The following is a 72,089-nucleotide window of genomic DNA, read 5'->3' as shown; positions in this document are numbered from 1 at the left end:
AGAAAGGGAGAAGGAGAAGAGTCAAAAAACATTAAGACTATGCACTTCTTAGCTATGTATGTATGTATGTATGCATGTATGTATCTATTTATTTATTTACAAATTTGTCAACTTAGCACAGCTACAGTCATCTCAGAAGAGGGAACCTCAATTAAGAAATTACATCCCCCAAGATGACCTGTAAGCAAGTCTCTATGGCAGTGATTTTGGATTGACTCTGGAGGTCGAGTTCACTATGGGCAGTGCCAACCCTAAGCAACACATCTTGTTTTATAGAAAGCAAACTGAGAAAGCTATGCAGGTGTCTAAGTTAGGAGACATGACAGAAAGCAAATTTCCTTCACCACTTCAACTTCAGTTCTGTTTGTCAGGTTCATTCCTTAAGTCCCTGCTCACATGGACCTATATAACTGACAATATGCTATGAGATGAAATGGGAACCTTTGAACACAATATATCTTGTGATCATGGGGTTTGTACAAACACAGAGAAACAAATTAGATCCAATCATTTTGCACACCCTCCTTTATAAAGTGATATTAAAGGAGAATTAAAAGGAGTTCCTAATAGAATAAATAAGCACCTTAACTCATATGTGTAATTCCAAAACTTTGCAGGGGTTTATTTTACTATCATGAGTAATGAGTTCAGCTCCCTCATTATTAATTAAAATTTAATTGAAGAATTTTTTATGAGATTGCACGAATGCCTTTGTTATTAATAACATAATATAAAAGAAATAGAGACTAAATTAAAAAGATGATATTTAGTCTATGTGTTCTGTGCATGTATCTCTGTTTGTGTGTGTGTGAACTTGTGTGTGTGCATGTGTGAGTTTGCATCTGTGTGTGTGTGTGTTGAATATGTCTTTATCTATCTGGGTGTAGTTCAGTGTTTGGGACAAAATCCCTTGCACAATCTAGAGCTCATTCTTTTCTTTAGCTTGGCTGATTAGTGACACTGGGATCCCCTACCCTTTCAAAACTGGTTTGCTGCTGTTTTATCCCATATGTTTTTTTTTTTTGAGGTTGTTTTTTGTTTTTTGTTTTATTGTTTCTGTTGTTCTTGATTTTGTTTTTTGTCTTGTGTTTGATTTTGTTTTTGTGGTAGTTGATACTGGGTTTCTGAACCCATTTTCTTAGCTGTGTACTCAAAAAGTCAGTTCTAAAACTCCCAGAAGAAATATCTATAAAAATGGTTTTTCTTTTGTATAATTTCTAAGTTATTTTTCCTTATATTTAATACACAGTTGCATTTCAAAGTTCATCATCTGATAAGCAATTTTTCCTTATTGTACTTGTTTAATTCCTGAATTAAAGGCTATATGTATGATTTTCAAAGTCTATAGTGGCTTAAATTATTATATTTCCAAACACTTTAGACACGGATGCCATAAAGCAGCTTATTCTGCTCACACTAAATAAATGGAAGTAAATCTCCTTGACATGTTCAAGGTAACATGCATTTCAGAGCATAACCTTATGTTTTCAGGGTGCACATAACTCTGATGTAAATTTTTTATATCTTCCTAGGCAATGACTTTTTAAAAACTTGAATGCTTAACTTCTGATTTTTTTAAAATATGCACAAACTTTTCCTGTTATATATGTCCCCCTTGCCTCTTTGTATAAATGTGCTTTTCTCATTTTTCCATTGCAAGTACAGCAGAAGCATAAATTTTGTTATATTTGCAAATCTCAAATCAGTATTAAAAATGATAAACAACCTTACTGCATTAGAAAATGGCCTTGTTGAAACCAAACAGGAACAAGAGGCAATTAAATCCTGTGTTGCTGTTGTTGTTGCTGTTTGATATAATGCTTTATTTTCCCAACTCTGTGTTTATTATGGGAAGAAAGGTAAACCAAGATCAACTAATATTAACGAAACACGTAAACAAGTATTGGAGGTAGGATGTTTAACCTACAAGAAGAAATCTGATATTGAGAAAAGGGGGATTGTTACTGTGAATGTTTGTGTATACACTGGCTTGAACCCATAGAGTGTATGTAGCACTAAGAGCTCTCCCATCTTGTCTTTATGTGACAATAAGTTCTTTTCCCTAATCTTGATTCATCCAAATGTGTATAGAAAGACTCATGCACAAATAGATGTAACGACCCATAGAAGCAATAACAAAACCTGAATATTTACATAATCATGGTGTGATGACCTGTTATAATTTATTTGACTGTCCACCACGTTCATCATTGCATATTCACAATCTGAAGAGAACAGCAGAAAGTAAAATGGTGTTGTGAAATACCATCTGCCTTCTTCTTGAACTGGGTGAATTTTAACTTATCTATTTTGAGCTTTTGGGTTAACATCTGCTTATTAGTGAGTGCATACCATGTATGTTCTGTTGTGATTAGGTTGCCTCACGCAGGATAACACTTTCCAGTTCCATCCATTTGCCTAAGAATTTCATGAATTCGTTGCTTTTAATAGCTGAGTACTCCATTGTGTATATATACCATAGTTTCTGTATCCATTCCTCTGTTGAGGGACATCTGGGTTCTTTCCATCTTCTGGCTATTATAAATAAGTCTGCTATGAACATAGTAGAGCATGTGTCTTCCTTACACGTAGGAGCATCTTCTGGGAATATGCCCAGGAGTGGTATAGCTAGGTCCGCTGGTAAGTGAGGGTGCTTCAGTTCCTCTAAGAAAGGGAATACTCACAGGAGCAATAAGGGAGACAATGTGTGTAGCAGAGACTGAAGTAAAGGCCACCCAGAGACTGCCCTACCTGGGGATTCTTTCTATAAACAGTCAACAAACCCCAACACTACTATGGATGAGAAGTGTATACCAAGGAGCATGCCATGGTTGTCTCCGGAGGAGCTCTGCCAGAGCCTTACAAATACAGAGGCAGATGCTAGCAACCAACTATTGGATTTGACATGGGGTCCCCAATGGAGGAGCTGGAGGATGGTCCAGAGGATCTGAAGAGGTTTACAGCCTCATGGGAAGAAGAATGATTTCAGCCATCCAGATGTCCCAAGACTCCCAGGGACTGAACCATCAACCAAGGGGCACACATGGTTCTGGCAAAATGTGGCAGAGGAAGGCTTTATTGGGTATCAGTGGGAGGAATGGTCCTTGGTCAGGTAAAGGCTCAACAGAGGCCTGAATAAAAGGAAACAGAGGGGTGGGGAGGACTGAGTGTGTTGAGTGGAGAAGCATATACATGGAGGCAGGAAGAAGGAGGAGGGGGAGCGGTTGGGGGTCTTAGGGAGAGGGATATTGGGAAAGGTTTTACAATTGGCAATGTAAATGAAGACTATATTCAATAAAAAAAAGAAAAATACCATCTGCCTACAGTCTACCTCATTGGAAGAGAGCCTGTGCACAGCAAGAGGTGGATGGAAGAAGGCATGTTTCAAGAGTGCAACAGAAAATCCTTGGACATCAGGTCAGTTGTGACCTGAAAATGATTGTAACAAAAGGAGAGAAAGAAATAAAGCTCATCTGTTTTGTAATAACCGTAACTTATACAAAATGTGTCAAACAACACTTCTCTCAGAAAATACATAAAAATTGTATTAAATGTAGCTTCAATGATACAATTATATATAGGAATAATTTTATAATTACAGACAATGCAAAACAATAAAGCGTTGTATATACACAGAGACAAATTTTGTTTAGAAATCAGTTTTTATAAAGTTACAGATACTGATTACATAAGTTTTTCAAAAGTTAAGTGTATTTGATGGTAACATTTGTTGTATTTTATTCCAGAGTGATAGTCAGATAGGATGGAATTTCCCAAGAGTACCAATACCAAAAGGAATATTTCATGGTTATGAAAATTACTCAATCACACCATTGTGAGAGCACTTTTTTCCTAAGGTTGGACACTTTGAAAGGTGAGACTCAAACGCAACAATCCATCTTTTTCTACAAAGTATTGATGTGAAATATGAAAAATTGTGGTTCCATATCTGAAAATAGAGAACTTTATAGGTTGATGGGTCATGCACAATGTTATCATAATTAATATATAATAAAACTGAAAACACTTCAATAAATATTCATTTTTTCTTTTATTGAAAAATATCTTTTTAATACAATGTGTTTTGATTATAATTTTCCCTCCTTCTATTCTACTCAGTTCTTTCCCAGAAAGCCAAACAACCCTATTAAAAATGGGGTACAGAGTTAAACAAAGAATTCTCACCTGAAGAATTTCGTGAAGCAGTATAGAACAAAATCAGAACAGGGAATTGGGAAGGGTTGGGTGGGAAAACAGGGGGAGGGAAGGGAACTGATGGGACTTTCGGGGAGCGGGGGTCCAGAAAAGGGGAAATCATTTGAAATGTAAATAAATATATCAATAAATTTAAAAAAATGTTATTTTATAATAGAACGGAGACTTCTGTGATATGTAAGATACACTACTCATGGTAATCTTACTTTCAACCTGAAAATATTAGCATTACCTAGGAAATATATGTATGACAATATGTGCTGTAAATATCATTAAGGGTATATCAGAAAGACCCATTATAATTCCAGATACATGCATCTCATGAACTAGAGCTCCAGATAGAATAAATTAGGTGAAATCTGGAGGGAGAACCTCTTTCTGCGTTGTGATTCTAAGTGCAGTTTGACAAGATACCTCTCCAACTGTCACTATGGCTTTTGGGCTGTGCAGAACTCTATCCTTTATTTGGACTGTGAGTCCAAATAAGTGATTTCATTTTTAAGTTGCTGTTGTCAGTCATTTTTTTTCATAGTAAAAGGACATTAAATTGCTCTACTGTAAACAGTTTTTGAAATTATTAATTATTTCTAATTCAGATAAAGAATAGAGCTTTGCAATACAGTAGTCTGCCACATATTTTAAAAACAGTTTTGACTCTTTCAATCAAATTTCAATTTATCTGGTATGTGATAAAAGTTAATGAATCTAGAAAAACATTACATATAAATGAAAATTAACAGTGTAATTTAAACCATATGTTCAGGTACTGTGCAGTTATTTGCTCTAAATTGTAACATTTCCTCCTGGAGGCTAAAAATAATTTAAAATTTTTCAGAATAGAGGGTAGTGAGAAAAAGAAACTCACAAGAAGTAGGAACGTATTAAAAGAGCAAATAGACAGGATCACTCCCCAGAACAAAATAAATTATTGAATTGGTGTATGGAGGAGACTGAGACTAGCTAATTTGACAGAAAAATTTCATAGGGATCAAAGATTATAGTTTGGAGGTTCATGATCTGTGCTGGCTTGGGAATTTTTACTGATATGGCTGTCATTGAGATACTCATACCCATTACATACAGTTTATTATATCGAAATCCATTAATGTAATCTACTATGTAAACAAACTCAAAGAAAAAAAACCACATGATCATTTCATTAGATATTGAGAAAGCATTTGAAAAAATCCAATACCCCTTCATGAAAAAAGTCTTGGAAATATCAGGAATTCAAGGCACGTATGTAAACTTGAAAAGTTTAGTAAAAGTAATATGTAGCAAACTAGTAGCCAACACCAAACTGAATGGAGAGAAACTTGAAACAATCTCACTAAAATCACTGAGTAGACAAGGCTGCCCACTCTCACCCTACCTGTTCAATATAGTACTCAAAGATCTAGCCAGAGAAATTAGAAAGCAAAAGGAAGTCAAAAGGATACAAATTGTAAAGGAGGAAGTCAAAATATCACTGTGTGCAGATGATATCATAGTACACTTAACTGACCTCAAAAATTTCCACCAGAGAACTCTTAGAGCTGATAAACAACTTCAGCAAAGTGGCTTGATATAAAATTAACTCAAACAAATCAATACCCTTCTTTTACTTATACAATAAAGAGGCTGAGATAGAAATTAGAGAAACAATACCCTTTATAATAATCACAGGTAATATTACATACCTTGGTGTGATTCTGACCAAGCAAGTGAAAGATCTGTATGACAGGAGCTTCAAGTCTCTGAAGACAGAAATCAAAGGTTTCAGAAGATTGAAAGATCACTCATACTCATGGATTGGCAGGATTAATATAGAAAAAATGGCCATCTTGCACAAAGCAATCTACAGATTTAATGTGATCCCCACCAAAATTACAACTCAATAAAGTAATAATAAAGTTAGAAAGAACATTTTCAAATTCATCTGGAATAACAAAACACACAGGATAGTGAAAAGTATTATCAACAATTAAAGAACTTCTGGATGAATCACCATGCCAGACTTCAAGCTGAATTACAGAGCAATAGTAACAAAAACTGCATGCTATTGGTACAGAGACAGGCACGTAGATCAATGTAACAAAATTTAAGACCTAAAAATGGACCCACACACCTATGGTCACTTGAATTTTTACAAAGGAGCTAAAAACCATCCAGTGGAAAACAGACAACATTTTCAATAAATGGTTCTGTGTCTACTTGTGTTTCACCATGTAGAAGAATGGAAATTCATCCATTCTTATCTGCTTGTACAAACCTTAAGTCTAAGTGGATCAAGAACCTTCACATAAAACCAGATACACAGAAAACAGTAGAAGAGAAATTAGGAAAGAGCCTCAAACACATTGGTAAAGGGAAAAATTTCCCGAACAGAACACCAATGGCTTAGACACTTAAGATCAAGAATTGACAAATGAGATCTCATAAAATTACAAAGCTTCTGTAGGCAAATGACACTGTAAATATTGGGAAAAGATCCTTACCAACCCTATATCTGATAGAGGCCCAATATTCAATATATCAAAGAAATCAAGAAGTTAAACTCCAGAAAACCAAATAACCCTATTAAAACTGTGGTACAGAGCTAAACAAAGTTCTCATCTCAGGAATAATGAATGGCTGAAAAGTACCTAAAGAAATGTTCAACATCCTTAGTTATCAAGGAAATGCAAATAAGATTCCATATCATACCAGTCAGAATGACTAAGATCAAATGCTTAGGTGACAGCAGATGCTGGCAAGGATGTAGAGAAATGGGAACTCTCCTCCATTGTTGGTGGGATTGCAAGCTGGTACAACCTTTATGTAAATCAGTCTGGCAGTTCCTCACAAAATTGGACATAGTATTTCCTGAGGACCCAGTTATACCACTCCTGGGCATATTCCCAAAAGATGCTCAAAACAAATAACAAAGACACATGCTCCACTATGTTCATAGCAGCTTATTTATAATAGCCAAAAGCTGAAAAGATCCCAGATGTTCATCAAAAGAGGAATAGATATAGAAAATGTGGTACATTTACACAATGGAGTACTACTCGCCTATTAAAATGACTTCCTGAAATTCTTAGGCAAATCTACTTGAACTAGAAAATATTATCCTGAGTGAGGTAACCCAATCACAAAAGAATACACATGGTATGCTTTCACTTATAAGTTGATATTAGCCCAAAGCTCAGAATTGCCAAGATGCAATTCACAGACCACATGAAGCTCAAGAAGATGGAAGACCAATGTGTGGGTGCTCATGTCCTTTTAGAAGAGGTGACAAAATTGTCACAGGAAGAAATTCAGAGACAAAGTGTGTAACAGAGACTGAAGGAAAGACCATCCAGAGATTGTTCCACCTGCAGATCCTTCCTACACAGTCACCAAACTCAGACACTATTGTGGATGTAAACAAGCACTTGCTGATAGCAATCTGATATAGCTGTCTCTTGAGAGGATCTGCCAGAGCCTGACAAATACAGGGGCAGATGGTTGCAGCCAACCATTGGACTGAGCACTTGGTCCCCAATGGAGGAGTTAGAGAACGACTGAAGGAGCTAAATTTATTTGCAGTTTCATAGGAAGAAAGATTGATATTGATATCCACCAACTGGACCCCTCCCCTACAGAGCTCCCAGGGACTAAACCACCTGCTTAAGAGTAAACATGGAGGGACCCATGGCTCCAGCAGCTTATGGAGCAGAGAATGGCTTTGTGAGACATTAATGGGAGGTGAAGCTTTTGATCCTGTGAAGGTTTGATGTCCCAGTTTAGGTGAATGCCAGGATAGGGAAGCTGGATTGAGTGTGTTTATGGGTTGAAGGAACACCATCATAGAATTAAGGGGATGGGGCTTGGGATAGGGGAGTTTTTTGAGGGAAAACTAGAAAAGGGGATAACATTTAAAATGTAAATGAAGAGAATATCTAAGAAAAAAATTTAAAAGAAGAAAGGAGAGAGAGAGAGAGAGAGAGAGAGAGAGAGAGAGAGAGAGAGAGAGAGAGAGAGAGAGAGAGAGAGACCCTTTACCCTTTTGAGTAACTCCAAACATCTCATTGGAGTATTTTCTTTTATGACTTGTAGGCATCCTATGTGGGATAAATAGCAATTTGTTCATGTTTCCCTGAAAATGTTACACAGCAGTATGTCGAGTATTTATTTTTTGTTTTTTATTTCAAACTTCATTTCTAATTTTCTAGTTGTTCACAGCAATTTTCAGATTACTCATGCTTTGTTTCACATCTCTAGGTCTAATAGATTTAAAGTTTTGATAAATATGATGGGACTAGCATTTTTATGGTTATTTAGTCATGACCTTTAGATATAATAATGCATATCATGACATTCATTGGTAGAAATTCTGTTATATAATTTTACAATGCAGTCCAAAATAAATTCTCTGTTTTATTATTTGTTTTCTTGATATATTAAATGCCATCCACTTGAGAAGAACTTCTCTTACTCATATCAGATTCAATTTTAATGAATCTGAATTTTAAAAAGGGACCAAAATCAATGATATTGGCAAAATCTCCTGAGATTTTACTTTATTATTACTCTGTCTCCATTTGCCTTCAGCACTATCGTATAAGAAGGACTTCAACATGACCACATGCTCTAAGGAGTTTCTTGGATATTTTAATTATTTCCTAGTAAAGTAATATTTTATTATAGCACAGGTAAAAATGAAAAATTTAACACCAAGAAAAATTATTTTTCTAGGCAGGCAAATTTTTAGACTTAATTTGTAATGAATAAAAATTGAAGCTTTACTTTTCTTTTAAATATGTTTCTAACATCAGAAGTTTATAGAGTCAATTAATATTTACCTTAGGAGAATGGGAAATGGATATCTAAAATTAATATTTTTAAAGTTTATTTATAACCACAGTTTTAGAATGACCTTCATATGTTCTCTCATTTGACAAATGTTAGTGTATGTATTATAAAACATTAGATAGGTAATAAAAGTATATAAGTTCAAATTTTATTCATTAAACTTGCAAACTTAAATATAAATTAAACAATGCCATGTGATTCTACAAACTTATAAAAATAGATATGCTTTGCTGCATTAAAGATCTAACATTTTACTCAAGCCCAGCATATAATTTAATTTATTGAGAATTCTACACGCTTACCTAGCATGCTATGTATATATATAGATGATTTTTGGATCGCCAAACCTCTTTTCCCAGGACTAGGCTTGTCAGCTGCACTCATGGTGTGCTGACCCCTGCAATTTCCCCAAATGTAGGATACTCAACTCCCTAATTTTCGGTAGTGAGGACTGCATTCACAGTCTATCTTGAAATTACAAACACAGACAACTCAATGACTAGAACGTTTATTAGGCTGCTGGTAAGCCTATCCACATCCTGCTCAAATACATTACATTCAATGGGAGATACATTTAATTGAATCCTTATAATTTTCTTCAAAAAGTAGCCTCACAATTTTTAAAAGTTACAAAGTAATATTGCTGATATTTCCCTTCCCAAATCTATATGTGGAAACACAATCTGAAATGGAATTGCATTTGCACATGGAGCAACAAATCCTGGGTAGGTCCACTAATGAATACTTTCACAGTATTGTGTAAAAGGATTGCAGGAACTTGCTTCACTCATTAGGTATGACAATAAACCTTGGTTCTCAATGTCACTGAATGTTGAATCAAGTAACTGTTGGGCATGTAGACCTTGTTACCAGAGAATAGTCACTAAGGTTGAATGAGCTCAAATCCTGGGAATGTCAGAATTGAGACAGCTAGAGTGGACCCATTCCCAATCTGCCTCTACCTGCTCTGGAACAGGTAACCATGACAGCCGACTGAGGACCATGGACACTACACTGAGTCACATAGAATAAACACCTGGAGTTCTCTATGCTAATGAGGTATCTAGACATCCCCAAAGCCTTCAGCCAATGAGCTTCCCTTCCTGGGGCTTCCTTCCTGCAAAAGCTGTTTAATTCCTGGCTCGTCTCTTATAAAAGGTATGTATTCACACCCACCATCAAATAAACCAGTATGTAGAAGCAAAAGGTCATTTCTTCATTAAATATCACAGAGGAGGTGAAGGCATTCCTCTTAAAGAGCTACAACTAAACTCCCCAAGGCAGCCTTTTCTTTCAGTCTCCTCTGTCCTCTCTGCGTGCCCTCGAGATTCAGACAGGGTTTTGCTTATCTTGGTGCATAGATGCTCTTAGAGGACACATAGACCAGGACTTCTATTCCTGACTCCCAACAGTACCCAGCAGTGCCATGGTACATAGGAGACTGGGAACCACTGTGGATTACATGCTTTAGGCTTTGTTCTGCCTTCTCCCAGGGGCTTGCAGGTAGCACTCCAACTACCCCTAGGGGGGCTGGCTGTTCTTGAATTTGTGGACTTCTATTGGAGTGTGGCTGACTTTCCAAGAGTACATTCTTAGAGAAAACTGACCCTGTTTCTCTCAGAATCTAAGCTTCTTCCTAGGAGTTGAAATCCATGCCCAATTCTGGTCTTGATGATATTCATACTTAGATTTGTTTTTGCAAGTGGGAGGAGCTCTTCTAAATGTGGGTAGTAGCATATGGTAATTGCTTGATAAAGTGAGGACTGGGGGGACAAACTTTAAAAGCTTTATGTTACGTGTCTTCCTTTGGAGTTTACTCTAGTATCAATCACCTTGTGTGTGTGTGTGTGTGTGTGTGTGTGTGTGTGTGTGTATACCTTATTGCTCAAGTTGCTCTTGCTACTTTTGTTGTGATTTTTTTGCAGAACCCCGATTATTTGAACTTCCAATGTGAACCGAAGACCAGTGACACCTCAGAAATCTTCCAATGCTCATCACCAGTTTGTAAATTATAATGAGATCTTAAGGTTCTCTCAGCCTTTCCTGTGGAAGGAGCCATGATAGAGCTATGTAGATTTCTCATGATCTATCCTAATAAAGCCTTTCTTTGAATGTACATTCTTTCCATTGTTATATTCTTCTACAACCCGAATAATGTCCTAGTTGAGGACCTAGGACATCATCATTCCTGAGGAGAAGGCATTTTTCTAATACCAAGCCAAAGATAGCTTTATTTTGGACTTGTGTTGTTTACAAGCACTTTAGCTTAGGCTGTTAGAGAAATCTAAACAGCCTAAGACACATGCAGTCCAAAATACATCCTGTGACAGGAAGAGTTTCACAGAAACATTATAATGTGTTTTCAGGCATGAGCACTCATTATCCCATAGCAGCAGCCTAAAGGAGTTTGGAGCATCCTCCACTATTCGGTAGTTTGATCAATACGCATCTTCATTTTCAACACAGCATGTGAACAGACATAAAACGAGGGCTACAAAATATGTTTGCCATCTCTGGATTTAGCTCAAATGCTCAAGGATTTCTTTTATATTTTCATACTGTTTTCCCAAATTACTCTTCCTTTCAGCACTTTTAGAAAGTCAAAATATCTCTTGTCTACTGATTTCAGAATGAATTTGTTGAATATTTTATGAAAGAGGCGGTAATCTTAAAGGGAAAGAAACCCTGTCAGTCATCACTATGGCATAAGCCATGGAAAACACAAGATAGTTCTCAAAAAAATCTCTTTCAGGCTTGTGTTGTCAATGTCCCCTAATATTGAAAATCCACGGGTTTTAAAGACAGCATTATTTAAAGTTCTCCTTTACAATATGCAACATTGTTTATTAGTTACTTTTTTTTTAATTTGAAGAAATTTTTTTATTCGATATATTTTTATCTACATTTCAAATGATTTCCCCTTTTCTAGCCCCCCACTCCCCAAAAGTCCCATAAGCCTCCTTCTCTCCCCCTGTCCTCCCACCCACCCCTTCCCACTTCCCCATTCTGGTTTTGCCAAATATCAGTAAAAATTGCATATGGACTCTTTGTGAAAATGTATATTGAAATTTTGTACTGAAATTAAAGATACAAAACCTACTGAAGTTTACCCAAAAGAAAAATATAACTATATTAGAAGTCTTTGTTAGTAAAGTGGATCATTTTGTAGGTATATATAATGTTATTCATTTTAATAATGCTGCATAGAATTACATCTTTCATTTTATTGTTCTACACTGTTTGTAAGAGTCTGGAAGAATGGACATGATGCATGTCAGGCAATGTTAGCTTATTAGGATCTGACATTTATACTGTATCTTTGTGCTAATTTGTATGTATACAATTTGGGCATGTGTTCCTGCATTTGCACTGTGTGTGTGTGTGTGTGTGTGTGTGTGTGTGTGTGAAAGCCTGTAGTCAACATAAGTCATTTTCTTCACTCTCCACATTTACTCTTTGTATCAGGGGCTTTCACTGCACTAGAAGCACATCTTTACAGCTAAGTGTTGATGAGCTACATGGATGCACCTGTCTCTTCCCAACCCCAAAAGGCTAGGGTTCGAGAAAGGTACACCATGTCTGACTTTTAAAAAAAATTCGTTTTATAAACCTGAACTTAGGGGCCCTGTGCTTGCATGGCACGATTCCAACCCTGATATCTCTCCAAACTCTATTCTTGTACAGAGTGAAATTAAAGAAAGCCTAGTCTAGAGGAAAAATGTTGAATAAATAACTATGTTTGATAAGTAATTGATAGAAATTCCTGAAAAGAGAAATACAGAGACATTCTTAAGTATGGCTTTTATGGGCACTTCTCTGAAGTCATGGAATGCCCGCGTCTTCTTAGAAATAGCTAACATTAATGCGATAATCTCCAAGTCCATAGGTGTGGTTTATTCCTTCTTAGAATTAACTCCCAAACTGCTTTGAAATTTTTAGATGTTTTTTTCTGAAGCATGGTAGAATTTGATGAGTTGTTTTGGTTCTTTTCCTGTAGCATCTTTCTGAACTTTATAGCGGGTGAATGTGACTAACATAGGTATTAGTCTCTTAAGAAAGGATGTGGAATAAAAATGAATCCTCCTATACTTTCCTGATTACTTTCAAGCTAGGAAATTGAGACTCTTTCCCATTCTATAAAGAATCGAAAGTCAAATTATCAGCAATTTGAATAAAAGTCTGTGGGTATCTGAACTATAATGTCTAACATCTTGTTGTAATACTAGAATGACAGTTTCCCAGAATCACTCTACATGGCCGAGTATGTATATTTCATAACCAAAATTAAATAAAAAATCGATATAACTATAATAATTACCTTTTAGGAAACTCATGATCCTATCTTGATAAATCATGGGAGAGGTCATTTAATGTTCTTTGTTAATTTCCTATTCAATATAGTAATCTACTCTTGCCTCACTTGGCTGCTTCATTAACTTAAAAGGAAATGTACTGCACAGTGCTGAAGATTGAGGGGAAAATTCTCTTTCTAGATTTTATTCATTTCTTTATCTCTGGAAAATATTCTGATTTTTTAATTTGTCTAAATTGAGTTAATAGAAAATACAACTTTCGCAACATATTTATTTGGATATTTGAGGCTATAGAGGACATTTTTATTCAAACCACAGTAGCACTTTAACAAAGGTGAGTAAACATCAGCCCAGCAACAGCTCCTTTGATCTACAACGGTAACCAGCCTCAAAAATATGCTAATGCAATAATGGCTTAGAGGTTGTGGAAGTAAGCAGCCAATTTCTGATTTGACTTAAAGCCCAGTCTACAGGATGGAAACCATAAAAGCATTGCTGAGGTGAACAAGCAAAACAGACTATAGAGCCAAGGGCAGTGCCTCTCAAACTGTAGATCATAATCCTTTGGCAAACCTCTATATCCAACAATATTTACATTATGATTCATAACAGTAGAAAATTATAGTTATGAAGTACCAAGCAGAATAATTTTATGTTTGGGGTCACCACAACATGAGGAACTATACTAAAGTTTTATAGCATTAGGAAGGTTGAGAAACACTTGCCAGGGAACACAGGGTAAAAGCAACGACTACTGTTCTTTTGTAAAAATAAAAATAAAAAAATAAAAATAAATCTAGCACTAAATGACTTCTAATGGCATTCTGACAAACTCCTAGGCCTTGTTCTCCCATCATCAAAAGTGTTTCCCCTTGCAACAGACAGGAACAAATACAGTGACTCACACAGGAAAAGAACTTAGGACCCTCAGTCCTAAATGACATGTTTCCATCAAATCATTCCCCAAGGGCTCAGGGCACCCTGTGTAAGAGGAAGCAGAAGAAGGGTGGGAGCCATATGGGGTGAAGTATAACACAAAACCCCTCTCTCTAAATCAACACATTGGACACTCATATAAACTCACAGAGGTAGGGGTGGCATGCAAGCAGCCTGAATTTTCTGCACCAGGTTCTTTGTGCATATATTATGGGTTCCAGCTTAGTGGTTTTATGGGATTCCTGAGTGTGGTCCTGAGTGGGTCTTTTTTTCTTGTGGCTTTTATTGGACTCTTTCCCTTCTGTTTGCTTTGTACAAATCAGATGTCTTAGTTTTTGTTTTATCCTAATATATTTTATTTGATTTTTAATGTTCTCTCTTAGAAGCCTGTTTGTTTTCTAATAAGAGAAAGAAAGAGAATAGATCCAGATAGGAGGGGAGGTTTGAAGAACTAGAAAGAGTAGAGGAAGGTGAATGAATAATTAGAATAGATTATGTGAGAAAATCTATTCAATAACAGAAAAAATACACACACAAGCATGATTATGATTTCAGATTTGAACTCAAAAGAAATATTTCTTAATACTGACTTACAGATAAAAGGTTATCATTTTAGTAAATATTTTCTAGTTCTGATTCTATTTTAGGGAAGAAACAATTTTGTTTTAGGAAAAACATAATCATCCAATAGTCATTAAAGTTCCCTTTAATATGTTAGTAATTTGGTTTATATCAATTTTTTAAATAGAATTATTCGAGTCAGTTTGAACTTTATTTATACATGCGTGAATGAGCACTTGCAAACACACATGCACACACAGACATGCACACACACAAACATATATGCACACACACACACACACACACACACACACGCGCGCATGCATGCATGCACATTATCAGCTACACTGAGGGAATATTTAGCTTAGTTCCTTTGTAGTTTGTATTGGCATCTCAGTAAGAAAGATCATTTGTCCTTGTTTCTCCTCTGCTGCATTTGGAATACAAGGCTATAGAATATAAAAGGCAGCAACAGTCTATGAAGAATATCAATTCAGGAAGGCAATGAATACTAAGGACATAGATATATGTGGTACATAGTCTTGTAATATTTTCTTTCTTTTCTGCGAATGAGGTGTCTGGGAGTAAATACCTTACTTTTATTATGTCAGATCACACTATTCTTAATGGTGAAATATGCTGTGAAGAACTGCTTTGGAAATGTAGGAATGTGTGGGTGACATTAGGCAGAAGTATTTCTTGCCTTCTGGGTTTTCTAGTTCTGTTGTCTTTCATTGATTTACAGCATCAATTCCCTGCATGATCTGATCATTTCAAATTCTGAAGGGTTTGCGAACAGCAAGAAAGCTTGTAAAGAGTGATTTAAAAACCCTCAGAAGTTCCTGGTTTTATTTCTCATAAATGTCAGAAGTCTACTAGCTACTTGTGGTCCTCACAAAGGGGATAATCCTACATCTCTATTTTGCTCTGATAGCAAACATTTCTCTCTTCTGTCAGATTGGAGTGAGTAACTGCATCAGGAAACTCTGTTGGTTGCAAGGACATTTATCTCTTGACTTGGGAATCATATTAGTCCCTTCAAAGTTAGTGATCAGAAATGACAACTGACTTTTGGGCTTTGAATGGTAGTCACTAGTGTCAGAATTTTAAAAGGCCAGAGAAGACTGAGAAATCTTTCTGTTTAACTTGACATCTATGAATAATAATGGCAAAATTCAGGTCAAATTATTGAATACCTTTTTTTGCTAATAAGGAAAATGATAAGGGATAGAAATGCCTACATTTCTCACAAACTGTTATTTAATGATGCAAAAGCAAACTCCTTAAAATATAGTTAAATCACATTTGCAGTATAAGAAAACATTTTTATTTCAAACTAAATAATTAGGATACTTGCTCCACTATGTTCATAGCAGCCCTATTTATAATAGCCAGAAGCTGGAAAGAACCCAGATGTCTCTCAACAGAGGAATAGATACAGAAAATGTGGTGTATAAATACACACACAATCGAGTACTATTCAGCTATTAGAAACAATGAATTCATGAAATTCTTAGACAAATGGATGGAACTGGAGAAGATCATCATAAATAAGCAACCCAGTCTCAAAAAAACACTCATGATATGCACTCACTGATAAGTGAATATTAGCCTAGAAGCTTGGAATACTCAAGACACAATTCGCATATCAAATGATCCCCAAGAAGAAAGGAGGAGTGGCCCCTGGTCCTGGAAAGGCTCAGTGCAGCAGTGTAGGGGAATACCAGGACAGGGAAGTCAGAAGGGGTGGATTGGGGAACAGGGAGAGGAAAGAGGGCTTATGGGACTTTTAGGGAGGAGGGATCCAGTAAAGGGAAAATCACTTGAAATGTAAATAAAGAATACATCGAATAAAAAAAAAAAGAAATTAACTTATATACACTATTATTGGTTACACTATTACAAATAAATGCTCCTGTGCCTATCTACCACCTGAATGGCCATGTATTAACAGATTTTTTTTTGACGTAGAAAACCCTAAAACTTATGTTTGTTTATTTGATCATCTAAATATGTTGGAAATATTTGATTCCAAAATTATTAATTATAATATATTTTGAAATAGGCTGATGTGAAATTTTTAATAGTATTATTAGAGTAAAATATAATCAATCTGAGAATGTTTCATTTTTAATATATTAATAATAATATTAACATAGAACATACTCAAAATGCCATTGTTTAAATGCTTGGCATTTAAATTAAACATTTAGATATTAATATTTTCTACATTTTTTACTAAGTCCAGGAATGTGTAAATGCAATAAAAGTGGTATCTAATAAGGAAATTCTCTCTCAGAAATTTTAATATGAGGATAGAGAAATTAATAAAGTCTAGCCTGTATTATTGAATTTAAAATGTTTATATTTATTATTTTTGATTTGGAGAGTATTCATGGGAGTGCAGATGCTGAAAGAGGCAGGAGGTATAATTCCATTTATGCTTGGAGTTACACTGCCTGTGAGTGTCTCAACATGGGTACTGGAACTCAAATCTTGGAGAGGTCAAGCCTTTAACTGCTGAGCTATATGTCCAGTCCTAAGAGCTTCCCTTTTTCCTAACAGATGGGAAAAAACTTTTTAATTTCACCTAGTATGCCTAAGAGAACTGTTGTGTCTCTCCTTAAAAGATAAAATTGATAGGCTGCTGGATTGAAAGGGAAAATGGAAAGAATCAGATTCCGTGGAATCAACAATTATATAATGAACATCTATGATGAACCAAACACTCCCCAGGCACTAGCGAAGAATGGAGAATCAGAGGTCATCCTTGCTTGGACCTCAGGCTCTGTGATGGAAGTTAGAAGAGTAGAAGACACAAATCAAGGCTTTTAAATGCCCAAGTGAGTTTTTATTATAAAATGAGTTGCAGAAATGCATGATCAGGAATGATGCATTAAAGGTAAGTAAAGACTTAGATATGACAGGAAGAATTAAGGAAGGACTTAAAGAAAATAAATTCAGAGGAAGAATATAGAAGCAGAAAAAGGCATGTACAGTTGTTTCATTTTGTTTTGTTTAGTTATTGATCCAAAGGATTAAGCCAGAATGGACTAGAAACTACCATTTAGAAAAGGGTAATCTTGAAGCTGTAGCAATTCTTCTGCCTGAGACCCCAAGTCCTGGCATTGCATATCTGAAGAACTATCCATGACCACATTTAGTTCAAAGACTCAATTTAAAAGAACAGTTTGACATCTTATACTGGTCAGAATGACTAAGATTAAAAGCTCAAGTGATAGCACATGCTGGTAAGTATGCTGAACAAGAGGAACACTCCTTCATTGCTGGTAGGAATACAGACTTGTACAACTGCTCTGCAAACCAACTTGGCACAAAGATATTTGCTCAACTCTGTTCATAGCAGCTTTATTTGTCATAGACACAAACTGGAAAAACCTAAATGTCCCTCAAATGAAAAAAATGGATAAATAAAATATATGCACACCTACACATTGGCATACTATTCAGCTATGAAAAAGACATAATGAATTTTGCAGGAAAATGGTTGGAACTTGAGAGTATCGCAAAAGGACAAGCATGGTATCTATTCACATATAAGTGGAAATTATCCATAAAATACAGGATGCTCATGCTACACACTACAGACACAAGGAGGCTGGATAGGAAGGAGGGACAAGCAAGGATCATCGAATCTCTCTTAGAAGTGGGAATGGAATGATCATGAAAGTCGGATGGGTGAGAGAACTGGGTTGGAAAGGGGATCCATAGGAGAGTTGTGGATCTTTGGACTCAGGCATGTGGAGGGGCAGGGGGAATGGCCAGATGATCATGACAATGAAATATCAACAGCAGACAGGAGGGAGGAATGAGGTAGGAAGCATCTTCAGGAAGAGAGGAAGAGAAGGGGTGGGAATGTGGATGTAACCAAGAGTCAATCGGGATTTTTTGTTTTTTGGGTTTTTTTATTTTTTAGCTGTGACTCAAAGCATTGGAGATGTTAAGTCAGAGGAGGCTGCCTCCTGTGGCCAGGGACACCAACCCACCCATAACATTTTCAACCCAAAACTTGAAGGATATTCCTATCTACAGAAATGCAGGGACTAGAGATGGAGCAGAGACTAAGGAAATGCCCTATTAATTACCTTTCCAAGCATGAGACCCAGCCCATAGGCAAGCACCAATTCCTGACACTATTAATGATATGCTGCTATGCTTGTAGACATGGTCATGGCTATGTTCTGAGAGACTCTGTCCACCAACTGACTCAGACATATCGAGACACTCACAGCCAAACAGGGAATGGAGCCTGGGGACTCATTTGGAAGACTAGGAGGAGAGATTGTAGCCCAGGAAGGGAATAGGAACTATACAGGAAAATAAACAAAATCAACTACCCTAGACCATCGGGGCTTTCAGATCCCAAACCACTAAACTAACAAACATGGGCTGGACCTAGGCTCCCCTGCACATATGTAGCAGATGTACAGCTTGGTTTGCATATAGATCTCAAACAATTGGAGAGGGTTCAGTTAAAAAAAAAAAAAACAGTTGTCTGTATGTGAGATATATTCTTCTAGATGGCCTGAATTGTCTGGCCTCAGTGGGAAATATACCTGGCTTCATGAAGATTTGAAGTGCCACGGTAAGGAAAATAGCCAGGGAGGCCCCCGCCTGAGCAGAGGAGAAGGGATTGGGGAATGTTGGATAGGGGAGACATTTTTGCAGAGTTGACTGGGAAGGGTTCAGTAAGCAGGGTATAAAGCAAGTAAGCAAAATAATAGTAATAAAAATAATAGTAGAAATAGTAGTAGTAATCTTATATTTTTTTTAGTAGTAAACATATAATAAAAGATCAGTTTACAAAGAAAGACAGCCACCATCTGTTCAACTTAGCAGTGACACCTACAAACACATCAATGAACCATATACACAATAATTCTAAAGCTGCACTTTTGGCACACATATCTTGATGCTAAGCATTAGCTCTGTAATAAAATTTGAGGTCTGTTTAGGAAGAGGTAAACTATGCCTGCTACTAGAAATCTATATAACTTCTCAGTACTAGTTAAGTAACTGATAATGGAAAAGCATCTCCTTTATTACCTTACTAAACCAGCCTAATACTTAACAGTAATCTCAGCACTTGTCCTTATAACCACACCCTAAAGACTTAAAGATCTGTCTTTACCCTTATGAAGGAAACTTCACTTTGCCACAGATGGAGACCATTACAGAAAACCAATCTTAACCAAAATGCAGAATTATGATGTCCAGTACCAATGGGTATGTATAACTTTCAAACACTCTACCACTTAAGTCACAGGGAACCCTTAAAAAACTGTAATAGCCAGAATATTAGGGAGTTGCATGTGCGAATGAGTCTCCTACTAATGTCAAAAGCTACATCCATAAATTCTCATCAACATGACTGAGTAACCATGAAGTGATGGAGGCTGAAACCAGTCAACATAACAAAGTGTACAGGAAAAAGCCCTATGAGTTCTCAACCCTACACTAAGATCTACATGACTGTAGGTTAGGGTTTTATAGGAGGAGTTTAGGCAACAGTAACTTGGTCGGTCATATGGTTGGAATTGTATGTCCACATCTTACCAGGGATCCTCAAAAATGAGGAGACAATACTAGAAAACAATGTTACTTTTAATGTCCAATGTAGAAATCCTACCTAAAACTCCCTACATGATAAAGCACTGAAATTTTCTTTGCTGTTGACGACAGATAGGTGCTATGAGGATGATATGCTAAAGAGCAAGGAACATTTGCGATACATTGTGATACATAAACCTGTAATGTGGCCCATGAGTAAGATTCTTTATTTAGAGTAAAAATATAACAGTAAGCAAAAACACTTCTTGTGATTTTTCAGTCTAGGGAATTATTAAACTTTAGTTGGACTGTAGGTGTCTAGAATTATATATCCAATCTGATAAAAATCATGGAATATTCTGATCACTACATAGAAGATAAAGCAGAATGGAATGTGGGTGAGGCCATCCACCCGGTGATAAAGAATTGATGCTGGAAAAGTGAGCAGCATGGACTTTGTCATTGGACAAGACAATTAATAATATACTTGAATCATGACTTCTGATTTCACAAATGTAACGTGAGAAAAGAACTCCTATGTGAACAAAATAATTTACTTAATATTTTGAAGAATCATAAGTAACATCCTGGAAATTTTTGTTGTTCTCTTGATAAGTTATAGGTTATAAGGCATACATATATGAGATTTACTGCATTGTCATTTGAATCAATTTAGGTACACAGATTATTAAGACATATGGGTAATAATTTATATTCTCCACAGATTTAGATGCTATATGCAAGTATTTTATTGAATATCTTATATAATACACTTTCACTGATTCAAATGTATATTCTATAAAAATGAAAATGATAGATAATTGTAATAAACTTTTACATACTTTCAAAAACAAATATGAATACTTCACAAGAAGGAAACAATAAGGAAATGAAGTTGGGGATCAGGATATTCATAACATGTAATATCTCTTGTCTACATAGTAGTTCATCATATTACTCTACTGTAACTGCTGTCCTATTTGGTTTTTAAGGTAAGTAATTCATTATCTAATGTTAATATTTATATATGGCGTTTATTTGCATCTTGTGCTTCTCTCCATTGAGATAATATTTGAATAATGTTATTCCTGAGACACCATGTTTCTAAAAGTAAGAAACAATGTAATCAATATAAAAAAAATCTCTGAATAGAAATATTCTTGCATATTCATGATTAAGTTTATAATACTAGACCAGAGCAAGTCACCTTGATTCTTAAGTCTTTAAATGGTAAAACAGACATCATGCATGAAGGTTGTGGGTTCTTCTAGATCTAGTATAACTATAAATACAACACTAATGTCTGAAATTGTTATTCATATAAATCATTAATATTTTAGTTTTCTAACAATAAACTAATTGTACTTTATTACCATGAATTAGCAAAGTAAAATATGATGCTTTGGCTTCTATTACGTCCTATTATTTTATTTTATGATTTTATTTTCAGACTTAGTCTCACTATGTTGTCCTTGCTGAGATAGTGCCTATTCTCTAAACCAGACTGTTCTTGAACTTACCGCAATCTGCTTATATCTATCTCAGCCTTCTGATTGCTGGGATAGAAGCCTGTGCCACTACTCCTTGTGTGCATCTAACTTTTCTAGGCATAATTCACCTGAACTATCTGGAATGGAGAAGCAGAGTTCATCATCTTGCAGCTCTGTAGGCACAATCTCAGGTTCTTATCTGTCTACAATTGATCCACTGAAGGATCTCTCTTAAGTTCTTATTTGTCTACAATTGTTCCACTGAACGATCTCTCCTAGCCTTCCTGGATAGCTTCTCATTTGTGATCTTGCTTGTCATTTTGAAAATATGCATGATTAAATTACATGTTTAATCAACACCCTCCTTGATTTAATATACACAATTTCCTCCAAGCATACCATACACTTTGTCATATTTGCCAAGATCTTTGTGAGGTCTTTTCTGTCCTTTTCTTCTACTTTGCTCTCCATCACTCTAATATCTTCCTTTCTGCAAGTTCAGTTCACTTGCCCAATAATGGAATGATGACCTTTGTGAAAATTCTCTTTGTTTCTTACAGGTAGTGCCTCAATTGAGTGCTATTGAATTTTTAATGTCTTCCCTTATATTTACATAACTATTTAAAACTTAAGTTGTGGAGTCCTATTTTGAATGGCATTCAAATCATAAAAGATGAATTGTGATACAAAATAAAATAGGTAATTAGTATGGGCCTAGAACAGAAACCAAAACTTCTCCCTTTTCAGTTTTCTTAACAAATTCAAATTATCCAGGCAACAACCACTTGGACGAAAAGATTTCATTTAGTGTACTTAATTTGTATTTTGATCTACATAAATTTAATTTCACAATACTCTCCAAGAGTGAGAATCACAAACTATTACAGGAGTAAAAAAAAATCCTTATTATATACATACATAACACAAATAAGAATATCAACATTCTTTTAAATTTATTTCACCATGAGCCTATACCCACAGGGAATAAAAAAATTAGTTGCAATCACAGAAATTTGTTTTATAAGAGAGAAATTCTTATTTGACGGGTGTCATTATCTTACAAAGTAAAGTAATCATCAGTATGTTTAACTTTGGTCACAATAAAACTGAAATAATTTATTATAAGAAATCATAGTTTATAACTTTATATTTAACTTAGAGTTAAAAAAGTAATTTAATTTAAGAAATTACATTTTAGGATAAATTGCTGCTAACTCTTATGAGAACTATTTTGAAGATTTGCCTATCATATTAGAGGGAAATATCCTAAGATAATGTTGAATGGTATTACAAAATTGAGCACAAGATGAAGAGCAGCTTAGGAAATTAAATATTGGAAATCTTAAAAATATATTTGAGTGAAGCCTTTTAAGCAGATAATAGTGGCAATATAATAGAGCTGTGGCTTTCTTTCTGCCTGCCCCTAATTTTCACAGGAAGGCGAAGTACTTGACTTCTTCACTGGGCAAAAGATGTACTTCTAATGAAGTAAGTAGGATTGGAGATGCCAGTCCGTGCTGTGTACTCCTGACCCTGTGAGTACACTCCTGTGGTTCAGGTTTTCAAGTTTTAAAACAGTTTTTTCTCTGTTTCTTGGTTAAAATTCAGGTCAAAATTTCATATGAAAATATCATCGTATCTTTTTTTTTTTCATTTTTGCTCTGAATTCTTTTTTTACCTAATGTCTCTCAGATGTAAAATTTAGTGTTTTCAAAGTTCTCTATTGGCAGCAACCTTAAATTCCCAGCAACCTTGTGCTATATAAACTTTAAAGTTAAGAAATCCCTTTATTCTGTATATTAAATGTTGTATTCTGTAGCTGCCTGCAGCTACTACGAACTGGGTTCCTGTAACAGAAACTGAGGGATGGATGGAGAAGGGGCGAAAAGGAGGCCAGGATGATAGTTTACCTATCAAGGCCCCAACTTGGCCAATGTCAAGTTCGTACCATGTGGCATGACACCCAATATGGCTCTGTACAATTAAATACATAATAGAATACTATTTAGTTTGCTGTTACTGTTGTTGTTATTGCTGTTTATTTGGGATTGATACCAAGACTTTGTATAGTCTGTCTTTATTCAGCAAGTTATGTTAACCTAGGCCCATGACTATAATTTAGCTGTAATAGTTTGATACAATTGCATTGCAGAAAATTATTTACCACAGGTAAGGCTCTATTGTAATGTAGAGTCATTCATACCCAGGCAGCTAGAGTGTTTATGAACAGAAGGTTTCTGTCTACAAATAAGGATTGCTATGCAATCTGTTATAAACAACATGTCAGTAATGAAACACACTTAGGATTTTACTTTTTTCTTCCAGCGAATATCTGATATAATATGAATAAGAACATTTTATTCCACTTCAACTATATTTTGATCTATAATCCTTTCATACATCAACATTTGAGTGTTCTTTGCTGTATCTTCCGATATCTCTACAAACAATAAAAGAGACCATATTATAAATATTGAAATAAAACATTATGAACTTATGATTTGATCTTACTTTTGATGACTCTTTTTCCAGTCATGTAAATTAATACTAACAGCAATATAGGTTTCCTTCTTATTTGTATTTATTTCTATGTTAACGTGAAGAAAGCAATCCGTGTTTATTAATACACATTTTAAATAAACTTCTTTATTAAACATTCACAGAAATTATTTACTTGGTTTGTGTATGAAGGCATGCATTCCTTGGTGTTACTGGATATTTACCCCTAAGAGACACATGACACAGTCAGCTCAGTTTTTCTGCCAGCTTGTCCCATGGTGAGCTCTTAATAAGCTTCTGCTCTTTGTGAGAATATCACAGAATAGTGCTCACATTCAGCAGGAGAGAACCAATATTCCTTAACTGGTGTCCTGCAAATTGCCATCACTTTCTGTGCCATTATGTGCCATTTTTCACACAGTTGGCCACTATCACTGACATTGCAGTATCCTAAAATTCATTTTTCCTTGCATAGCTTTTCACATGGATGGAAATGCAGAACCCACAAATACATAGTCTGAAGGTTTTTTTTCTTAAAAGACTGAGTGTATGACTAATAGAAATATGGAAAACTGAAATGCATGTAACATTTCATGCTTAACTGAAACATTTATAACTTAATATTTTATTATATGCATATTTTATAAGGAAAGTATGTACTTCTTTTTTTTTTTTGAAAATTGGTTATTTTATTTTTGTACATTTCAAATGTTATCCCCTTTCCCGATCGGTCTTCCCTTCACAAAGCCCCCCCCCCCCATCCTTTTCCTGTCACCTTTGCCTCTAAGAGAGTGCTCCTCTACTCATCTACTTATCCCTCCTCACCCCTCTAGCATTCCCCTACTTTGGGCCATCAAGCTTCCACAGGACTAAGGGCTCCTTCCATTGATGCCAGATAAGGCAATCCTCTGCTACATATGCAGCTGGAGCCATTGACCCATCCATGTATACTCTTTGGTTGGTGGTTTAGTCCCTAGGAGCTCTGGGGATTCCAGTAAGTTGATATTGCTGTTCTTCCTATGGGGTTGCAATCCTCTTCAGTTCCTTCAGTTTTTTTCCCCTAAACAAACTTTTTTTTTATTCGATATAATTTATTTACATTTCAAATGATTTCCCCTTTTCTAGGCCCCCCCACTCCCCGAAAGTCCAAATCAGGTTTTATATAATCTTAAGCATATACTCCATAGGACTGAGTCCTCAGTTTCTTATTGTCATTTTATTATCTGTGTTTATAAGGATACATACTTCTTTCTGAAATTGGAAAAATCATTAATATATCAATCATATTTTTAAATAAATAAATTGAAAGTATAGTTCCCTCTGAATTTAAGGGAGAGAAATATCATGTTATTTTAAATAGACAATAGAACAATTTTCATGAGATCAGAGAAACAAGTTAAATATAGTTTTGAATAAAACATTACTGTAGAACTGTCTACATAGAATCTGTCACAATGAATACACAGTTTTTTGATAATACATTCCATTTATTTTATTTATACAGTAAAAAGCCTAAAATGATTATATATACATATAATATATACATGTACACATACATATATATGTATGTATTCTTTAATCTCATCTTTTAGTACAGTCATTATCCCCATTCTGATCTGTCCTCTGACTGTTTCTCATCTCCTACCTCCTCCCTCATCTCCAAGAGGATGTCCTCCGACCCCGACACCAGACCTCCCCACTCCAAGGGGCCTCAATTTTCTCAATGGTTAGGTAAATCTTCTTTGATTGAGTCCAGATCCAGCAGTCCTCTACTGTATATGTGCTGGGATCCTCAAAATGGCTGGTATATGCTGTCTGGTTGTTGGCTCAGTGTCTGAGAGATCCTGGGTATCCAGATTAGTTGCAGGGATATAAAAAATGGAAAAGAACCTGAGGAAACGTAGGTCCAGTGAAAGACCAAAATTAGGATGCAGCTCAGGGGGAGGTCACAAAGCCTGACACAATTTCTGAGGCTGTGGTGTGCTCATAGACAGGGGCTTAGCATGGCTGCCCTCCAAAAGACCCAACCAGTAGCTGAATGAGTCAGATATAAATATTTACACCCAACCAATAGACAGAAGCTGGTAACCCCTGTTGTTGACTTAGGGAAAAGCTGGAAGAAGCTGAGGAGTAGGGTCTCCCTACAGGAAGTCCATCAATTTCAACTAACCTGGACACGAGAGATTTCTCAGACACTAAAAATGATTATAAAAGAACATTTTAGGGAAAATTTCATTAATGAGAATGCCATGACACTGTTCATCATACTCTGGCACTTTTTCCGGCCCAAGTCCTTGTGTATAAATAATAGAAAGTTGTTTGTTTAGAAGAAAAAATGTCTTGTTGATTTCAGTCATTTGCCTGGTACATGGTGGGAACTGATGGAGGTATTCTACCCTGATCTTGTATGCAGCTGTAAAAGTAAAATCTGCTGAGCTAAAGAGTTAGTACAGTATGATTGCCTCCTGTGTTTGTGTTATTAATGTGAGACTCTTAGAGAGCCCCTTTTAGAGAAAAGGACCTCTAACTTTGTGGGATAAACAAAATTCAATATAGTTTATGACACTAGATATACATTTATAAAGCACTCTATATCAGCCCAACATTTGTAGCTAGTTTATATGTATGTATGTATACCTGCTCACAAAGCATTTCAAACGTGTTTTGATTAATAAATAATGTGACAATTTACTATAAAAATTCATCTATTTTGAGGTATTGTAACTCAAAGCACAAGAAAAAGCTTTTAGACATGGGAGATTATGAAAGCAGAAGACACAGAGTGACACCTAAGAGTCTTCTTCTTATAGACAAAAATGATGATTGACTTATAAAGCATACACAAGATTCAGGCTACAACAAGATATTTTTATATGTTTTTGTGACTTTCTATCATGAAATAGTCAACCACATTAAGTTGTGGCAGTTGTGATATATTAAGGGTCCTTTTCTTTCAAGTAGGACATTATTCTCATATCTGGTTGTATCACCAAAGATACATTACTAAATGTGATCAAAGCAGGTACCTTTTGGAAGATAAGACCCAAGACACCAGGAAGTTTTCTGCCATTATATATGAGATGGGTCATACTTCTGCCAATCTCTAGTTGCATTCTTTATAAATTCTTGTAGAAAGAACCCCAATATTTATACTTCTAGAAATAGTCTCCTTATGATAGGATTTATATTTTTTTATAATACTGAATGAACTCTGTACGGTAACATGCATATTCTACTACTTCTTCAATTTATATTTTTCTATAAGTTCTTCAATCTCAGTCTTTGATACAGTCAATCTCAAACTCCAAATAACACATTTTCACATTTATTATAGAAACATTCCACTTGTATTAAACCTTGTACCATCATTTCGGAATCCACACAAATATATAGATATATTGAAAGATCATGATATATAAGTATTAGTAGAGCCTGATGATTCTTTTTTTCATGTAGTATCTCTCAATATACATATATTAAATTTATTTAGCAATTTAATAATTATACAGATTGTGTTATGTCATTTACTACATTTCCTCATAACACCTAAATTTAAAATTGACAGAAAAACCTTCCCAATAGATATGTTCCAAACTATCATATAAAGATAGTGATATCAAAAAGCTTTAAGAAGGTGCCCTTGAAACTCTATTGAAAGAAAATATTCTTTATTGAATAAGTAATAATTCTAGTATAGATACTTTTGATTTTATGACACCTGTAATCTACATAGATATTAGAATCTTAACAATCAGCACTTACTACTGTCATTTTGCATCTGCAAGTCATAACTTGATAAACTCTAGTATAATGTTCTTAACACCAATTTTATTAAATGAAGAACATACCAGTTAATACCATTAAATATTTTAACACTAAAATATTATTACTGAGTAGTAATTTATTTTTATAAACATGGGCAGTTTGATAAAATTTAAAGAGGAATAATATTTTAAATAATTGGTTCGACTTTAAATATTCAACCGGAGCATTTAGTATGCTCAAATGTAGAATTTACTATATCTGAAAGCCATCCTGAATCTATATTTAATATGTCACTAATAAATATGTGCCACTTACCGTTTTGCTAATTATAAACTTCCCCTTGGTTTCATTGCTATGACAGTGGCATATTCTACCTCATCAGTACAAACAGATGGTAATTACAAAATGAATGAAACAGATTGCTACTGTGCCACTATGTATGTTGAATATATCTGTTGTTTTAGGGAATTCATCATTTAGTAATTCACTTGAACCACATCCATGTTCTCAATTTGCTATTTGGAAGAACATTTTGGAACAATGTGGGTTGATCAATTACAAATACTTGTTTAGTAAGACACAGATTCATTTTAGTGGTAAAAACCAAAAATATTTATAATGAGAAGGGCTACATCTGGGAAGACCAAAATGAGTCCAATCTTTCACAGGTCAAAAGCAGAATAAGGCAGAAGAAAATATAGTTATTTTATGAATGCTTATGGGAAAATATGTGTGGTGTGAGAGGTATCCTCAGTATATGACTCTCTAATCATTTCAAATGGTTTGATTAAATACATTCAAATTATGATTTTTATTTTACTTATAAAAATATCCATGTGAAAATTTAAATTCCATTTTTATTCTGCATTACATGAATATTAAATAAAATAATAATTAAATTTTAAATAAAAATAATAATCAATTTTTTTTATCTATTCCATTGTTTAATTTTCTACTTTCAGATCTGGTTTCAATGAAAGGATTTAAGCTTGCAAGATGAACACTGATCCCATGAGCTGCACCCCAAGTATCTACTGTGTTCTTTAGTACTGAAGTTAAAATGGTACAAGCCTGTATTAATGATATTTGCTACCTGTAATTTGAAAATAAAATTATACATGCAACATCTAAACTTAGTGTTCAGTTGGGTGCCTTTTTATATAAATACCCATTAGCAAGCTAAATTTTGCAAACAAAAGATCTAAACAAGCCTGTATTCCCTGGCTATGGGCCAGAGCATGGGCGAGTCATGACTATGAGTTGCAGCAAAGTTAACAGTCCTTTCTATCACATTCACACTTAATCTTTTAATAGCTCTGTTCCTTCCCTGTAATGTCATTAATGAGCAAGAGAAAAACAATGGGTGGGATTTAATTTAGGGGAACATTTGTCTGTTTATTGACACAAGTGAGACAGTTTCAAGTCAGCAGGATCAGCCCTGTTCCTATTTCTATGCACAATTGTATGCTACTGCATTTAGCTATATCAAGAGACAGAACATCACATTTTGGCTTTTAGGTCTACTTTCTCAATACATGAAGCTTTTCCAAAATATCTATAATAATTGCATTGTGTTACATGGCACATTCTTCTAAATCTTACAATCAAGTTTAATGCACAAGAACATTGAGTATTTTCTCAAATAAATGCTTTTTAAATTAAGCTCAAGGAAACTGAAAGCTCAGCACTTGCTTACAGAAAGTTAATGACAGAAAATGATCAATTGGTATGTAGTATTGAATTTCTGCTGCTGTAATTTTCAAAAGGAGATCATGCTTCAATTACACTGTTATTTGCTTAGAATTCTTATTTATAAAATTGTTCATTTCACAGTATTTATTTATTATTGGTACAAAATTTGGGCTGCATTATTTTTTTATCATTTTAAGTTTGAGATTCTTGGGACTCTGAAGCAAGTGAATGAGATGAAATCTCTCTCTATTGATAATGATTAATTTACAATGTAGTAAGCACATGTTTCAAAGAACTGCAGACTATGATAGATTTGATTATAGTTCTAAAATTTCCTTTCTTTCAAACAATAGCAATATATATTTTTTAAAGTTTGTCAATTCAGGATATATCTCATTTTAGTAACAATCCTTAAGCATTTACTAATGATGCTTAGTATTTCTCATGCATGGTTATAATCAGTTAAAGTAAATTACCAGCCCAGTGGACTAGTTTACAAGAAAAAGTTAAGGTAAAAACATATTTTCAGAAGTAGAAGCATAAGGTCGTGGCAACTTGGTTCCCTGTGTAGATTTGACTGTCTCTCAGCCTGATGAGCAACATTAAATCCCTGCTACCCACAATGTGAAGTAGAACTGACATCCAAAGCAGTTTTGATGTCTGCACATACATTGCAACACCTGCATGTTTCCTATGGAAAATAATAATAAAAAAGATCAGGAATAGTGAGCACAACTCCCTGTTAAAGAAATATCCTGAAAAATTACCTCAAAATTAGAAATTGTTACAAACAGGAAGCTCTTCAGAAGGCAATCATCCAGTCACAGAGAATTTCTAATTTCGGGTGTGGGGATTGAATATCCATACATCACTGGAATATGGAATACTTTGGAAAATAATCAAGGTGATGAGGGATATGTGCCACAACAAGCAGTTAAAGGTTGGATCACTACTAGCTCCAAACCCAGTCAGATGAGAAGTCTGCCTTCTGCATCCTCTAGCACAGCAAGGCCATAGTCTCTAACAATACTTATACAATTCAAAATATCTTTAAATGTATCAACAACCAAACACATAGAAAAGAATAGGTGTTTGAGGCGACAGGATTGCTAATCATGCTAATCATTACATAGTATATATGTGCATCCGTAAGTACATGGTATCAGATGGTACAGACATATATGTTTGCAAATATGTCAAATTCGACTAGAAACAGAAATAGAAATATGGAACACAAGAAGAAAGTATCATATTACCTTTGGAATGAAAGAAACACAGCAATAAGTGGACAGTAAATAAAGCATTATAAATAAAAAACACCAGCTAATGGAAAATAAAACCCATTCATCAGACCAGTCCCTTAGAGGTGATGAACAAAAGGTCTTAAACATGTTAATGTTCTTTCCATCGTCCTCTCCTTCCCTAATTGTTCAAGGCTCCTAAAATAATTTCCAGATACATAGGCTTATGCTTTCCTAATTTATTTAAAATAATTAATTAGTTGCTTATTATATATATATAATATATATAATATATATATCTTAGTTTCTACACTATGAGTACGTGGATAACCATACTATGAAAGGGCAGTAAGTATACTTAACTGTTGATTCACCTCCAAGCTCTCATTGATACTAGTGTGTGTCTATGACTCTGTTTCTTTGTGTCTATGTGTCTGTGGACGTCTGTGCGTCTGTGCCTTTGTGTGTGTGTGCGTGTGTGTGTGTGTGTGTGTGTGTGTGTGTGTGTGAGAGAGAGAGAGAGAGAGAGAGAGAGAGAGAGAGAGAGAGAGATTTTGTATGTTTGTGATGTTTATTAAGTTTGGTGCATGCTGATGCAGTTTGTATATTTAGAAACCTATTTATTCATGTGGAGGCCAATAAAGGACATTGGGTATCTTTCTTTATTTTTGTTTATTTTTGTCTGCCTTAATAACTTGAGTCAACAGCCTTGTGTATCTGAGGCCTGCATTTTTAACTAGGCTCAGTGTTCAATGAACTCCTGGGATATCCCTGTCTCAGCTTCACAAGGTAGGTGTATAAATGGTTGTCAAGGACCAGCCTTGCCTAAGAGAAGGGCTCCTGAGTGAAAGGGTGCTTGGGAGTTGGAAAATTATGTCTAGAGGTTGAATTGGAGCATAGAAGCCTGTGTTTAGCTTGTGACAGCTTTCTCTGAAGATATCCAGATTGTTCACTTCTTGAAGTACAAAGTCTTTTATTTACATATCAATTCAGTCATTTACTCCAGGTTCTCTTGACCTGGGTCCTGCCCTGATTCTTAGAAAAAGACTGCAAGCACATTTGTTTTAACATTGCAAATGAATTCTGAGATCTGCTTCAGTTATGAAGCACACACAGTAAGCCAGCTGGGAGGAAGGGAGATGTCTACTCTTAGGTCACCTTTCCTACCAAGCTTGGGCCTAATCTAACTCTGCTCCAAGGTGACTTTGAACTCAGGAACCTGCTTGCCTTTGTATCTGCCTGCTGTTGTTTTTTTGTTTTTTTATTTATTTATTTTCCTTCTTTCTTTTTTTCTGACAAGCTGGCTCACACTGCAGCTGCCTCTGTTCTTCTAGGTCTATGAAGCTCTTTATACCGTAGATATTGCATCTTCATATTTTACATAGTTGAAAAATTATATATGTTTGTATTTATGTTTTCAGAGTTCCTTCACTCACCTTAAGGGCTGTCCTGAAGGTCTCAGTAATTACCATTTTTGCTAAGGACATAGACACACCATCAGCTTCTGGACTTGAGCTGTCTCTGATTATCATGGAGTTATTACCCTTGTCAAAGGACACCCTCCCCACCCCAACCCCTACCTCAGCAGGGAGAATATTTCCCGAAGGAGGAACATGAAGTAAAGTATATATTATTTTATACAAACAAGCCTCACACACAGCACTCATGGAGGCCATGGCCTCCATGATCTGTTCCAGTGGCATGACACCATGCCCCACAATTGTACCACATGGCTAAGGAGGACTCAGCACATGGTCAGGTTCTCTGAGTTGATTTTGGTGATACCCATAGTTTATATCAACTAAGTATGAAAATGTCACAATGTACTTTACACATCCATACACACACATACACACACACAGACACACACATATAATCTAATTTTTTTAATCTTCAGATAAAAACTAAATTGTCTTAATGAAAAATAATTCATCTTAGACTTACTGGAATGAACATGTTTGCTCTTCACCTCCCTTTAAACTAATTTTACCAATGAAGAGAAGTAGCAAATGTTCTTAAAGTGTGTTTCAAATATTTATATACTAAAACTTTAGCTGCACTGTCTTAACAAAAAACATTTTAATATACAAATAAAATCTTCTGAATTTATTGAAATTACAAAATCAACATGCATTTGGTATAAAAAAAAATCACGCTATTAAAGTAACAATTTCACAAAACTAGGGTACCTTTTCCAAGAGTAGTTAATAATACTGTCCAGAACTTTTTCTTCTTCTCAAGTCATGTATCTTTTTATCAAAATGAGATTATAAGTAGAAATGGCAGTTGGAAGTTTAACCCAACTTAAATTAGGGGTATAATCTATGAAAAATGCAGTCATACTACTAGCCAGAGGGACACAGAGATTATCAGTATCAAAACTTCATTCATATTGAATCTGTCTTGGCATCTAATTTTTGTTCCTATTTCCTGGTTATTTGTCACCTACAGGTTAAAGGTAGACATTGACCCAATCTGTTTTGTGCTCTAAGTTGGCATAGCCCTGTATTTTGAACCATACTTTCAAACTTCTGATTACGGGCAGAAGAACCAAGTGATAGAACTCCCCAGTTTTCGTGCTTATCACAGGCACCTGTCAAACTAACAAAATTGATGCCATCATGAGCAAACTGACAGCCAATACATTTTAACCTAAAACTGTTTCTTATGTTTTTAAATTTATTGTATCTATTTATAGTTATATGACTAATTTTTTAAATTAATGAATGAATTAATTACATCTCAAATGCTGTTACCCCTCCAAATCCCCTTTGCAGAGTTCCTCCCCCTATACCTTTTCTCTTTCCTGTCTGAGAGGGCAGTCCCTCTGGTATTCCCCACCTGGGGCATCAAGTCTCTGCAGGATTGAATTCAAATGGCTATCTTACCAAAAGGATTCTACAGATCAATGCAATCCCCATTAAAATATCAAACTGATTTTTCTTTTCTTTCTTTCTCTGCATTCAATCCTCCACCTGCCCCACCCCCACCCCCTCATCCATTCCCCCCCATCTAACCACCCCCCCCAACACACACACATATACACAAGCCTTTTCCCTGGGGCATTAAGTTTCTGCAGGATTTGGCACATCCTCTCCTGCTGATGCTAGACCTGGAAGTCCTCTGTTACATTTATGCACTGGGTCACTGATCATCCCATGTATGCTCTTTGGTTCATGGCTGGGACCATGCTGGGAGCTCCCAAAAGTCTGGATTAGTGGGTATTGTTGGTCTTCCTGTGAGGCTGTCATCCTCTTTATCTCCTTCAATTCTTTCCCTAACTCTTTCATAGGGGTCCCCGACCTCAGTCTAATGGTTGTCAATAAGTACGTACATCTTTCTCAGTCTGCTGCTGGTAGAGTTTCTTAGAGTACAGTCATGCTAGGCTCTTGTCTGCAAGAACAAAATGGCATCAGTAATACTGTCAGAGTTTGGTGCCTGCTCATGACATAAATTCCAAGCTGGGCAAGTTACTGGATAGTCTTTTCTTGAATCTCTGTCCCATTTTTTTTGTCCCTGTATTTCTTTAATTCAGGAACAGTTCTGGGTCAAAAATTTCATGGTAGGTTGGTGACCCCATCTCTGCATTGGGGATTTTTTTTTTTATCTACTGGAGGTGGTCTCTTCAGGTTCCATCTCTCCACTGTTGGGATTTCAGCTATGGTCATCCCCATGAGTCCTGGAAGCCTCTCACATTACAATTCTCTGGGACATTCTAGAAGTTCACCCTGTCCCCTACCTCCTGTAGCTGCATATTTCCATTCATCTCCTGACCTTTCTGGGCTTCTCCACTATCTCTGCCTCATATCTGATCTTGCTCCCCTTTTTTTTCCTTCTCTCCAATCCCACCCAGTTCCTTCAGTCCCTCTGTTTCCCTGATTATTTTGCTTCCCCTTCTAAGTGGGATTGAAGTATCCTCACTTGGACCTTCCTTCCTGTTAAACTTCTTATGGCCTGTTGGTTGTACCATAGGTATTCTATAATTTTAGGCTAATATCCATTGATCAGTAATTATATACCATGTATTTCTGGGTCTGGGTTACCTCACCTAGGGTAATATTTTCTAGTCCATCCATTTGCCTGAAAAATTCATGATGTCCTTGTTTTTAATAACTGAATAGAATTCCATTGTGTAAATTAACCATATGTATACAAATGATAAATGGGCTGAGAAAGAATTAGAGCAACAACTCCCTTCACAACAGTCACAAAGAGTATAAAATATCTTGGTGTATGTAAATCTAACCAAGTAAGTGAAAGATCTATATGACAAGAACTTCAAATCTCTGAAGAAAGAAACCAAAGAAGATGAAAAGATCTCCCATGCTAATCAACTGGTAGGATTAACATAGCAAAAATGGTCATCTTACAAAATAAATCTAGAGATTCAATGCAATCCCTATCAAAATTCCAATACAATTATTTGTGGACATGGAAAGAATTATTTTCAACTTTGTGTGAAGAAACAAAAATCCAGGATAGCCAAAACAATTCTCAACAACAACAAAAAAAGATCTTCTGGGGTAATCACTATCCCTGACCTCAAGCTGCATTACAGAGTAATAGTCACAAAAACCATGTGGGATTGTTAGAGAGACAAAAGGTAGATCAATTGAATAGAATTGAAAATCCAGAAATAAACCCACATAACCTATGGACAGTTGCATTGACAAAGAAGCCAATGATAAGGTGGGGAAAAGAAACCATTTTCAACAAATGGTCCTGATCTTAGTGCTGGTCTGCTTGTAGAAGAATGCAAATTGATCCATATCTCTTAGCATGTACAAAGTGCAAGTCTGAGTAGGTCAAGGACCCCCCTCACATAAAACCAGATACACTGAATCTAATAGAAGAGAAAGTGTGGAAAAGCCTCAAATACTTGGGCACAGGGGAAACATTCCTGAACAGATAATCAATGGCTCAGCCTCTAAGATTAATAATTGACAAATGGGAGCTCATAAAACTGAAAAGCTTCTGTAAGGCAAATAACACTATCAATAGTACAAAATGGTAACCTACAGATTGGGAAAAGATCAATTAACCTTACATTTTGATAGAGGACTTATATATGAAATATATAAAGAACTCAAGAAGTTTGACTCTAGAAAACCAAATAACCCAATTAAAAAATGGAACACAGAGCTTAAAGAAAATACTTAGCAGAGGGAAGGGGGTTTATGAGACTTTGGGGGAGTGGGGGGGAAGAAAAGGGGAAATCATTTGAAATGTAAATAAAAAATACATCGAATAAAAAAAACTAAAAAAAAAAAAGAAAATAAAGAAGAATCTCAAATGGCAGAGAAAACTTAAAGAAGTGTTCAACAACCTCAGTCATCAGGGAAATGCAAATCAAAACTGCCCTAAGATTACCTTACAGAGATTACCTTGATGTTACCCTAGAAACCTTACACCAATTAAGATGGCTAAGTTCAATAACTCAAGTGACACCAGAACAATTTTTCTTGACCTTGAAAGAAAAATTCTCAACATTGTATGGAAAAATAAAAAACTCAGGATAGCAAAAATGATCATGAACAGTAAAAGTACTTCTGGAGGTATAACCATTCCTGACATAAAACATTACCGTAGAACAATAGTAATAAAAATCTTAGTGTGACTGTTATATAAACAGATAGGTGTATGAATGAAATCAAACTGAAGTCTCAGAAATAAACCCAAGCACCTGCAGACATTTGATTTCTGTCAAAGAAGCTAAAAGCATACACTGGAACAGGAAGAGTATCTTCAACAAATGGTATTGGTCTAACTGAATGTCTGCATTTAATGAATGCAAATAGATACATATTTATCACTCCACACAAAATTCAAAGCCCTCAACATGAGGCCCAACACACTGAATCTAACAGCAGAGAAAGTAGGAAACAGCCTTGAACATGTTGGCTCAGGAGAAGATTTCTTGAAACGAACACATGTGGCTCGGGCTCTAAGACTGACAATTGATAAATAAGACCTCATGAAACTTAAAAGCTTCTTTAGGCAAAGGACACTGTCAATAGGACAAAACCACAGTCTATGAATGGGGAAAAAACTTCAGTTACTGTACATCCAACACAGAACTCATATCTAAGGTATATAAAGAACTCAAGAGGGCAGTGGTGACACACATGTGCCTTTAATCCCAATACCCAGGAGGCAGAGACAGGCAGATTTTTGAGTTCAAGGCCAGCCTGGTCTATGGAATACGTTTCAGGACAGCCATGGCTACACAGAGAAACCCTGTCTCGAAAAACCAAACCAAATCAAAACAAAACAAAACAAACAAATAATAATAAAAAAAAGAACTCAAGAACTTAGACTCCAAAAAACCCAAATAATCAAATCAAAAAATGGGGTACAGAACTACACAGAGAGTTCTCAAAAGAGAATTTTCAAATGTCTGAGAAGCACTTAAAGAAATGTTCATCCATGTTCATAAGGGAAATTGGTCTGAAGTTCTCTTTCTTTCTTTGGTCTTTTTTTTTAATTAGATATTTTCCGTATTGACATTTCAAATGTTATCTCCTTTCCTGGTTTCCTCTCTGAAAATCCCCTATCCAATCCCTCTGCTCACCAACCCACCCACTAACGCTTCACTACCTTGGCATTCCCCTATATAGAGGTATCAGATTTTCTCAGGACCAAGGGCTGCATCTCCGTTTAATGAACAACAAGGCCATCCTCTGCGACATATGCAGCTGGAGCCATGGATCCCTCCATGTGCACTCTTTGGTTGGTGGTCTTTATGTGGCTTAAGTGTAATTGTGGCTTCATAGAATGAATTGCATAGTGTTCCTTCTGTTTCTATTTTGTGGAATAGTTTGAAGAGAACTAGTATTAGTTCTTCTTTGAAGGTTTGATAGAATTCTCCACTAAACAAATCATGTCCTGGGCGTTTTTGTTTGCTTGGCTTTTTTGTTTTTGTTTTTGTTGGTTGTGAGACTTTTAAGACTGCTTCTATTTCTTTAGGGTTTATGGGACTTTTTAGATGGTTTATCTGATTTAAATTTGTCATCTGGTATCGGTGTAGAACATTATCCATTTCATCCAGATTTTCCAATTTTGTTGAGTATAGAGTTTTGTAGTAGGATCTGATGAGTTTTTTTAACTTTCTCAGTTTCTGTTGTTATATATATTCTGGTTACTCTGGCTAAGAATTTATCTATCTTGTTGGTTTTCTCAAAGAACCAGCCCCTAGTTTTGCTGATTCTCTATATAGTTCTTTTTGTTTCTACTTGGTTGATTACAGCCATGAGCTTTATTATTTCCTGACATCTACTCCTCTTGGGTGTGTTTGCTTCTTTTTTGGCCTAAAGATTTCAGGTGTCCTGTCAAGCTACTAGTGTATTCACTCTCCAATTTCCTTTTGGAGGCACTTAGAGCTATGAATTTTCTTTTTAACACTGCTTCCATTGTATCTCATAAGTTTTGTTATGATATGCCATCATTTTCACTAAATTCTAAAAGCCTTTAATTTCTTTCTTTATTTCTTCTTTGACCAAGTTATTGAATAGAGCCGGTTCAGCTTCCATGTGTATGTCAGCTTTCTGTTGTTTTTGTTGGTATTGAAGACCAGCCTTACTCCATGGTGATCTCATAGGATTCACGGGATTATGTCAATCTTCTTGTATCTGTTGAGGCCTGCTTTGTGGCCAGTTACACGATGAGTTTTGGAAAGCGTGCCATGAAGTGCTGAGAAGAAGGTATAGTCTTTTGTTTTAGGATGAAATGTTCTATAAATGTCTGTTAAATCCATTTGGTTCATAACTTCTGTTAGTTTCACTGTGTCTCTGTTTAGTTTCTGTTTTCATGATCTGTCCATTGATGAGATTGGGATGTTGAAGTCTTCCACTATTATTGTGTGAGGTGCAATGTGTGCTTTGAGCTTTAGTAAAGTTTCTTTTCTAAATGTGGATGCCCTTACATTTGGAGCATGGATGTTCAGAATTAAACGTTCATTTTGTTAGATTTTTCCTTTAATGAGTATGAAGTGTCCTTCCTTACAGAATTTAATAATATTTGGTTAAAAGACAATTTTATTTGATATTAGCATAGCTACTCCAGATTGTTTCTTGGGACCATTTGCTTAAATTTTTTTCCAACTTCTTACTCTGAGATAGTGTCTGTCTTTGTGACTAACTTGTATTTCTTCTTTGCCACAAAATGCTGGATCCTGTTTAACCATCCATTCTGTTTGTGTCTTTTTATTGAGGAATTGAGTCCATTGATGCTAAGAGATATTAAGAAAAAGTGTTTGCTGCTTGCAGTTATATTTGTTGTTAGAGATGGAATTACATTAAATTTCTCGCAAACTGACTATAAGAACACATCAAAAGGATCATTCCCCACAATCAAGTAGGATTCATCCCTTGGATGCAGGGATGATTCAATATATGTAACTCCATCAACATAATCCAGTACATAAACAAACTCAAAGGAAAAAAAACCCACATAATCATTTCATTAGATTCAGTAAAAGCATTTGACAAAATTCAACATCCCCTCATGTTAAAAGTCTTGGAAAGATCATGAATTCAAGACCCAAATATAAACATAGTAAAAGCAATATACAGCAAACCACTAGCCAACATCAAACTAAATGGAGAGAAACTTGAAGCAATCTACTATAATCAGTGACTGGACAAGGCTGCACCTTCTCTTCCTCGTTATTCAATATAGTACTTGAAGTTCTAACTATAGCTATTAGACAACAAAAGAAGGTCAAAGAAATACAAATTGAAAAGGAAGAAGTAAAAATATCACTATTTGCAGATTGCATGATAGTATAATTAAGTGACCCCCAAAATCCCACCAGGGAACTCCTAAAGCTGATGAATGAGTTCAACAAAGTGGTTGGATATAAAATTAACTCAAACAAATCAGTAGACTTCTTCTACTCAAAGGATAAACAGACTGAGAAAGAAATTAGGGAAATGATACCCTTCACAATAGTTATAAATAATATTACATACCTTGTAGTGACTCTACCCAAGCAAGTGATATGGCAAGAACTTCACGTCTCTGAAGTAAGAAATCAAAGAAGACCTCAGAATATGAAAAGATCTCCCACACTCATGGATTGACAGGATTAACATTGTAAAAATGGCTATCTTGCTGAAAGCAATCTACAGATTCAATGCAATCCCCATCAAAGTTCCAACTCAATTCTTCATACAGTTAGAATGAGCAATTTTCAAATTAATTTGCAATAACAAAAAACCCAGAATATCAAAAACTATTCTCAAGGGTCTTCCCCAGTTTCTTTTCTATTAGCTTCAGAGTGTCTGGCTTTATGTGGAGGTCCTTGATCCATTTGGATTTGAGCTTAGTATAAGGAGACAAGGATGGATCAATTCGCATTCTTCTGCATGGTGACCTCCAGTTGAACCAGCACCATTTGTTGAAAAGGCTATCTTTTTTCCATTGGATGTTTTCAGCCTCTTTGTCGAGGATCAAGTGGCCATAGGTGTGTGGGTTCATCTCTGGATCTTCAATCCTGTTCCATTGATCCTCCTGCCTGAGGACATCAGTACAGGGAGAAAGTTTCTGAACAGAACACCAATAATAGCGTATGCTCTAAGATCAAGAACTGACAAATGGGACCTCATAAAATTACAAAGTTTCTGTAAGGCAAAGGACACCATCAGGAGGACAAATCGGCAACCAACAAATTGGGAAAAGATATTCACCAATCCTACATCAGATAGAGGGCTAATATCCAATATATATAAAGAACTCAAGAAGTTAGAATCCAGAAAACCAAACAACCCTATTAAAAAATGGGGTACAGAGTTAAACAAAGAATTCTCACCTGAAGAACTTCGGATGGCAGAGAAGCATCTTAAAAAATGCTCAACTTCATTAGTCATTAGGGGAATGCAAATCAAAACAACCCTGAGATTTCACCTTACACAAGTCAGAATGGCTAAGATAAAAAATTCAGGAGACAGCAGGTGTTGGAGAGGGTGTGGAGAAAAAGAAACACTCCTCCACTGCTGGTGCGGTTGCAAATTGGTACAACCACTCTGGAAATCAGTCTGGCGGTTCCTCCGAAAACTGGGCACCTCATTTCCAGAAGATCCTGCTATACCACTCCTGGGCATATACCCAGAGGATTCCCCACCATGTAATAAGGATACATGCTCTACTATGTTCATAGCAGCCCTATTTATAATTGCCTATTATAATGCTGGAAAGAACCCAGATATCACTCAACAGAAGAGTGGATGCAAGATCAGGCGGCGGCGGTGGCAGCAGCGGCGGCAGCGGCGGCAGCGGCGGCAGCGGCGGCAGCGGCGGCAGCGGCGGCAGCGGCGGCAGCGGCGGCAGCGGCGGCAGCGGCGGCAGCGGCGGCAGCGGCGGCAGCGGCGGCAGCGGCGGCAGCGGCGGCAGCGGCGGCAGCGGCAGCAGTGGCTGCTCCAGCTGAAGGGCCATCAGCAGTGGAACCAAGGCGTCTCAGGGACCAGTTAGGCCCTGCGCCCACGACCACTGACCTTCGCTGACCAGCCGGGCAGCAAGCAGCTGCAGTTGTGCGGTGCCTTTCCTGCACGGAGGCCACTTCAGAACTGGGGCAAGGCCTCCCACCAGTCAGGAGAGGTGCATCCATCTTGGTTCAGTACTCCAGGGATCGGACAGACTGAGGTACACAAACATAATCCAAGGCCAACACCGCGGTGGTCTGAGCCCGACGGGCGTTGGCCTGCACCCAGTCCCTGGGCGGGTCAGGGGGCCATCGGGGTGCCAACCCAGCCAGGAGGTTTTTTGCCCAGGCCTGCGAGCGCGCCGCCGCCATTTTGCCTGCAGGACGACAGAGAGCTCAGGCGGGCAGACCTGTAACAGGCATAGCCTAAGGCTAACAAAGCGGGGGTCCAGGCCCCAAAAGGCACAGGACTGACCCCAAGAACTGGGCGGCTTGGTGGGCCATCTGTGAGTCAACCCGCCCAGGTGATTGTTAGCAAAGCAGACTCTCCCGGCGCTTTCAGGGAGCGCAGGCGCGCACGCCCGCCATCCTAGTCACCTGGCAGACCCAATTAACAGTCATAGCCCTAGGGGAACTTTGCTCGGACCTTGGCCTCCCAGGCTTTTGCCTGGACTCAGGGACTGGGCGGCCAGGCTAACCTTGTGTGCGACAGCCCGGTTGGCGGATCGGCTGCCCAGCGGAGTGAGCGGAACACAGGGGAGGTCACAGTAGCATACACCGTCGGCACTCCCTGGGGGTGCACGCAGGCTCCATCTGGTCCACAGACACAATCTGGGGCAAGGCCTCAGGCAGAAGCCCTTAGCTCTACTCTCTCAGCTTCCGGATCCAGATCAGTCTGGGCGGCAGCATTACATCTCCAAGTCCTGCAAGTGGCTAGCTGGGCTTCCAGGCGGCCAGCTGGGAGAAGTCAGTGTGCTCCAGTGAATCCAGCGGGCCCCAGCGGGAGCCTTCGGGTGCCTGCTTTGGGATCGGAACAGCCTGGGCAGCAGCACACTGTCTACAAGCAGTGCAGGAGGTAAGCTGTGCACCAGAGGCCAACTGGGAAGGGGCAGCTTGCACTGGTGAGTCCAGCACTGACAAGATAAACTAACACCAGTGAGAACTAGATGGCAAAAGGCAAACGCAGGAACGTCACTAACAAAAATCAAGGCAATATGGCAACATCTGAACACAATTCTCCTCTACCAACATGTCCTGGATACCCCATCACACCAGTAAAACAAGATTTGGATTTAAAATCACTGGTCATGATGCTGGTACAGGAACACATGAAGGACATACATAAAGAAATTCAGGAGAAAATGGATCAAAAGTTAGAAGCCCTTGCAAGGGAAACACAAAAATCATTGAAAGAAATCCAGGAGAATACAAAAGCCAACAAGGAGGAAATGCAAAAAACACTTAAAGAAATACAGGAGAACTTTGGTCAACAGGCTGAGGTCATGAAAGACGAAACACAAAAATCTCTTAAAGAAATACAGGAGAACTTTGGTCAACAGGCTGAGGTCATGAAAGACGAAACACAAAAATCTCTTAAAGAATTACAGGAGCACACAAACATGCAAGTGAAGGAGCTAAGCAAAACCATCCAGGATCTAAAATCAGAAGTAGAAACAACTAAGAAAACTCAAAGGGAGACAACTTTGGAGATAGAAAGCCTTGGGAAGAAATCAGGGGACAGAGATGCAAATATCAACAACAGAATACAAGAGATAGAAGAAAGAATCTCAGATGCTGAAGATTCCATAGAAACCATGGACTCAACAGTTAAAGAAAATGCAAAAGGCAAAAAGCTTGTAACCCAAAATATCCAGGAAATCCAGGACACAATGAGAAGACCAAACCTAAGGATTATAGGCATAGATGAGAGTGAAGACTTACAACTCAAAGGGCCAGCAAACATCTTCAATAAAATTATGGAAGAAAACTTCCCTAACCTAAAGAGAGAGATGCCCATGAATATACAAGAAGCCTACAGAACTCCAAACAGACTGGACCAGAACAGAAATACTTCCCGTCACATAATAATCAAAACACCAAATGTTCTAAACAAAGAAAGAATACTAAAGGCAGTAAGAGAAAAAGGCCAAGTAACATATAAAGGAAGACCTATCAGAATCACAGCAGACTTTTCACCTGAGACTATGAAGGCTAGAAGGTCCTGGGCAAATCTCATGCAGATTCTAAGAGAACACAAATGCCAACCAAAACTACTATATCCAGCAAAACTCTCAATCACCATAGATGGAGAAACTAAGATATTTCATGACAAAACCAAGTTTACCCAATATCTATCCACAAACCCGGCCCTAAAAAGGATAATAGGAGGACAACACCAATATAAGGAGGGAAACTTCACCCTGGAAAAAGCAAGATAGTAACCCTTCATCAAACCCAAAAGAAGTTAAGCATTCAAATTTAAAAAATAACGTCAAAAATGATAGGAAGTAACAATCACTATTCCTTAATGTCTCTTAACATCAATGGACTTAATGCCCCAATACAAAGACACAGACTAACTGAATGGATACGTAAACAGGACCCTACATTTTGCTGCTTACAGGAAACACACCTCAGGGTCAAAGACAAACACTACCTTAGAGTAAAAGGCTGGAAGACAATTTTACAAGCAAATGGTCTCAGGAAACAAGCTGGAGTAGCCATTTTAATATCAGATAAAATTGACTTTTAACCCAAAGTCATCAAAAGAGACCCTGAGGGACACTTCTTGCTGGTCAAAGGAAAAATACAAAAAGAAGAACTGTCAATCCTGAACATCTATGCCCCAAATGCAAGGGCACCCTCTTTCGTAAAAGAAACTTTATTAAAACTAAAAGCACACATTGCACCTAACACAATAATTGTGGGTGACTTCAACACTGCACTTTCCTCAATGGACCGATCAGGAAAACAGAAACTAAACAGGGACACAATGAAACTAATTGAAGCTTTGGACCAATTAGATTTAACAGATATATATAGAACATTCTATCCTAAAACAAAAGAATATACCTTTTTCTCAGCACCTCATGGTACCTTCTCCAAAATCGACCATATAATTGGTCACAAGACAGACCTCAACAAATATAAGAAGATAGAACTAATCCCATGCCTCCTATCTGATCACTATGGAGTAAAAGTGGTCTTCAATAGCAACAGAAACAACAGAAAGCCCACATACACGTGGAAACTGAACAATACTCTACTCAATGATAACTTGGTCAAGGAAGAAATAAAGAAAGAAATTAAAGACTTTTTAGAACACATTGAAAATGAAAACACAACATACCCAAATCTATGGGACACAATGAAAGCAGTGCTAAGAGGAAAACTCATAGCCCTGAGTACCTCCAAAAAGAAAATGGAGAGAGCATACATTACCAGCTTAATGACACACCTGAAAGCCCTAGAACAAAAAGAAGCTATTTCGCCCAGGAGGAGTAGAAGGCAGGAAATCATCAAACTCAGGGCCGAAATCAATCAAGTAGAAACAAAGAGAACCATACAAAAAATCAACAATACCAGGAGCTGGTTCTTTGAGAAAATCAACAAGATAGATAAACCCTTAGCCAGACTGACCAAAGGGCACAGAGAAAGTATCCAAATTAACAAACTTAGAAATGAGAAGGTAGATATAACAACGGAAACTGAGGAAATCCAAAAAATCATCAGATCCTACTACAAGAGCCTATACTCAACACAACTGGAGAATCTGGAGGAAATGGACAATTTCCTTGACAGATAGCAAATACCAAAATTAAATCAGGACCAACTAGACCATCTAAACAGTCCCATAATGCCTAAAGAAATAGAAGGAGTCATAGAAAGTCTTCCAACAAAAAAAAGCACAGGACCAGATGGCTTCAGTGCAGAATTCTACCAGACCTTCAAAGAAGAGTTAACACCAATACTCTTCAAACTATTCAACAAAATAGAAACAGAAGGAACACTACCCAATTCCTTCTACGAAGCCACAATTACGCTGATACCAAAGCCACACAAAGATCCAACAAAGAAAGAGAACTTCAGACCAATTTCCCTTATGAACATCGATGCAAAAATACTCAATAAAATTCTTGCCAACCGAATCAAAGAACACATCAAAACGATCATCCACCATGATCAAGTAGGCTTTATCCCGGGAATGCAGGGTTGGTTCAATATACAGAAATCCATCAATACAATCCACTACATAAGCAAACTCAAAGAACAAAACCACATGGTCATTTCATTGGATGCTGAAAAAGCATTTGAGAAAATTCAGCATCCCTTCATGCTTAAAGTCTTGGAGAGAACAGGAATTCAAGGCCCATACCTAAACATAGTAAAAGCAATATACAGCAAACCGGTAGCCAGCATCAAACTAAATGGAGAGAAACTTGAAGCAATCCCACTAAAATCAGGGACCAGACAAGGCTGCCCCCTTTCTCTTTATCTTTTCAATATTGTACTTGAGTTACTAGCTCGGGCAATTCGACAACATAAGGAGGTCAAAGGGATACAAATTGGAAAGGAAGAAGTCAAACTATCATTATTTGCAGACGACATGATCGTCTACCTAAGTGACCCAAAGAACTCCACTAGAGAGCTCCTACAGCTGATAAACAACTTCAGCAAAGTGGCAGGTTATAAAATCAACTCAAGCAAATCAGTGGCCTTCCTATACTCAAAGGATAAGCAGGCCGAGAAAGAAATTAGGGAAATGACCCCCTTCACAATAGCCACAAACAGTATAAAGTATCTTGGCGTGACTCTTACCAAACATGTGAAAGATCTGTATGACAAGAACTTCAAGACTCTGAAGAAGGAAATGGAAGAAGACCTCAAAAAATGGGAAAACCTCCCATGCTCATGGATTGGTAGAATCAATATAGTTAAAATGGCCATTTTGCCTAAAGCACTATACAGATTCAATGCAATACCCATCAAAATCCCAACTCAATTCTTCACAGAGTTAGAAAGAGCAATTATCAAATTCATCTGGAACAACAAAAAACCCAGGATAGCTAAAACTATTCTCAGCAACAAAAGAAATTCTGGGGGAATCAGTATCCCTGACCTCAAGCAATACTACAGAGCAATAGTGTTAAAAACTGCATGGTATTGGTACAGTGACAAGCAGGAGGATCAATGGAACAGGATTGAAGATCCAGAAATGAACCCACACACCTATGGCCACTTGATCCTCGACAAAGAGGCTGAAAACATCCAATGGAAAAAAGATAGCCTTTTCAACAAATGGTGCTGGTTCAACTGGAGGTCAGCATGCAGAAGAATGCAAATTGATCCATCCTTGTCTCCTTGTACTAAGCTCAAATCCAAATGGATCAAGGACCTCCACATAAAGCCAGACACTCTGAAGCTAATAGAAAAGAAACTGGGGAAGACCCTTGAGGACATCGGTACAGGGAGAAAGTTTCTGAACAGAACACCAATACCGTATGCTCTAAGAGCAAGAATTGACAAATGGGACCTCATAAAAGTACAAAGTTTCTGTAAGGCAAAGGACACCATCAAGAGGACAAATCGGCAACCAACAAATTGGGAAAAGATCTTCACCAATCCTACATCAGATAGAGGGCTAATATCCAATATATATAAAGAACTCAAGAAGTTAGACTCCAGAAAACCAAACAACCCTATTAAAAAGTGGGGTACAGCGTTAAACAAAGAATTCTCACCTGAAGAACTTCGGATGGCGGAGAAGCATCTTAAAAAATGCTCAACTTCATTAGTCATTAGGGAAATGCAAATCAAAACAACCCTAAGATTTCATCTTACACCAGTCAGAATGGCTAAGATTAAAAATTCAGGAGACAGCAGGTGTTGGAGAGGGTGTGGAGAAAAAGGAACACTCCTCCACTGCTGGTGGGGTTGCAAATTGGTACAACCACTCTGGAAATCAGTCTGGCGGTTCCTCCGAAAACTGGGCACCTTACTTCCAGAAGATCCTGCTATACCACTCCTGGGCATATACCCAGAAGACTCCCCACCATGGAATAAGGATACATGTTCTACTATGTTCATAGCAGCCCTATTTGTAATTGCCAGATGCTGGAAAGAACCCAGGTATCCCTCAACAGAAGAGTGGATGCAAAAAATGTGGTATATCTACACAATGGAGTACTATTCAGCCATTAGAAACAATGAATTCATGAAATTCTTAGGCAAATGGATGGAGCTAGGGAATATCATACTAAGTGAGGTAACTCAGACTCAAAAGGTGAATCATGGTATGCACTCACTAATAAGTAGATATTAACCTAGAAAACTGGAATACCCAAAACATAATCCACACATCAAATGAGGTACAAGAAGAAAGGAGGAGTGGCCCCTGGTTCTGGAAAGACTCAGTGAAACAGTATTCAGCAAAACCAGAACGGGGAAGTGGGAAGGGGTGGGTGGGAGGACAGGGAAAGAGAAGGGGGTTTGCGGGACTTTCGGGGAGTGGGGGGGCTAGAAAAGGGGAAATCATTTGAAATGTAAATAAATTATATCGAATAATAATAAAAAAAACACAAAAGATCAAAAAAAAAAAGAAGAGTGGATGCAAAAAATGTGGTATATTTACACAATGGAGTACTATTCAGCCTTTAGAAACAATGAATTCATGAAATTCTTAGGCAAATGGATGGAGCTAGAGAACATCATACTAAGTGAGGTAACCCAGACTCAAAAGGTGAATCATGGTATGCACTCACTAATAAGTGGATATTAACCTAGAAAACTGGAATACCCAAAACATAATCCACACATCAAATGAGGTACAAGAAGAAAGGAGGAGTGGCCCCTTGTTCTGGAACGACTCAGTGAAGCAGTATTCGGCAAAACAAGTACGGAGAAGTGGGAAGGGGTGGGTGGGAGGACAGGGGAAGAGAAGGGGGCTTACGGGACTTTCGGGGAGTGGGGGGCTAGAAAAGGGGAAATCATTTGAAATGTAAATAAAAAATTATATCGAATTAAAAAAAACTATTCTCAACAATAAAAGAACTTTTTGGGGAGATGCCATCTCTTGCCTCAAGCTGTATTACAGAGAAATAGTGATAAAACAGTATGTTATTGGTACAGAGACAGGCAGGAAGATCAATGGAATAGAATTGAAGACCCCAAAATGAACCCACATACCTATGGTCACTTCATATTTTACAAAGGAGGTAAAACCATCCAGTGGGAAAAAGACAGCATTTTTAACAAATGTTGCTGATTTAACTGGAGGTTGAGATGTAGAAAAATGCCAATCAACCCACTGCTATCACCTTGTACAAAGCTCTAGTCCAAGTGGCACAAGGAGCTCCACATAAAACAAGATGAACAGAAAGTTATAGAAGAGAAAATGGGGGAAGAGCCTTAAATTCATGAGCACAGGGGAAATTTCCCTGAACAGAACACTAATGGCTTATGCACTAAGATCAGGAATAAACAAATGGTCTTACCCCATTTTTTAATAGGGTTATTTGGTTCCCTGGGGTCTAACTTCTTGAGTTCTTTGTTTATATTGGATATTAGCCCTCTATCAGATGTAGGGTTGGTGACGATCTTTTCCCAATTTGATGGTTGTCGTTTTGTCCTTTTGACAGTATCCTTTGCCTTACAGAAACTTTGCAATTTTCTGAGGTCCCATTTGTCAATTCTTGATCTAAGAGCATAAGCTATTGGAGTTCTGTTCAGGAACTTTTCCCCTGTGCCCATGTCCTCAAGGGTTTTCCCCAGTTTCTTTTCTATTAGTTTCAGTGTGTCTGGTTTTATGTGGAGGTCCTTGATCCACTTGGATTTGAGTTTAGTACAAGGAGATAAGAATGGATCAATTCACATTCTTCTGCATGCTGACCTCCAGTTGAACCAGCACCATTTGTTGAAAAGGCTGTCTTTTTTCCACTGGATGTTCTCTGCTCCTTTGTCGAAGATCAAGTGACCATAGGTATATGGATTCATTTCTGTGTCTTCAATTCTATTCCATTTGTCCACTTGCCTGTCACTGTGCCAATATCATGCAGAATTTTTACCTGAAGAAATTCAGATGGCCGAGAGGCACCTTAAGAAGTGCTCAACATCATTAGTCATTAGGGAAATGCAAATCAAAACAACCCTGAGATTTCACCTCATACCAGTCAGAATGGCTAAGGTTAAAAACTCAGGAGACAGCAGGTGTTGGCGAGGATGTGGAGAAAGAGGAATACTCCTCCACTGCTAGTGGGGTTGTAAGATGGTACAACCACTTTGGAAATCAGTCGGGTGGTTCCTCAGAAAACTGGACATGACATTCCAGAGGACCCTGCTCTACCTCTCCTGGGCATATACCCAAAAGAATCCCTGGCATGCAATAAAGACACATACTCCATTATGTTCATAGCAGCCTTATTTATAATATCCAGAAGAACCCAGATATCCCTCAAAGGAGGAATGGATACAGAAAATGTGGTTTATTTACACAATGGAATACTACTCAGCAATTAAAAACAATGAATTCATGAAATATTTTGGCAAATGGTTGGATCTAGAAAATATCATCCTAAGTGAGGTGACCTAATCACAAAAGAATACACATGGAATGCAATCTCTGATAAGTGGATATTAATTTGTCCAAAAGCTCTGAATACCCAAGGCACAATTAGTATAAGAAATGACTCACATGAAGAAGTAAGGAGAGGTTTCTGATCCTGGAAAGGCTTGATCTCTCATTGGAGGGGAGTACCAGTACAGAGAAAAAGGAGAGAGGTGATTGGAGAATGGGTGGAGAGAAGAAGGTTTATGGGACCTATGGGGAGGGGGGAACTGGGAAAGGGGAAATCATTTGGAATGTAAACAAAAAATATAGAAAATAAAAATATAAAATAATAATAATAAAGAATAAACAAATGGGACCTCATAAAATTGCAAAGCTTCTGTAAGGCAAAGGGCACTGTCAACAGTCTAAAACTGCAACCAACAGATTGGAAAAAGGTCTTTACCAACCCTCTCTCCAACAGTGGGCTAATACCCAATATATACAAAGAACTTAAGAAGTTAGACTCTGGAGAATGAAATAATGGTAATAAAGGTGGGGTAAAGAGCTAAGCAAAGACTTTTCAACTGAGGAACATCGAATGGCAGAGAAGCACCTAAAGAAATTTTCAACTTCCTTTGTCATCAGGGAAATGTAAATCAAAACAAGCCTGAGATTCCACCTCACACCAGTCATGGCTAAGATCAAAAACTCAGGGAACAGCAGAGTTACCAAAGATGTGAAGAAAGAGAAACACTCCTCCATTGTTGATGTGATTGCAATCTGGTACAGCCATTCTGGAAAGCAGTTTGGCAGTTCCTCAGAAAAGTGGACATAGTACAACCCGAGGACCCAGGTATACCACTCCTGGGCATATTCCCTGAAGATGCTCCAACAGGTAATAAGAACACACGCTCCACTATGTTCATAGCAGTCTTGCCTGCAATAGTGCAGAAATGTGCAGGAATTTTTTTTTTAATATTTACTGCAACAAGTGGTGAGCTGGTTGTGCAAGTTGGTTGAATCTTTGTAGATCAACTTATAAATCAATTGTGGCAATATACAGATTTAAGGGTAGTGAACATTGTTTCCAGTTTCAACAGTACTGAATTTAAAAATCAGTTTTAGCCAGGTGGTGGTGGCACATGCCTTTAATCCCAGCACTTGGGAGGCTGAAGCAGGTGGATTTCTGAGTTTGAGGCCAATCTGGTCAACAGAGTGAGTTCCAGGACAACCAGAGCTACACAGAGAAACCCTGTCTTGAAAAAAACCAAAAAAAGAAAAAAAAGAAAGAAATAAATCAGTTAGACACTGCCTTTGTAGAAAAAAATATGTATAATTATATATATTTTTAATATATATAAAAAAGAAAAAAAAATATATATATATATATATATATATATATATATATATATATATGCAGGCATCTTACACTCAAAGTTCTGTCACAAATTTAAGAACTGAGATGACGTTGAGGAACACCTGCTGGAGGGTTGGCTGAGCTGGGGCTGGAAAGTGGGCAGGCCAGCAGATCACGGGAGTGTGGTCCTAACTCGTGGGGTGTCTGAGGGTCCTTTGGCGTGCCATCAGGAGCCCTTTGACCTGCAGATTGCTATTGCATTGCTGGCACTAGGGCAGGAATTTGTCAGAGGACGTTTTTAATATTTCCAGCCATGTTTGGTAAACCAACATGCTGGCTGGGGACAAATCCACTAGAAATTTAAGATTATTAGCCTGAGAATTAGAGCTGAATTTTATTTTATTTTTATTTTGTTGAGTTAACTGGGTAGAGCTAAAAAAACGAGTCAAGCTTGGGACAGTTGTACCAAAGACAGGCTAGCAATGCTGAGGACCCCTACTGTGAGAAATAGCAGGCTGATCTGTGTCAGAGAGCTGTAGCATGGAATTTGCCTATCTCTTAGAGGAGAGAGATTAAACTGTGAATTGAAAATTAGGATTATTTGATAAATTTATTTTCAGATTCTCTCCGAATCACGTGGGAAATTTCGCCTGCAGTTTAGCACTAGATAGGGAATATTAGTCAGTGACTCCAAGTAGAGAGGGCAGTGATCATTGCCTGCCGTGAACAGGTATTAATTAAAGAAGTCTGCGGCTCCAGGTACAGGATCCAAAAGATAGACGGTATAGCAGGATGGCTGCTCTAGGCAGAGAGCTTAACAATAAAACATTATCTGCTTTGTATAGGCAGATATCAGTGGAAGTGTGAGAAATATTGGGATAAAGCTTTTATCATTATCAATTGGCTCTTAAATTACTGTATCGGCATCTTGTCAATTGTGATATTATTGATACATAAATCTGGTTAATTAAGCTTTAAGAGTTTTGATTTACTTGGTTACTGGAATGTGGGTCTCCCGATTAAAGGGGTTTATGGAGGAGACAAAACACAGCTGAGATGCTGTGGAAGCCAGCTGGGAGAGAATAACTTGTCTGCAGTGAAAACACACTGAGCCAGACCCCACTTGGACATGGTGGTGCTGCCTGGCAGGTAGGGAGAGATGGAAAGGAGTTTTTTTGTTTCTTTGTTTCTTTGTTTTTGTTTTTGTTTTTTTTGAATATAGGCTCCATTTGCATTTCAAATGTTATACCCTTTCCTGGTTTCCTCTCCTCTGAGAAAATCCCCAACCCAGCCTCCCATCCCCTGCCTCCAAGAAGCTGCCCCTCTGCCCAACCCACTCCCACCTATCCCATCTTGATTTTCCCACGCTGGGGCATTTGTCAAGCCTTCATAGTATCAAGGACCTCTCCTTCCACTAAAGCCTGACAAGGCATTCCTCTGCCATAATTGGGGCTGGAACCATGTGTACCCCTTGGTTGCTGGCTTGATGGCAAGATCTTTTTTAATATTTCCACTAACATTGGGTATGTGATAAAATAAAAAAAAAAGCTAAGAAATGTTCAACATCCTTAGTTATCAGGGATCTTTAGATCAAAATGACCCTGAGAGTCTACTTTACACAATCACAATGGCTAAGATAAAAACCTCAAGTGACAGTACATGCTGGTGAGGATGTGGAGAAAGAGAAACACTCCTCCTTTGCTGGTGGGATTGTAAACTGGTACAACCACTTTGGAAATCAGTCTGGCAGTTCCTTAGAAAATTGGAATTGTTCTACCTGAATACCCAGTAATACCACTCCTGGGCATATACCCAAAAGATGCCCCACCATATCACAAGGTCACATGTTCTACTATGTTCAAAGCTACCGTATTCATAACCAGTTCTTATCACATAACTGTACGATTTTCAAATTCCTGTCAGTAAATTTAACAACTTGCTCTTCCTGTTCTTTATAGACACAAACTCACTTTTTTCTTTTTATTTTACAACCCTGATCCTAATGTTTTCGTCTGGACCTAGAAATCAAATTCAAACTTCCTGAAAGTAAATGATGTCATCTTGTAAAAAGTCCTTCACTGCTAAGGGTTCTCATGCTGCTGAGGATGTCATCCTCGGAGACGCATGTGACAATGTGATAATTGGACGAGGTGAAGAATGACAAATAGAAGCCATCTGAACTCCTAAAGACAATCCACTGAGAGGGTCTCACCAGGGAATGTAGAAAAATTCTAGAATGTGAAACTCAAAATGCTAGTGGTCAAATTTTTACAGTTAATAACCTCTGGGTCTCAGGCAATGAAAACCCAATAAATGAAGGTTTAAATCCCTTTTAGATCTAAATTAAACTCTATAGTCTTGAAAATTCATTTTTAATGTTTCTTAAATTATCTAATGTGCTAAAAGGGGGTATTAAATTATGTATAATATCAGTTTATTAAATTTATAGCTATTGAAACAAGGACAACTGTCATGAATGGCTACTAAGGATAACTATAGAATGAATTGAATTGAATCATTGAATTAGTCCAATTAGTAAACTTCCAAGCCGTTTTTTTTTTTTTTTGGATTTCATTTATTCCTAATTAATGTAGCAGATAGAAAATAAATTCTGAAGTGACTTTCAATGTGCCCTCCTCCATACTTCATTCACCCTCTGGGAATGGGCTATTTATGTTCTTACAGAATGAAATGTCCTTGATGAGTGAGCCAGTTACATCTGGAAATCTTTGTTTAATCAAAAATGATGAGGAGCGCTACCCATTCAAACCTGTGTTTGAATATTTGCATTATCTCATCCATATTTCCTACATTAGCATTGTTTCACAAGTGTCAGCCTAGCTGGGCAGTGGTGGTGCACGCCTTTTATCCCAGCACTTGGGAGGCAGAGGCAGATGGATTTCTGAGTTCGAGGCCAGCCTGGTCTACAGGACAGATAGGGCTACACAGAGAAAATCTCTCTCAAAAAAACAAACAAACAAAAAACAAAACCAAACAAACAAGCAAAAACAAACAAAAAACAAAAGAAAAACAAAAAGCAAAATCCAGAGTGTCAGCCTGGTCATGCCTAGCTTTCCTTCCTCTGGCATCCTAAGAAAGAGGACTAAAGCTCTTTCTTAGGTTCCTAAAGTCTGAAGGAACCAGCTTCCCAGGAGTGAGGGAGCTCTAACACCCCAGGCTCTGCAGCCTCTAGAGGGTACATCTCACCTCCTGTTTACCATCTCTCTCTCACATCTCTCTCTCTTCCACAATATGTAAACACATTAAAAAGTGCCAAGATGTATGCTTTTGCCAATTGAGATATGATGACACAGAAATGAGCTCTATGTAGATAAGTGAGGTAGTTAACATTGTGGAGTACATAGACATCAAGTACTGCCTGAAGGGGAAATCATTTGAAGTATAAATAAAGCATATATCTAACAAAAAAGTTGAGATTTATGAAAAAAATCCTTCATGTCTTGGTAAAAGCTAAAAATCTCATGGGGGAATAGAGAGACAGTGAGAAGAGGAGTGTTCCTAAAGAGAAACTAAAACTGCAGATGAGTCATTGAGGGCCAGATTGGTAGGAGGAACATGAGTCAGAGTCTAAGACCTTGAGGTGGGGGCTAGAACATCACTCCAAAGATACAGAAGCTATCTGAAGGTTGAAGGATGGCAGAGATTGAAAAAAAGTGATCACTGTGGAGGAGGGAAAGAATGGGACCAAGAAATATGGCTCAGTTTCCCCAGCAATTCATGCAGGATGTGTAGATATGGAATATGGCATGGCAGCTGGGTCACTAAGAGGTGGAATTCTGTGAGAAATTGGATATCATCTAACACAATAAGAAACTGGAAAAAGCACCAATTCTAAACATGCATGGATTGAACCTGGGACTTGTTTTCAGAGGACATTTTCCTCCCCTCCAAAAGATTTGCCTTTAATATCTAGAAAAAATACACATAAAATAATACACGCTGAATTATACCATAGTCAATTTTCCTTTATTATAACTCCAAATTAACTGCAGTTCAGAATACACAATATTTAAGGTTTGTAAACGTATCTATGTTCTTAAATTATTCTTTGGGAATTGCCTCATCTGACTTAGAAATGATATAGACTTTTTCTTTTAGGAAATGACTTTGTTTCAAATGTTTAACTTTATAAAGAGTAAAAGCTGTTATGTGGTGATGTGCTTCCACTGATTAAACCCCCAAGACACCTCGTCAGTGAAAAGGCTGCTGAGAAAATAATCTACTGACTTTGAAGTTGACTTAGTAATTAACCTCCTGGTAGTTTTTTTTTTCCTAAGCTACTGTAGAAGTCTCAACAGAAGAACAGTAACATAATTCCACAAACAAAAATTAAATAGGCTTTGGAACAAGATCTTTTGCAATAGGACAGCTAATATTCCACATGAACTAAATGTACCTATTAGAAGTAACATGTACTGTAATTATTTCTCTACACTTTTATGCCATATCTTAAGAGGTTTCTTAGTGAAAAGGATTAGAAAATATTGATATTGTATTCTATTGAGTGTAGTTCTAAAGATAGGCACCATTGGAAGGAAAATATGAATGTTTCTGTTGTCTTCTTTACTAAGCAAAATACAACATAATGAGTATTCCATTGCAAAATTGTTGCCAAACAGAGTACAGAGGGCTATGTACTGTAAAACAAATTACAAAAATTATAATTGTATGTGTAAAAATTTATTAAAACACTCTTTTTGAGTAAAGCATGTCACTTGGTAAAACATTCAATTATTGTTACCCTAGAAATGAAAGTAAAATGAAATTAACCATTTGAACAAACATTCCAAATTTAAAACATAGACAAATAGGGAATATTATATAAAATTTTCAGGGTAAGGCAATAGATATATTACTTTAAGTTATTGATCTGGGAGGCCCCATAAGTTATGAAAACCACAGAAACTATTGGCTTTGTACTTACCCTACAAAATTACTTGTTAAGTCTACATATTATTATGTTACAGGTTTGCTTTCACCAGAATTCTATTGTTGTAAAGAGACACCATGACCGTGACAATTCTTATGAAAGAAAACATATAATTGGAGCTAGCTTAGCTGTTTCAGAGGCTTTATTCATTGTAATTATGGCAGGAAGCACAGTGGCAAGCAGGCAGGCTGTGATGCTGCTGAACAAGGATCTGAGAGTTCGGCATTTAAATTTTAAGACAACAGAAAGACAGACCCTGATCCTGGAATGGGCTTTTGAAATTTCACAGCCCACCACCAATAGGACAGACAATAAGGCCTCACCTACTCCAAAAAAACAAATTGTACATTTTATTTCTTTTCAAATAGTTTTAATTCCTGATGATTAAGTGTTCGAATATATGAACCTTTGGAAGACATTCGTATTCAAATCACCACATTCCACTATTGCAACTTCCATAAGCCTATAACCATATTACAGTGCAAAAATGCATTCAGTCATACTTCAAAAAATATATAGTCCATCACAGTCCAAGGTTCACCATCTGTGAGATTCATAGCATTTCTTTTAACTCTAATCCCTTATAAAATCAAAATAAAAAAGCATGTCTCATACTTCTGATATACATACAATGACACAGAATACACATTACTACTCCAAAAAGGAAGAATGAGAGAATATTGGGCAAATACTGGGCTCAAACAAGACCTAATGCCAGCAGGGTGAAGTCAAAATTGTATAAATCCTTAACATCAAAGCACTCTTCAGATCCTCAACTCCTTTCAGCTTTGTTACCTGGAAAACAAACTTCTCTCTATTGGGCTGATTCAGCATTTTCTTATCAGCTTTTCTTGCAAGGAATTTCTTGACTCTGCCATTTCTAACATCTTGTGGAGAGGAATTTTAATCCAGTGATATGGCTGCTGTAAAAAGGGGTCGCCTTCAAAGACATCATAAATTCATGTCAGCCTGCTGGAACACAGATGCACCTTTAATCCCTCTGTGCACATTTACTCTCTATGGCCCTGAGTACAGACAAGGCCTTACTCCACACCTTTAACCCCAAACAATGTAGGTAATCTTAGTTTGGTAAAAGGAAGCAGCTATGTTTGAAAGTGACTTCTAATTCAGGGACATGCAAAGTGGTGAAAGATTTGATAGAGTGAGACAGGAAAGAGAGGAGGGAGATTTATTGGGGTAAGTCTTACAGAGACAGGTTGCCTGCCTGCTGACAAAGACGGAATGAAGCAGAGAATGAGAAGGAGCAAGAATACTGGAATAAATAGCCAGAGTTAGTTTGCGGCCAAGTAGAGCAAATCAGTGAGAAGCTGAGAGACAAAACATTAAATCAGTGAGTTTGGAGAGGACTTTGACCCTGAACATCTGAGTTGAACCAGACAGACTCGAGAAAGAACTAAAAAGGGAGAACCTATTCAGCAGTAAGGCTCCAAGAGGAAAATTACAGCTGGGTAACAAATTACAATCTTTGGGTCTTCAACATAATCCAGGCTGCACCTTCAGAACTTCACACAATGGGCCTCCATGCATGGACAATCATGAACCAAGCCTGGCCTTAGAGGCTTTCCTCAGCCCTGAAGAGAGATTCCATAAGCCCCTTTTCTGCATCCTCCACTGTAAATCTAGAACCACATGGCCAAAGCTGTCATATGTTTCTACCCGCTGGTCTTCATTCTTTGCCTCCCCATTTAAATAAATTTTCACCGGCTTTCTGTTGTGATGGTTTCCTTCAGTGCTTAAGTTTTTTAAAAAGATTCCCTTTCTAAAAATAAATTCCTTCTTTTAATAAAATTCCTTTCCTTAATTTGGAAGCTTAGCTGGGTGTTGACTTTTCCTGAGATTACTACTCCATTTGTTCCATTTAACAGGAGGCTTTTAATTTTTTTTTTTTCTCTTTGAATGTTGGACTTAGCTCATTACATTTCTTTGCTTCCCAAACTATTTCATATTATTATTCCTCATTCAGCTTCTTGACTTTTACTATAGAGCTGAAGAATAGTGACTAGTATTAAGCATGTGATATACTCAATATTAAACTATCTTGAAGTCTCTTCTTCAAAGCTATAAAGCCAAAACTCTAAATTTAGCCTCACTGATATTTGTTTGGACAAGGGTCCAAAATAGTCATATTCTTTGCTAAAATCAGTAGAGTTATTTTGAGTTCACTTACTAATATTCTTCTTCTCGGAAATGCCTTAAGCTCAGCCATCACAACTGACTTTGCTCTCAGTACCACTCTCTTCCATACTCCCACTTAAAATGTTCAACTGCTTTTTTAATCCAAAATTTCACAGTTAACATTCTGTCAAAAAGAAGTATTGTCAAACCTATCACAGAAATACCCTGCTCCCTAGTTGTGACTACTCTATTAGTCAGAGTTCTATTGTGTATATAAACACCACATCCAAGCCAACTCTTATAAAAGAAAGCATTTAATTGGGAGCACTCCCTAATAATTAAAATTTTAAATATATTAGTTTATTGGGGTCATTCTTATTCAAACTGCCACAAAGCAATAGAGAAATCAATTGTGACGTGTGCAGGGATCTCTTCTGACTGACTTATTTTTATAAGGTGCTACAATGAGATATAGAAAAAGGTGTCAATGGAATTAACCAGTGCGAGTCCTGAATACTGCATTACCAAACTGATATGTAACATATCCTTATTAGTTCTATAGTGGTGTGGCTCTTCTAAAAGTATTAATTACTTTCTGTTTGATTAGCATCTTTTTCCAAAATAGGGTATTTCCTGCCTGCTACTATAATTCCTGTCAAAGTCCCATGGATAGGGAAGTCATGGGCATTAACATAGAACTTATTATTTTTCTAAATGACTATGTTCTGAAATTGCTTCTAAATATTAGTGTTTGTACTTAGAGATTTGTGGTGTTCTCAGTCTTGGTTAGATAATTTTATTTTTGTGATGACATTACTAAATACTAATAAATGTAACTTGTCATAATGCTGAGGATAAGAGACTAAATGCTGAATATCAATCAGGGAAATTGTGGTCAAAACTGTATATTAATTGCATTATGACTAAGACTTGGGAAACATTGCAGAAAACAAGGAAGAAAATGAAGAGCTGAATGATGTGAGCTGATATATTCTAGGCACAGTGCAGCCTTGACAATTATCAATTCCTATAAAAGATCAAGCCTATCAAATTCCTAGCATTGATAGGGTGAGTGACACCTAAGCCTCACCAATAATTGAGAGGTTATTGTCAATGTATAGTTGAGAGTAGCGAGAGAACCTTCATTTCTCATGATGTAGCCATTGGTATGATTTCATACTTCAATGAATAGACCTCAACACATAGACATATATTTACAACACTGTCTGCACTTTATAGGTTATCAAAAATGTCATAAATTTTCAGGAAGATATGGTAGGAGCAACATAGGCTGTCTTAATTACTCTTTTATTATTGTAAGATACGTCAAGACCGAGGTATCTTATAGAAGGAAGAGGTTATTAAGACCTTCTTTACAAATTTAAAGGCTTATAGTGCATTGCCAACATTGAAGGAAAAAATCATGCAGTCCTATGGCTATGATGGTGGAGCCGTTACTGAAAGCTTATATCTCATTCACAAGCAGGAGTCAGAGACAAAAGAGAGGCTACTGGAAATTACATAGGTCTTAAAACCTCAAACCATGTCTGCAGTGACATACTTCCTCCAACTAGGCCCTAACTTCAAATCTTTTCCTCAGTTCCACCAACTGGGAACCAAGTATTCAGTCATATGAGCCTTGGGGAAAATGCGAATCCATGGTAGTGTCACAATTAATCATTTAAAAAGGGCTTTTAAAGCTGGAATTTGTGTATATACTTTCTTATACATTAACCTTAAATGTTCTACTTATATACAAAATTACCTAAATTATCACTTTTCTCCATGTTATATTATTTGGAATGGTTTACATAACCAAGTTTAGAAGAATGAATCTGTATCTTTACAAAGCAGCTAGGATAGTTTGAAGCCCTTACATTAAGGTCTTTATTATACTCTACTTATTTACAAAATTATCTAAGTTATCACATTTCTCCATGTTATATTATTTAAAACAGTTTACATAACCAAGTTTAGAAGAATGAATCTGTATATTTATAAAGCAAGTAGGATAGGATGAAGTCCTTACATTAAGGTATTTATTCTAGAACTGGCAGAAAAAAGAGAAAAAATATAAAGATGCAGGATAGAGAAAGGCTTTGAGCATAAGATTTAATCCATTCAGGAAATAATTCATATGACTAACAAGTGAAAAATTTCATAAAATTAAACAAATCTTTGGCAAATTAATATAGCATGTAATTTATAAAAATGCAGCATATAGATTGAAAACCAGATCTTTGTTAACCATATATCTGATAAGGGATTAATATATACAGTTTACAGAGAATAAAAGTAAAGATAAAATGTAAAATAAAAACTGCAATTGATAAATAGACTAATGGAATTTTGATAGCTATCAAAAGATGAAATATAAGTTTCCATAAGCATGAAAAAATGTTCATGCTCCCTAGGCATAAGAGAAATGTGAATAAGATATATTACATTTTCTTTTCATCCTAGTCAGAATGGCTGCCAGTATGAAGCAGGTGAGAAATATTTAGGTGGATATATATAAGAGCTATTCTTTTTATACTACTGGCAGAAATAGACTACTGGAGCCATCACTAAAGTCATTATACATTTTCCTCTGAAACTAAAAGTAGATCTACCATGAGGTTGCATCCAGCATGCAGGATACCATGTCCAGCTCGTTCCTCTGAGCTCCGTGCAAAATGGTGAACCTGCTTTCTTACTGGGCTTCCTTTTCTCTGCCTGGTCTAGGTAGCCCGATGTCCATATTTTCTACCTAAGGAGTTTTACAAAGTCCTTGGCAAACCTATAAGTTCAACGTCCTCTTTCCTGGTAAGAAGTCACAAAACAATTACTCAGGATTTCTAGGATGCCTCTCCACACAGATGAGGCCCTCACAGTAATTTAAACTGTAGTCAATGAAACTTCATATTAAGTCTAAATATGTCTATTGTGGATATATATATATATATATATATATATATATATATATATGTGTGTGTGTGTGTGTGTGTGTGTGTGTGTGTGTGTGTTTGTGTGGTGTATGTGTGTGTGTATCCCTTTCCACTCCATAAGGGTATTTACATATAATCCCACCAAAAATAAAGGTATGCACATAAGCTAAGAGTTCTGTTTCATTAGAGTCCTCGGAGAAGGCTTTGCTCCTCAAGGCACACACTCTCAGACAGACCAGGACCAGCAGACCTCTCCAGATCCAGACTCTACTTCATCCTTTCTGCTTGGTACCAGCAGCATCTGTACACAGTGAGAGGGAAGAAACAGAGAATGTGAAGTCACAGCTGGTCTCCAGCATGCATACCACACCATATGACCATATGACCATCTATACTATTCCTACATGTTAACAAAACATTACAAAAATGTTTAACAAAATGTTAAAAATTTTAACAAAAACATTACAAATTAACAAGTTGAAAAGATATTTCAAAATTAATGTTATTGCAGCACTATTTGCAAACATTAGTTGCTGGAAAATTAAGAATCCAACAGTACCATAATGTATTAGAGAAATGACATATAGTCACAGAATAGAATAGTTTTAGCATAATGAAGGGAGTAAGGCTAGTTGTAGGAAAATATATAATAATGAAATAATCACACTAAGCCTGTTAAGACAGTCTCCAAACCATATGTACCATATATTTTCTTTTAGTCTTATTTTCTCATTATATTAAAATATAAAACACATATGACATGAAATGACATGACATCAGAATCAAAGGAGTCTTGATTCACATGACATGAAATGACATGAAATCAGAAGCAGAACAAAGGGTCTAGAGAAAGAGGAATGCATGGGAGTTTAGGAGGTAATGGGGAAATGTGTTCAAATATAGCACACAATTTACAAATCATATGAGCTTATGAGACAGAAATAATAAGTTTATCACAGATACTTTAAAGTTATAATTCTAAGTACAAGAATTTCAGGAAAAATTAAAATTTGAGAAATATTTTATATTGGAAGAAAGTCTACTTATATGTTGAAATTTTTAATGGCTATCTGTATTACATTTCTTGCTCTCTGGGTAACAATGTATTTAATATTTGTCTTATTTTACTTTTTTCTTTTCTTTTGATTTTTCCTTTTCTTTTCCCTCCTCCTCCTCCTCCTCCTCTCCTCCTCCTCCTCCTCCTCCTCCTCCCTCCTCCTCTTTCTTCTTCTCTTCTTCTTCTTCTTCTTCTTCTTCTTCTTCTTCTTCTTCTTCTTCTTCTTTTTGGCTCAAGAGATATTCCAGTGTCAGACATTTTCTACACAGGTTTAAGAGTGAAAATAAATTTATTTACAATATTTTCTCTTTTTGGTAACTTCAAGCATTTTTATCACTTCAAATTGATAGATACAGAAATGTTAATTATTTTTTGAAAAGGTAGCGATCGCATCATCCTGGGGTCCTTATTGAGCATCCATTTTTACACCTTTTGGAGTTGAAAAAAATAATCATGATGGCCCATACAAGAGAACAAAAGAGATTTTGGTTCTCGGAAGCCAGAGAGATCAGACAGACTCAGGTACACAAATACAACCCGAGACCAACATCGTGGGGGTCTAAGGTCTGATTGGTGTTGGCCTGCACCCAGGCCCTGGGCTGTCGGGGGGGCCACCCGTGTGCAAACCCGGCCAGGAGATTGTTTGCCCTGGCCGGCGTGCGTGTGTGGGCACCGCCATTTTGCCTACTGGAAGGCAGAGAGTCCTAGCAGGCAAAACCTGCTAGCAGGCTAGCCTGAGGCTGACATAGCTGGGGGTCTAAGACTGTCAGGCCCTGGACTGCCCACAGACCCTGGGCTGCTCGGTGGGCCATCTGTGTGCCGACCCGGCCAGGAGGTTGTTAGCCCAGCAGACTCTCCCACCACTCTCAGGAAGCGTGCGCACGCCGCCATCCTGGCCACCTGACAGACCCAATTAACACTCACAGCTGAGGGGAGCTTTGCTCAGGCATTGGCCTGCCAGGATTTTGCCTAGACTCAGGGCCTGAACAGTTAGGCTAGCCTTGTGTGCACCAACCCGGATGGGAGTCCCACTGGCCAGCTGAGTGTTCAGCACGCAGAAAAGATCCCTGCAGCATACAGCCTCAGCACTCCCTGAAGGAGCAAACGGGCACCATCTGGTTCACAGACACAATCTGGGGCAAAGCACACTAGGGCTGCAAGGGCACCCAAGAGGAGGAAAGCACATTAGCAATCTGCAACAGGGGAAACCCTGCCATCCAGTGTTGCAGAAATAGCCCTAGAGCCTCTCAGGAGGCTGAAATACCAGCCAGAGACAAGACCAACTAACTCCAGAACAAGATGGCAAAGGGCAAACACAGGAACAGTACTAGCAGAAATCTAGGCAATATGGCAGCATCTGAACCAAACTCTCCAACATCAGCAAGTCCTGGTTATGCCAACACACCAGAGAAAAAAGATTTGGATTTAAAATCACTAATCATGATGCTGCTAGAAGAACACAAAAAGCACATGAATGAATCTCTTAAAGAAATACAGGGGAACATGAATAAGCTAGAAACCCTTATAATGGAAACACAAAAATCACTTAAAGAAATGCAGGAGAATAAGGCTCAAGAGATAGAAGCCAATAAAGAAGAAATGCAAAAAAGACTTAAAGAAATGCAGGAGAACTTGAGTCAAGAGGCAAAAGTCATGAAAGAGGAAACACAAAAATCTCTTAAAGAATTACAGGAAAACACAAACAAACAAATGATGGAACTGAGCAAAAACATCCTGGATCTAAAAACAGAAGTAGAAACAACTAAGAAATCACAAAGGGAGAAAACTTTGGAGATAGAAAACCTTAAGAAGAAATCAGGGGCCATAGATGCAAATATAAAAAACAGAATACAAGAGATGGAAGAAAGAATCTCAGATGCTGAAGATACCATAGAAACCAATGACTCAACTGTCAAAGAAAATGCAAAATGCAAAAAGCTAGTATCCCAGAACATCCAGGAAATCCAGGATACAATGAGAAGACCAAACCTAAGGATTAGAGGTATAGATGAGAGTGAAGATTTTCAACAGAAAGGGCCAGCAAATATCTTCAACAAAATTATGGAAGAAAACTTTCCCAACTTAAAGAGAGAGATGCCTATGATTATATAAGAAGCCTACAGAACTCGAAACAGACTGGACCTGAGAAGAAATACCTCCCATCACATAATAATCAAAACCCCAAATGCACTAAACAAAGAAAGAATATTAAAGGCAGTAAGAGAAAAAGGCCAAGTAACATATAAAGGAAGACCTATCAGAATCACACAAGACTCCTCACCAGAGACCATGAAAGCAAAGCTAGAAGATCCTGGGCAGACTCTAAGAGAACACAAATGTTAGCCAAGACTACTACACCCAGCAAAACTCTCATTCAGATGGAGAAACCAAGATATTCCATGACAAAACCAAATTTACACAATATCTTTCCACAAACCCAGCTCTGCAAAGAATAATAGGAGGAAAACTCCAATACAAGGAGGGAAGCTACGCCCTGGAACAAGCAAGATAGTTACCTTCCTTCATCAAACCCAAAATAAGATAACCACTCAAATATAAAAAGAACATCAAAAATGACAGGAAGTAATAATAATCCCTGTTCCTTAATATCTCTTAACATCAATGGTCTCAATTCCCCAATAAAAAGACCTAGACTAACACATTGGATAAGGAAACAGGACCCCACAATTTGCTGCATTCAGGAGACATACCTCAGTGTCAAAGATAAAAACTACCTTAGAGTAAAAGGCTGGAAGACAATCTTACAATCCAATGGTCACAGGAAACAAGCAGGAGTAGCCATTCTAATATCAGATAAAATTGACTTTCAACCTAAAGTCATCAAAAGAAACACAGAACGACACTTCTTGCTGGTCAAAGGAAAAATCCACCAAGAACTTTCAATTCTGAACATCTATGCGCCAAATGCCAGGGCACCCTCATTCATGAAAGAAACTTTACTAAAGCTCAAAGCACACATTGCACCTAACACAATAATTGTGGGGGACTTCAACACTCCACTCTCCTCAATGGACCGATCAGGAAAACAGAAACTAAACAGGGACACAGTAAAACTAATTGAAGCTTTGGACCAATTGGATTTGACTGATATTTATAGAACATTTCACCCTAAAGCAAAAGAATATACCTTTTTCTCAGCACCTCATGGTACCTTCTCCAAAATCAACCATATAATTGGACACAAGGCAGACCTCAACAAATATGACAATCGAACTAATCCCATGCCTCCTATCAGAGCACTATGGTGTAAGAGTGGTTTTCAATAGCAACAAAAACAACAGAAAGCCCACATACACATGGAGGTTGAATAATACTCTACTCAATGACACCTTGGCCAAAGAAGAAATAAAGAAAGAAATCAGAGACTTTTTAGAATTTAACGAAAATGAAGGCACAACATACCCAAATCTTTGCGAAACAATGAAAGCAGTGCTAAGAGGAAAACTCATAGCCCTGAGTGCCTCCAAAAAGAAAATGGAGAGAGCATACACTAGCAGCTTAACAACACACCTGAAAGTCCTGGAACAAAAAGAAGCCAATTCACCCAGGAGGAGTAGAAGACATGAAATAATCAAACTCAGGGCTGAAATCAATCAATTGGAAACAAAGAGAACCATACAAAGAATCAACGAATCCAGGAGCTGGTTCTTTGAGAAAATCAACAAGATAGATAAACCCTTAGCCATACTGACCAAAGGGCACAGAGAAAGTATCCAAATTAACAAAATTAGAAATGAAAAGGGGGATATAACAACAGAAACTGAGGAAATCCAAAAAAACATCAGATCCCACTACAAGAGCCTATACTCACCACAACTGGAAAATCTGGAGGAAATGGACAGTTTCCTTGACAGATACCAAATACCAAAATTAAATCAGGACCAAATAGATCATCTAAACAGTCCCATAACCCCTAAAGAAATAGAAGGAGTCATAGAAAGTCTTCCAACCTAAAAAGCACAGGACCAGATGGTTTCAGTGAAGAATTCTATCAGTCCTTCAAAGAAGATCTAACACCAATACTCTTCAAACTATTCCACAAAATAGAAACAGAAGGAACACGACCCAATTCCTTCTATGAAGCCACAATTACACTGATACCAAAATCACACAAAGATCCAACAAAGAAAGAGAACTTCAGACCAATTTCCCTTATGAACATCGATGCAAAAATATTCAATAAAATTCTTGCCAACCAAATCCAAGAACACATCAAAATGATCATCCATCATGATCAAGTTGGCCTTATCCCAGGGATGCAGGGTTGGTTCAATATACAGAAATCCATCAATGCAATCCACTACATAAACAAACTCAAAGAAAAAAAAACACATGGTCATTTCATTGGATGCTGAAAAAGCATTTGACAAAATGCAGCATCCTTTTATGCTTAAAGTCTTGGAAAGAACAGGAATTCAAGGCCCATACCTAAACATAGTAAAAGCAATATACAGCAAACCGGTAGCCAGCATCAAACTAAATGGAGAGAAACTTGAAGCAATCCCACTAAAATCAGGGACTAGACAGGGCTGCAGGACTAAACAGGATTGAAGATCCAGAAATGAACCCACACACCTATGGCCACTTGATCCTCGACAAAGGGGCTGAAAACATCCAATGGAAAAAAGATAGCCTTTTCAACAAATGGTGCTGGTTCAACTGGAGGTCAGCATGCAGAAGAATGCGAATTGATCCATCCTTGTCTCCTTGTACTAAGCTCCAAATGGATCAAGGACCTCCACATAAAGCCAGACACTCTGAAGCTAATAGAAAAGAAACTGGGGAAGGCCCTTGAGGACATCGGTACAGGGAGAAAGTTTCTGAACAGAACACCAACAGCGTATGCTCTAAGATCAAGTATTGACAAATGGGACCTCATAAAATTACCAAGTTTCTGTAAGGCAAAGGACACCATCAAAAAGACAAATCGGCAACCAACAAATTGGGAAAAGATCTTCACCAATCCTACATCAGATAGAGGGCTAATATCCACTATATATTAAGAATTCAAGATGTTAGACTCCAGAAAACCAAAGAACCCTATTAAAAAATGGGGCACAGAGTTAAACAAAGAATTCTCATCTGAAGAACTTTGGATGCTGGAGAAACATCTTAAAAAATGCTCAACTTCATTAGTCATTAGGGAAATGCAAACCAAAACAACCCTGAGATTTCACCTTACACCAGTCAGAATGGCTAAGATTAAAAATTCAGGGACAGCAAGTGTTGGAGAGGATGTGGAGAAAGAGGAACACTCCTCCACTGCTGGTGGGGTTGCAAATTGGTACAACCACTCTGGAAATCAGTCTCGTGGTTCCCCCGAAAACTGGGCACCTCACTCCCAGAAGATCCTGATATACCGCACCTGGGCATATACCCAGAGGATTTCCCAGCATGTAATAAGGATATATGCTCCAGTATGTTCATAGCAGCCCTATTTATAATAGCCAGAAGCTAGAAAGAACCCAGGTATCCCTCAACCAAAGAACGGATGCAAAAAATGTGGTATATATACACAATGGAGTACTATTCAGCCATTAGAAACAATGAATTCATGAAATTCTTAGGCAAATGGATGGAGCTGGAGAACATCATACTAAGTGAGGTAACCCAGTCTCAAAAGATCAATCATGGTATGCACTCACTAATAAGTGGATATTAGCCTAGAAAATTGAAATACCCAAAATATAATCCACACATCAAATGAGGTACAAGAAGAACGGAGGAGTGGCCCCTTGTTCTGGAAAGACTCAGTGAAGCAGTATAGGGCAAAACCAGAACGGGGAAGTGGGAAGGGGTGGGTGGGCGGACAGGAATAGAAAAGGGGGGCGTATGGGACTTTAGGGGGAGTGGGGGGCTAGAAAAGGGGAAACCATTGGAAATGTAAATAAAAAATATATCAAATATAAAAAAAAGAGAACAAAAGATTCACAAGACAACTGGATATCTGACAGGTACAACCTGAAAAAGGTGGACAATTGTTGAGTACGATAACAAAGGGAAATGATCAAGTGATATTTCATGGTCACTGTAATTTAGATGGTTTGGGAGTGGTTCAGAGATTATTTCTTTTTCTTTAAGAGCCTTCGCATATTTAAAATCTACAATTCTATCTGTCGACAGAATTCCTATCATTTGCCAAGGTTAAAAAAAAATGGCTTTGAAAGTATCTGAATGGCTTTTAATGTGTGATGAACATGTATAAATTAAAAAATAATTTTACTGAAATTTTTGAAGAGCCAAAACATAATTGAATTGGATATCACAACTTGTTCATTCCTGAATGGACTTGAGTCCAAAAATAAATAAATAAATAAATAAATAAATAAATAAATAAATAAATAGCTCTTTTATTTGATTCTGCTTTAAAATCATTTTTCTTCTATGCTCCCTTTTGAGAAACAAATATATGAAAATTATCGGTAAAGGCAGTAGGAAGTTGTGATTTCATAGTGCTAAGGAGACAAAAGCTTTATTATAGACTCACTGGAATATTTTTTGATTCTGCTCAGCAGAGTTCCCCTTTCAGTCTCAACTAGAAGTTAAGAATGTTTGAGTAAAGATATTACCTTTCTCATTTTCAGCAACACCTGTTTTTGCCCATGACTTGGCATTCATCTTAGGATACACAGTAAGAATAAACAACATTAAAGTTGACATTTTGCACTGTCAGACATATTCACAGGACTTGGAGTCAAAAATAAATGTATTTACTATATTTCTCTTTTGACTGCTTCAATATATGTATTCCAAGTATGTCTATGTATATGCACTGGCTAGGAAGTTTCATTTACATTCTTATTGAGTTCATACAGAAAATGCCAAGTATGCACCAAAATTCATTTAGATTCATTCTGTTATTGTCTGCAGAAGATTTATAAAAATGTATTCTCATAAATTTGCACATCTCTTTGCCCTCTAGGGAAGGACAATGTATTAGAGGTTAGCATTCTAAAAAAAAATATTTATACAATATATTTTCTTATCCAACATTCTGTTACTTTCCTTCCTGAACGATATCATAATATGATAAAACCAAATTTGCTAAAGAGATAATAAATTGGCAATTTCTCATAGCAACTCTTTCTGAGGGTTTTTTAAATTATGACATTAGTCTATATTTTAACTATCAATGTCTAACTAGAACTTAACTATCAATGTTTAACTTAGAAGACTTGTGGAAGATAATTGCAAAAAAAAAAAAAAAAACTCAACATTCTTGTGCTGGCCTATGAAAAATGTAGTCTAATTAAAACAAGACACATGAAACATTTTACTGACCTAAGAAGATAGAATCCATAAAATAAAACTTTAAATTTCTCATACCGTGGGTAAAAAAAATGTTTGGGTAAATAATAGTAATCAAACAAGTGATTAAGAGTTATTACTGCTTAATCAATACTCTTAAAGACAAGTTGAATTTAAACAGGAGTTTGTTCACGCAGCAGAAAAACAAAAAACAAAAGAATATGGCCATCCAACATTGTGTTGTGTTGTGACTCAGAAATTAATTTTGGATTTGCAGTAATAGTTTTCTTCAAAATGAATGATAATCTCTGTTATAGCAGTGAACAGGAAAATGCATACACTGATGTCAGTCTGCATAAATTCATATGATGCAAGCATAAATCTAGACAGGCTCATATGATCTAAAGTTCTGAGATCACATAATATGTGTGATATGGAATAATTGGAGGAGAATTCTGGGAACTTTAGGGGTAAGCAAGGCAGGATCAAGGGCATAGGAGAAAAAAGGAATATGGGATGGGTTAATAAAAACTAAAGATGTGTGATAAATCTGTGTGAAAACATAAAACATTTAAAACTAACTTTTTACCCATACATCACTAAATAAAGTCATTACCAAAAAATATGTTATTAAATGTAAAACATCTGTGACAAACATGGGTTATCAGTTTACTTATTTGTTAGAGTGCAAGAGCCTCTCCAAATATGTAAAAAACAATATGAGCTATTATCAGTTCTCTGATGTTCCCCAGTTATTATATGAAGATTAACCACTGAAGTAACCACATATTTTAGTTGCAGTATTCAGATATTCTACTTAGGATTTCACTAGTATAATAAAAAAAAACATTACCAAAAAAAAGTTAATGAGGAAAGTGTTTATTTCACTTACAATTCCATAATGCTGTTCATCATCAGTAGAAGTCAGGCTGGAAACTCAATTCGGAGGTGGCCATTCCAGGTTCCATTTCACCACTTGTAGGTATCTAGGATATAGTCACCAGCATGGACTCCTGTGAGCTTCCCCCATCCCAAGTCTCTGGGATTTCCAAATAGGACTTCAAATCACCCACAAAAGCTTCAAACCAAAATTTGAGAAGTGCAGGGACAAAGATGAAGCAGAGACTGAAGGAATGGCCAACCAATAACCAGCCCAACTTGAAACCAGTCCAGGGGCAAGCACCAGTTCCTGAATTATTAATGATACTCTGTTCTGCTGCAGATAGGAGACTAACATAAATGTCCTCTGAGAGGCTCTACCCAGCAGCTGACTGAAACAGATGTAAATACCTATAGCCAAATGTTGGACAGAGATCAGGGATTCCTATGGAAGAGTTGGGAGAATGACTGAGGGCCCTAAAACAGATAGTAACACCACAGGAAGACAAACAGAGTCAACTATCCTGGACCCCTAGGAGCTATCAGAGACTGAGCAATCTCCCAGTACACATTTATGTTCTGGAATGACCCTCTCACCCTCATACATAAGTAGCAGATATGCAGTTCAGGCTCCATGCTTGTCTCCCAATAAATGGAGTGGAGGCTCTGACGATGGTATCAGTGCCCCAATAGGGCTGCCTTGTCTGGCCTCAGTAGAAGACACAGAGACTTGATGCACCAAAGCAGGGGATGGGGGTGAATACCCAGTGACCTCTGTACTTTCAGAAGAGAAGGGACTCTATGAGGGGGGGGGCAGTGTTTGGGATATAAATAAATAAATAAGAAACTCAATCAGGGGCAGAACCTGGACGCTGGAGCTGATGAAATGGTCTGAGACAATTGCTTCAGGGCTTGTTTCATGTGGCCTGCTCACTTAGCTTTCTAAAGGAACCCAGGAACACCAGCACAGGGATGGGACCACCTACAATGGACTGGATTTTCCACATCAATCACAGATAAAAATGTATCCTACAAGCTTGCCTGTAGACCTATCTCATGGAGGCATTTTTCCCAGCTTAGATTCCCTCCTGTCAGATGACTCCACCTTATGTGAAGGTGACACTAAACTATCCAGGATAAGAAAGGAATCAGTGTTGAACTGACTAGAAATCTACCTGATTGCTACCTTTCATCATATTAGAAGGTATTTTGCAGACCACTAGGGAAGAAAAGCTATCAGTCGTTTATAGAGCATGGGTCACTAAAAGCTTCAGTACAGATCTGCAGGCGTGATATGTTAACTTCAGTCATTGTGCCAAGACTGTTTATAGGGGTAAGAAAAGGGTCATATTTGAAGCTTGATCCATAGGTGGGAATTTGTGCCTGATATTGCAAACATATGAGAAACACACATCTAGAAAAGTCATACACTTTAGAGGAAAATGTA

Source organism: Apodemus sylvaticus, chromosome 8 (assembly GCF_947179515.1).
Source record: "Apodemus sylvaticus chromosome 8, mApoSyl1.1, whole genome shotgun sequence".
In the NCBI taxonomy this organism is placed as follows: Eukaryota; Metazoa; Chordata; class Mammalia; order Rodentia; family Muridae; genus Apodemus; species Apodemus sylvaticus.
Note: the sequence above shows the minus strand (reverse complement) of the source record.